At 44.4% G+C, this 65,859-nt stretch overlaps 1 protein-coding gene across 1 annotated transcript; it reads right to left on the reverse strand.

The window, feature by feature from the left end:
- Positions 1-3,203: 3,203 nt before the first annotated feature.
- On the reverse strand, positions 3,204-16,657 carry LOC122554697 (di-N-acetylchitobiase-like). Its single transcript, XM_043700075.2, has 6 exons — positions 16,519-16,657; positions 12,732-12,940; positions 9,859-10,030; positions 9,675-9,772; positions 5,162-5,323; positions 3,204-3,389 (listed from the first exon to the last, which is right to left on the reverse strand). Exons 1-6 carry the CDS (start codon positions 16,631-16,633, stop codon positions 3,204-3,206), a joined length of 942 nt encoding a protein of 313 aa, XP_043556010.2. The 5' UTR covers positions 16,634-16,657.
- Positions 16,658-65,859: the final 49,202 nt, after the last annotated feature.

Genomic DNA, 65,859 nt, shown 5'->3' on the forward strand with positions numbered 1-65,859 from the left:
GCTGTATTGTTCTATGTTCTATGTTGTTCTATGTAGATAGTGGAGGTATAAGAGGTGACCATTCAGGAATCACTGGAGTCAGGAAGGGTCCCAGAGAACTCGAAAATCACTAATGTTACATCCTTGTTTATGAAGGGAGTAAGGCAAAAGACAGGAAGTTACAGAACGATTAGCTTCACCTTGGTCATTGGTAAGATTTTGGAATCCATTGTGAAGGATGAGATTTCTGAATAGTTGGAAGTGTATGGTAAAATAGGGGAAAGTCAGGATGGTTTCATCAAGGGAAGGACATGCCTGACAGATCTGTTAGAATTATTTGAGGAGATAATGAGCAGGTTAGACCAAGGAGAGCCAATGGATGTTATCTACTTGGACTTCTAGAAGCCTTTGACAGGGTGCCGCACAGGAGGCTACTGAGTAAGGGTCCATTGTTTACGAGGCAAGGTACGAGCATGGACAGAAGCTTGGCTGTCTGGCAGAGTGGGGCTAAAAGGGTCCTTCTCAGGGTGGCAGCTAGTGACTAGTAGTTTTCTGCAAATCTCAGTGTTGGGACCGCAACGTTTTGCTTTCGACATTAACGATCTGGATGAAGGAACTGAGTGCATTCTGGCTTAGTTTGCAGACGATACAAAGATTGGTGGAGGGACAGGTGGTATTGTTATAAAACCTTAAGTTATCTTGATGACGTGACTTAAAAGAAATTCTGGGATTTACATATTAATGAACCAAAACTTGCAACCCATTCTAAAAGATGAAAGACTTAACAAACCAGGTATGTTCAATATATCTCTATATGACATTGTAATCTTCTGCTATAAATTCTGTGTCTCACAATCTTACACTTCATAATCACCTGAGGAAGGAGTGTCGCTCTGAAAGCTAGAGCTTCCAAATAAACCTGTTGGGCTATAACCGGGTGTTGTGTGATTTTTAACTTTGTCCATTCCAGTCCAACACTGGCTTCCCAACGTCATGATCACCATTACAACAGACACACATGTGACCAAGACAAACTGTGAATTTTTCATGTTGGCAATGACGTGTGGGTAAGTGATTGACTAAGGACCATTACACGGATGAGCTAACATCAGCTGAATTTAACTGGCTGGTTGGTTTGCAACATGGAGTAATGGCAACAGTATAGATTCAACTCCTGAGGTTACCAACAAAGGACTCTCCTTCTCAACCTCTCCCTCACCTGAGGTGCGGGTGACCCTCAGCTTATACCATAATCAGTTCTCTTCCTCTACTGAGAAAGTAGCCCAATGAGCTTGGAGGACAATGGTAACTTTAATAGTGCAAAGATTAATTCAATGAGAAATCTTAAGATCAGAATATTTTACATTTACACAATTCCCTCTGAGAAACACAATTAAACTCTTACTTCGGAAATAGCATTTTATTTGTGAGACATGTTTATGTAATTTAAAAAATATAAATATATTTACTCACAAGGTGGTGACATCACTCATGAGGCCAGCATTTATTGCCTACCCCTAATTGCCCAGAGGGTAGTTAAGAACTTGCTTTGAGCCTGCAGTCACATTGAAGTCAGACCAAGGGTAATATTTGACATTCTCCGAGATAAATTAGTGTTTTTCTTTTAATAACAATAGTTATACAGAATCCTTCCATGCAGAAACATGCCATTCAACCCATTGGGTCTGCACTGACGTTCCAAACAGAATCACACTCAGATCTCCAGCTTATCCCCATAACTCTGCATTTCCTTTGGCTGACCTACCTAACCTACACATCCCTGCACACTATAGGCAATTGAACATGGCCAATCGACCTAACCTGCACAGCTTTGTACTGTGGGACGAAACTGGAGCACCTGGAGAAAACCCACACAGAATGTGCAAACTCCACACAGAGGCCCAAGGCTGGAACTGAACTAGGTCCCTGGCGCTGTGAGGTAGCAGTGCTAACCACTGAGCTGCACGGTTACATAGATACTATTAGATTAGCATTTTATTGAATTCCAATTTCACCACCTGCCACGGTGGGTTTGAAACCTCCCGATTGTAGGTTTGCTAGCGCAGTGACAATACCACTACACCACCACCTCCCCAAGTTGACTTTTAGGAATAGACAACTGTATGGCACACAAGAGATTTAAAATTCAAATAATTACAGCATTTGGGGTTTGATAATTAAGAAAGAAGGTTATTTACATTGCTTGGTGAAGAAACTAAAAGTTCAATGTTGTCAATGTTCAAAATGATGACCGTCCGCAAAGTAAAATCATAAAATGGAAAAGTCAAAATTTAAGTTGTGAATAAAGTAGGCCGCACTGGAATAGAACACCAATGAAAAGGGTGAATTGTTTACTGAGTTTGAAGTAGCTCATGACTTCAAGTTTTAACCTACACTGTTAGTAATTACAATAAAAAGGTGTTTTTCCTCCATTCATAGATGAGGGCATCACTGCCCAGGCAGCATTTATTACCCATTCCTAATAGCCCAGAGGGCAGTTAAGAGTCAACCACATTGCTGTGGGTCTGGAACCATGTGTAGGCCAGACCAGGTAAGGACAGCAGTTTTCCTCCCTAAAGGACATTAGTGAACCAGGTGGGTTTTTTCTCCCAATGGATTCACGGTCATCATTAGAGTCATAGTGCCAGATTTCTTTTTAAATTGAATTCAAATTCCACCATCTGCCGTGGTAGGATTTGAACCTAGCTCCCTTGGATCATTAGCCTGGGTCTCTGGTCCAGCAGTAATACTGCCAGGCCATCACCTGCTCCAATAAAAATTTCTACAGATCTTGACTGAAGTGATTTAATCTTGCAACCAAAGCTGCAGTCCTAAATTTGCTTCCACTGGCTAACAATACCATTGATAAATGGAAATGTTAATGCTTATCCCTGGATCATCCTCCAGGTGCTCTGGTTTCCACTCATAATTCAAAGATGTGCAGATTAAGTGCATAGGCCATGCTAAATATCCCATAGTGTCCAGGAATGTGTAGGCTAAATGGATTAGCTACGGGAAATGCAGGGTTACAGGGATAGTGTATGTGGGTAGGTTTGGGTGGGATGCTGTTCAGAGGGTTGGTGTGACTCAATGTGCTGAATTACCTGCTTCCACACTGTCGGCATTCTATGACTATTTTGCCTTTTTTTAAAAAGCTGTGTTCACTTGTAAAATAAAAGATTTATTTTATGTGGATTGTAGATGATTTCAGTTTGACACTTCACTCATTCGGAAATTAGGGCATCCCACATCTCTTTTGTCTGTGCTGCTGTTGTGGGGTTTGCACCGTAGTTTAGGAAATTTCCAATCCATACACCAATGCCACGAAGTTTTAATTTCTTCACGATAGATGATTTCAATGAAATGCTATCTGGATCGTCATACCAAACCTCGTGGTGTGTATTATTAACCTGCAAAAAACAAAGCCAACGAGAGTTACACAGGGGAGGTTTCGGCAACAAATACTGGCCTAGCCAGTGACACTCACATCCCATGAGTGCATAAAACACCCTCCTTTGTAACAGCTTATGAAAACCACTGCAGTCTTACTTATACTGTGGTGAAGCACAGTCCAACAGTAGTGTCCCTGCCTCTAAGCCAGAAGACAAGGTTTGCTACTGAGGTGTGTCATAACATTTCTGAACCGCTTAATTAAAAATACCTAAAAATACTGTATAATCTGCAATGTGTTTTTTGCACACTTACATTTTTAGAAATAAAATCAGAAAGTAATACTAAAAAATGATAGTCACTAATTCTTCATTGAGATCACAGGATTTTGAATGAGAATAAATGTCAACTCCTTTAATTCTTCAAATTACTAAAATTGGCAAAAGTAATGAAAGTATTTGGCTGAAGATTGGGGTAGAGTACAAATAACTGAATAAGTGGCTAATGCTGGTAAAATAATTTTCATCTAACTGAATTAGCTACAAGTTTGACAAATTTCAACTAATTAGATAACAATGATGGTTACTGAGCGACACATTTTCAATTGTCTTAAACAGATGTGTCCAACAGAGTTAGGCCCACATGATTCAAGATTCCTGGCACTGGGATAAGGGGTGAATGTCAATGCGGATCATAAGCCTATAGCGTGCCATCCTGGTCCCCCAGTGCTCTCCTCTCCCCGCTGTGCCAACCCCTCACTCTCAGGTATACTCTTGTGTCCCCCTCACCCCTAGGTTTTTGAGGAGAGAGTCTGATCACCTTTTCAAGGATTCATGGTGCCCAGAATTCTTAGCTCAAGTATGAAAATCCAGCTCAATACAACGACATTCTTTGGTCTTGATTTAAGAACAAAACAATCTGCATTCATATAGTGCCTTTATTTAGTAATATAGTGTAGTATTTCTTAGCTGAAAATGTGTTGCTGGTAAAGCACAGCAGGTCAGGCAGCATCCAAGGAACAGGAGAATCGACTTTCGGGCATAAGCCCTTCATCAGGAATGCCCGAAACGTCGATTCTCTTATGCCCGAAACGTCGATTCTCCTGTTCCTTGGATGCTGCCTGACCTGCTGTGCTTTACCAGCAACACATTTTCAGCTCTGATCTCCAGCATCTGCAGACCTCACTTTCTCCTGTAGTATTTCTTAGAACACTATCCATAAAAACCTGACATCGAGACACCTTAAGGAAATGTTAGGATAATGACTAACTGCTTGATCAAAGACTGATGTATGAAATAATGCATTGAAGATGGAAAGGAAAATAGGATTAAAAAAGGGATTTCTAGACCCTAAAGTCTAGGAAGCCAAGCTATGCAAGGCTATAGGCCAAGTGATGTAAAAGGGATTAGAATAGTCAGGTGGTTGTTTTGACAGGCACAGATATGATGGGCTGAAGGGCTTTTTTCTGTGCTGTCGACCTCTATGACTATATGTTACCAATAACAACAATCTTTCCTCAGCCACTCAATATCTCTGTTACTTCGCTGTGCCTGGCTCAATATTTTGGAACTCTGTCACTAACAGCTCTCTAGGTCTCCTTCCATTCCCTGGATTGCAGCAATTCAGAAAGACACCACCTTCTTCGGGGACAATTAGGGACAATAAATATTGTTCCAGCCAGCCATTGTCCACGTACATGAGTATATAAAGGAAATGAAACACTGCAATGTTCACATTCTACAAGTCAAATTGAAATACACAGCCTCCACATCGCTTTGATGGATAGTCTTACCATGTAGATATAGTAGGGGGCTTTATGGTCATCATCCCAGTATCTGCCACTAAGTGATTTCGGCAGGTGTCTCATGATCTCCTTGTACGGTATCCAACGGCTGGCTCGAAAGCTGCAACTGGATTTACTGAAATGGAACACTGTCAAATCACATCTACCAGCCTGAAAAGTACAAAAAGAGCAACAACACTTGTGAATAGAGTTCCTGTGGTTCCTTCAAAAATGCAGAAACAGTGAGATTATTTTTAAAAATGCCAGACAATTTAAGATATTAAAAGGCATATAATTTCTAATGAAGAACTCAATTAGGCCAGGAGAATGGACAAAGAAGTAGCAGATGAAATGCAAGTGAAGAAGAGAGGCAAAAACTATTTTCTAAATGGGGAAAGGCCTCAGAAATCTGAAGCACAAAGGGACTTCGGAGTACTAGTTCAGGATTCTCTTAAGGTTACCCTGCAGATTCAGTTGGCAGTTCGGAAGGCAATTGCAATGTTAGCATTAATCTCGAGAGGGTTAGAATACAAAAGCGGAGGTGTACTGCTGAGGCTATCTCAGACTCTGGTTACATTGCATTTGGAATATTGTGGTTTGGAATATTTGTGCATGCTGTATGCCAGGAAGGATGTTCTGGCTATGCAGGGGATCCAGAGGAGGTTTACAAGAATAATCTGGGGAAGAAGGGCTTGTCATAGGAGGAACGGTTGAGAAGTCTGTACTTGATAGAGTTCAGAAGGATGAGAGGGGATCTGACTGAAACTTACAGAATACTGAGAGGCCTGGATAGAGTGGACATCAAGAAGGTGTTTCCACTCAAAGGGGAGATGAGGACCCAAGATTACAGCCTCAAAGTAAAGGGATAACCCGTTAGCATTGAGATGAGGAGGAGGAATTTCTTCAGCCAGAGGGTAGTGAACCTGTGGAACTCATTGCCGCAGAGGGCTGTGGGGGCCAAATCATTGAGAGTATTTAAGACAGTGATCGATAGGTTTTTGATGAGTAAGGGGATCAAGGCTTACAGGGAGAAGGCAGGAGGATGGGATTGAGAAACACATCAGCCAGGTCCCCTGGAGTTTCTGATTGATAGTCTAGTGATAACACCACTCGGCCATTGCCTCCCCTTCATCCAAAGTTGACTACTGCTGTGGTTCTGTGTGCTAGCTGTCTCTCTAAACTCCCTGGATTGCAAAACCATGTGCTTCTTTCCATGAAGGCAACTTGTCATTGGCCTTAACCGTTAGCTGCCATCCTCTCCCCTCAGGCAGCCACTGCGTGACCTCCTTTACCCAGGAGGCAGGGAGGCAACACATCATTGGATTCTTACCTGTACATGCAGAAATGCTTTTTTCTTCTTTATTTGTTCACAGGATTTGTTCATGGCATGGTAACTCAGTGGTTAGCACTGCTGCCTCACAGTGCCAGGGATCCGGGTTTGGAGTTTGCACATTCTCCCCATGTCTGTGTGGGTTTCCTCTGGGTGCTCTGTTTCTTCCCACAGTCCAAAGATGTGCAGGTTAGGTGGAATGGCCATGCTAAATTGTCTGTAGTGTCCAAGGATGTACAGACTAAGTGGGTTAGTCGTGGCAAATGTGGGGTTACATGATGGGGGTGGGTCTGGATGGGATGCTCTTCAGAGAGTCAGTGTGGCCTTCTTCTACACTGTCGGGATTCTGTGAATCTGTGGTTCGATTTGGGCATCACCAGCAAGGTCAGCGTTTGTTGGCCATTCCTCATTGCCTTTGAACCCAACTGGCTCGTAGGGGTCATTTTGGGGGCCTGGAGCACATATAGGACATTGTAGGTGAGGATGGCAGAATTAAAACCATAAATCTGAAGAAACAGGAACAGGAGTAGGTCATTCAGCAACTCAAACCTACCCCACCATATGATAAGATCATGGCTCGCATCCAATTTCTTTCCCTTTCCTTTCATAAAGCACATTAGTGAACCAGTGAACAATATCTGTTCCCCTCTCAAATTTCTTATCACTCTACATCTTCCAAATCTTCCCTGACCTCCCTATGAAACCTCTATTGTACTCCCATGAGCAGCCCATATTTTCATAATCAAAGGTCTCTTCTGTACTACTTGCTTAGTTCTTCTAGACTCTTTGGTGGTCACCAACTCCCTCAAAATAAACAGAACAACATTACTGAAGTAGATTAGGTTATCTACAGTGTGGAAACAGGCCATTCAGCCCAACAAGTCCCCACCAATCCTCCGGAGAGTAACCCACCCTGACCAATTTCCCTCTGACTAATGCACCTGACACTATGGGCAATTTAGCATGGCCAATTCACCTAACCTGCACATCTTTGGACTGTGGGAGGAAACCGGAGCACCCAGAGGAAACCTATGCAGACACAGGGAGAATGTGCAAACTCCACTCAGTCACCCAAGGCAGGAATCAAACCTGGGTCCCTGGCACTGTGAGGTTGCAGTGCTAACTACTGAGCCACCATGCCGCCCTCAAGTCGTCCCCAGACAAGCTTACAAATGAAAACTATTGGGTTGTTTTAACATATAAATGTCCTGGCTGAACAGTTACAGATAAATTAGCTTCACTGTTTTATTTGCCTCAAGGAAGCACTGACAAGGCTGGACATAACCATAACATGGAACTCCTATTCTGAGTTTTCTGGAGTCAATAATCAATTTTTAAGTTACATCTTTTTTTTCTTATTCTTAAAAAATATTCAAAATGGTGCCAGATCATGGCAACAGTGGAAAAGCTTTTCACTACTGTTTTTCTCACTGGAAAATACACATGACAACAAAATCATTCATTCATTCAATATCTAAGTCAAATGGATACAACTGAAAAATGAGTGTAAATATCAAAGAAATTAATGGAGAAGGAAGCAAAATTTTGAAAACATTAAAAGATTTTCAAGAAGAAGTCACAGTTCTTAGGATTAGAGGGATCAAAGGATATGGGGAGAAACCTGGAACAGGGTATTGAATTGAAATATCAGCCAAGATTTTATGAATAACAGAGAAGGCTCGAGGGGCCAATGGCCTACACTTCCTTTTTTCTATGTTTTCATGAAAGCAAGTTAGCCAACGTAAAATCTGTATTTGCAGCATTATATTTTATGTTGCTCAAAAAATGCATAACCTACAGTCAATCCATGTAAGATTCTGTAAATCCCACTTTCGAAATAGAACCAGTTTGACTCAAAATTGGGACAGAGATAGACTTTAACCTCACACCTTTAATGCATTATCTGAACCGAGGTGACACATTTTGTTAGAAAATCTGAAGTTATCTTGAAAATGTGACTTAAAAGGAGTTCTGGAATTTACATACTAATGAACCGAAACTGGCAAAATTATTCTAAAAGATGAAATAGTTAATCTAAGTTTGTTTACTATATTGCAATTGCATGATACTGTAACATTTTGCTATGAACTCTGTGTCTTCCAGTCCTGCTTCACAACCACCCGATGAAGAAGCAGCGCTTCGAATGCTAATGTTTCCAAATAAACCTGTTGGACTCAGCTAACAATGGGATCTTGACCAGATGGGCCATTGGGCTGAGAAGTGGCAGATGGAGTTTAATTCAGATAAATGCGAGGTACTGCATTTTGGGAAAGCAAATCTTAGCAGGACTTATACACTTAATGGTAAGGTCCTAGGCAGTGTTGCTGAACAAAGAGACCTTGGAGTGCAGGTTCATAGCTCCTTGAAAGTGAAGTCACAGGTAGATAGGTTAGTGAAGAAGGCATTTGGTATGCTTTCCTTTATTGGTCAAGGTATTGAGTACAGGAGTTGGGAGGTCATGTTGCAGCTATTCAGGACATTGGTTAGGCCACTGTTGGAGTATTTCGTGCAATTCTGGTCTCCTTCCTATCGGAAAGATATTGTGAAACTTGAAAGGATTCAGAAAAGATTTACAAGGATGTTCCCAGGGTTAGAGGATTTGAGCTATTGGGAAAGGCTGAATAGGCTGGGGGTGTTTTCCCTGGAGTGTCGGAGGCTGAGGGTGACCTTGTAGAGGTTTATAAAATCATGAGGAGCATGGATAGGATAAATAGACAAAGTCTTTTCCCTGGGGTGGGGGAGTCCAGAACTAGAGGGCATAGGTTTAGGCTGAGAGGGGGAAGATATAAAAGAGACGTAAGGGGCAACTTTTTCACGCAGAGGGTGGTACGTGTATGGAATGAGCTACCACTGGAAGTGGTGGAGGCTGGTACAATTGCAACAGTTAAAAGGCATCTGAATGGGTATATGAATAGGAAGGGTTTGGAGTGATATGGGCCAGGTGCTGGCAGGTGGGACTAGATTGGGTTGGTATATCTGGTCAGCATGGATGAGTTGGACTGAAGGGTCTGTTTCTGTGCTGTACATCTCTATGACTCTAAAACCTGGTGTTGTATGATTTTTAACGTAAAAAAAATAGACTATTCCAAAATACAAGTAGACACCCTGAATGAACATCAGAGGGATATATTAGACATAATCAAATTTCAAACTGATTTCTTGTGCAAGGTAAACTAATCATTTTAGCCTTACCTCAAGGAAGCGCTGGCAAGTATAGTCATAACCATACCAGGGAACTCCCATTAGGAGTTTCTTGGAATCAATACCTAGATTGATATAAGCTGAGAGACCTAAAGGGGAAAAATTAATGACAGTTTTAGATCAACATTGATGCAGGATGGGTAAACCCTGAACCAGAAAGTGATTTAGTACATACCTGCTAATGTCTTGTTATAGGGCGCATTTGGCTTTGCAAGACAATCACCTAGCGTTCTACGTTCTATGTCAAATGACATCACAAATAAGAAGTCACAGGCATTTGCAATTGCTGTGTAATCAAAACATCGACCAATTTTACAATGCGGAGACCAAGGTACGTTAAATGTGACCTAAAGTAGAAAAATAACAAGAAATTAATTTCTTCTAAGGGAATGAGATGAAATCAAGCATATACATCTGAGTTACTCACTGCAGGACTCCAACAGCAGGTCAGAGGCTAGGAATATCTATGGCAGAGCCTGCCCACCATCTACCAGGCACAAGTCAGGAGTGTGTTGGAATGCTCCCCACTTGCCTGGATGGGTGCAGCTCCAACAACACTCAAGAAGCTCAACACCATCCAGGACAAAGCAACCCGCTTGATTGGCACCACATCCACAAAATTCCACTCCCTTCACCACCAACACTCAGTAACAGCACAGTATACTATCCACAAGATGCACTGCAAAAATTCAGCAAAGATCTTTACATAACACTTTCCAAGCCATGATCACTTCCATTGAGGGGGACAAGGGCAGCAAGAACACCACTCTCTGCAAATTCCCCTCCAAGCTACTCACCATCCTGACTTGGAAATATATCGCTGTTCCTTCACTGTCACTGGGTCAAAACCCTGGAATTCCCTCCCTAATGCCACTGTGGGTATTCCTACATCACATGAACTGCAGCAGTTCAGAAAGCACCACTTTCTGAAGGAGAATTAGGGATGGACATTAAATTCTGGCCCAGCCAGCGACACCCATATCCTATGAATGAATAATAAAAAATATAGTGGCTACAAAAGCATGTCAGAGGCTGTGAAATCTGTGGCATTTATCTCCTGGCTCTATAAAGTCTGTCCCACCACCTATGAGGCACAGATCAGGGGTGTGATGGATAATTTCTTCATGCCTGATTGAGTTCAGTTCCTCAAAACTACTCAGTATAAAGCAGCGAAATTGGCTGCTACTCTACCAGTCGTAACTATTAGGTAAAAACAAGGACTGCAGTTGCTGGTAACCAGTAAGGCAACTAAGGTTATGGTGAAAAGGCAGGAAAGTTGAGGATTATAAGATCAGCCATGAGCTCACTGAGTGGCAGAGCACACTTGATGGGCTGAATGGCTTGATTGTGCTCCTATGTTTTATGGCAACATCCTTTCAGGCTGAACATTCCTGATCATCATAATTCACTATATTCTAAACAAATCTCCTCTTCTAATCTCTAGCACATTTGGCAATTACCTAAGGGCTGTTTTCACTGGTTACTAGCCCACATACTACTGGTTACACTTTCTACTCATTGATGTTATCAAAACATTTTGCATATTGAACATTTTTTGGCATCTCCACTTTCCTCACAACTCTTAATTCCCTTACTAATTAAAACTCTGTCCATCTCAGCCGTGAATATATATATAATGATCCAGCTTCAACAGCCCTCTGCAGCAAAGATTCACTCTGAGAGGAAAAAAAAATTCCTCCTCATCTCGGTCTAAAATAAACAACAACTTATTCTGAGATGATGCTCCCTGGTCCTAGAATCTCTCACAAGCAGAAATACCCAGTCGAGTCCCCTAAGAATCTTGTATGTTTTAATAAAGTCACTTCTTATTCTTCTAAACTCCAATCAGTACATGCCAACTTATTCAAACTCTCTTCTTAAGACTGTCCCTCCATACCTGACATCAGCCTTGTGAACCGTCTCTAGACTGCTTCCAGTGTCAGTACATTTTTCGTTACTTATGGGAACCAAAATTGTCCACAATATTCCTGTAATCTAACTAACGACAGAGATACAAGTAGAAATTGCTGGAAAAACTCAGAGGTCTGGCAGCATCAGTGGAGAGAATCTGAGTTAACATTTCAGATTGAGTGACCCTTCCTCAGAACAGATGGTCTAACTACTGCTTTGTATAATTTTAGCAAAGATTACCTACTTGAAGTGCTCCAGCCTGAAATGTTGATTTTCCTGCTCCTTCAGATGCTGTCTGACCTGCTGTGCTTTTCCAACAGCACACTCTCAACTCTGATCTCCAGCATTGGCAGACCTCACTGTCTACTACCTACTTTTATACTCAATAACCTTTTAAATAAAGATCAGCATTCCAGTTCCTTCTCTAATAACTGCTGAATTTGGATGCTAACCTCTTGTGATTTATGCACAGGACTTCTCAAATCTCTCTGTTCTGTTGGTGGTAGCTCTAATTGTAACTGTGAATACAGAATAAATAACTCTCAAAGAACAGTCACAAGCACAGTGGGCCAAATGGGCTCCTCCTGTGTTGTATAATTCTTGTGTAAAAGTTATGGTTTCACGCATTCCGTCCCAGGAAGCTGAGCTGAAATTTATTTATATAATTCTGAACTGTAAGGGCTAATCTGCTGAAAATTCAGTTTAAGATTAGATTCCCTACAGTGTGGAAACAGGCGCTTTGGCCCAACAAGTCCACACTGACCCTCTGAAGAGCAACCCATCTGGTCCTACTTCCCTCTGACTAATGCACCTAACACTACAGGCAATTTTAGCACAGCCAATTCACCTGATCAGCACATCTTTGGACTGTAGGAGGATACCCACATAGAGAGAAGGTGCAAACCCCACACAGTCGCCCGAGGCTAGAGTTGAACCTGGGACCTTGGTGCTGTGAGGCAGCAATGCTAACCACTGAGCCACCATATTAAGCTATTTCAAACTGAACTATCTAAGCAGCCTTGTACTGTGACAATGCATTAATAAACAGCAGCCAGATATAATCTTACTTATCCAGAAAAAAGTGTCACGGTTCATGCTAATTAAATAGAAACCATGTCAAAGTAATGGCTCTTTTACCTGAGATCCTGGTATTTCCCGATGGAAGATGTGTGCAGTTTCCTGAACCAAGTGGGGCAATGCGTGATAATTTTCAGATCCAGGTTTAAGGACATCCCACATTTCCAAATTGATGCCATCCATAAAATGCTTTCTTGCAAGCAGCACTTTTTTTTTGATCCACTTTGCTCGCTTCCTTCGATTTAGCAGGTTCTGCTGCGATATAGTTGCTGGTGAAGCATTAAGAAAGAGCAACAGGTATTTATAAGATAAAGTCAATGTACTGTAACCAGACCATAGGGCTTCTCATGAATTAGAGAAAGACAATGGGTGTTGGTTTAATCTGAGGGTCACCACGCCTCAGGCAAGGGGAGAGATTGAGAAGGAGAGTCCTTCATGGTAACCTCAGCCAAAGTGGGAATTAAACCCATGCTGCTGGCATCACCAACCAGCTATCTAAACCCATGCTGCTGGCATCACCAACCAGCTATCTAAACCCATGCTGCTGGCATCATTTGCACAACAGACAGCCCCAAACTCTGAAAGAATTGCAAATATGAAGTCGATAGAAGTTTACAAATTTATGAAAGGCTTGAATAGAATGGATAATCAGTGTCTTTTTTTCAAGGTTGGAAATGTCACTTGTTAGGGCACATAGTTTAATGTAAAGGGGGGATTCTTTAAAGGAGATGTGAGAGGCATTTTTTTTCACACAGAGTGTGGTAAGTGCCTGAAATGCACTGAGAGGAAGTGGTAAAGCATGTAGAATAATAACGTTTAAGAGGCATCATGACAGGTACATGAATAGGCAGGGAATAGAGGGACTCAGATCGCATAGAGGCAGAAGGTTTTTAGTTTAGAAAGATATCATGTATCAGCACAATCTTGGTGGGCCGAATGGCCTATTCCTGTGCTGTACTGTCCTATGTTGTTCTTAGATAGTAGTCAAGGAAGATCTCCCTGGTAGCTGAATTTACATTGTGCCTTCCACAGTCTAAGAATCTCCTTCAAAACAAGACAATTATTTCTAAAGTATAATGACTGATATCTTGTTCGCAGATATTGTATCTATTTATCCCCAGCAAGGGGCCATGAATAGGAAGTTAGGTAATCAAGAGGGATCAGTTTATTGTTTTATTGGTGTTAGATGAGGAAAAAATGTTGCCTAGGGCACCCCAAGAACTTCCCGTTCTTCGTAAAATTGTGCCATTGGGGCCTTCTATGTGCACCTCAGCAGAGGGTGTTCAGTATTTCATCAGAAATGCAGCACTCCCTCAGTGCTGCACTAAATGTAAAGTCCCAGGGTAAACCCAACCTTCTGACCTAGAAGAGATATTTAAACAGTAAAGTGATCTTGATTTCTAATGGGAGTTTGCATATCATGTGACCTGTGTCTACGTATTCCACACTACAAGGTCACCAAGACTTCCAATAGTCTCCTTTAAAAAATGGCTCAACCTATCTGACTCTATACTTTGGACAGCAACTGATTTCTTTATAACTTCATAACAGTTAAGAGGAAGCTTTATCATAACAGTTCATAAGACATTACCTTTTAATATTTCTGCATTTTTAATTGTAGCCTGAAATGTGTAAAGAGAAAACAGATTTTTTTTTAATTCATGGGATGAGGGCTTTGCTGGCTTGGACAGCATTCATTGCCCAACCCTAATTGCCCAGAGGGCAGTTAACAGTCAACCACATTGCTGTGGGTTTTGGAGTCACATGTAGATCAGACCAGGTAAGGATAGCACTTTCCTTCCCTAAAGGACATTAGTGAATCAGATTTTATTTCCCCAACAATTGATAATGGATTCATGGTCATCATTGGACTTTTAACTCCAGGTGTTTATTGAATTCTGATTCCACCATTTGCCACGGCAAAATTTGAACTCTGATCCCTAGGATATTGCCTGGGTCTCTGGATTAACAGTCCAGCAACAATATCACTAAGCCATTGCTTCCCCAATAGAAGGAAGGGATTGCTGCATTTTTAAAAAAGCAAATAGTCTGACACTCATTGTAAGTGTTGTTTACACAACTGCTTGTTCAAGCACTGGGCAAGTCTAGTTGTAGATGAGCTCGAGCCAAGGGGTATATACAACAGAGTTTTGGCTGGCAATGAGCTGCTGACTGGTCTAGCACTGCTGACCCATTTTTGATAACAAGGACCTTTTGCCTGCTAACAACTATGTTAGTGATTCCCAGATAGTTGTGTGTGAGAATACTTGGGCAGACATCATTGGACCTCTAGAAAAGAATGAGCAGTAAAAACTCCTCAAGTCTGATAAAAGCTATTTTACTTCCTCCTATCCAGTCACCCTATGCCTCTTGCAAACAAGTGAAAGCACCTGGAGAAAGGAGGTTGAGGAGTAGCAAGTCCTGACAAGCCAGAAGGTGCATCTCAGCAAACCCTGGAATAGGAACCATATTAACTGCCTTCCTAATACTTCCCTCTGCCCATGCCACCCAGATATGTTTCTCTGTCTGTATCTGACTGTATTGGTATATAGAGGCAATTTTACAAGGGGGGTTAGAGTTTTAACCTTTAGAGTTAAATGCCAATAGTTCATAATTGTTTACCTGTAGCTGAAATCTATTTGTTTGCAATAAATGTCAACTTGTGTTCAGTACAGAAAGCAGACCCTTGCTTTATGTCAATATGGGTCTAAAATGCAAATAATTTGGGGAACTTTGCATCGTTTTATGAAATGTATGACAATTAGTGTGACTCTGAGAGTAGCAGGACTTGGATATCCAGGGTACAATCCCAATGAGGCGTGACAATTTTGTAACATTTCTCACTTCTCAACATTGAGAAATTACACAAACCACAGACCATGATTATTCATCTATTATTTTTGGTAGGTAGAATATTTGCTCAGAATTAATGAGCATTGACTGAGTATTCAACCCTCTTCCAGTGTCTCAATTTATCCAATTATATTTCTATTCTAATCTAATCTAATCTAATCTAAATCTAATCTAATCTAATCTAATCTATTCCTTTTGGTGCCATCCAACTTTCATGTTAATGCATCTCTGGTGTTCTCATTAACCACAGCAATGGGGTTGATTCGAAATGACTGCCTGGCCAATTCAATAAGGACAATAAATGCTGGCCTAGCCAGCAATGCTCACATTCCATAATTGAATTTAAAAGCAATTATTAACTTCCAGCCACTCCTGCCTCAGTGCTCACACACCCAGCAAAGACCTCAAACTTGACAGGAAAGGTGCAAAACAAAACATACAGGAGTGGCCAATCCCCAGCAATAATGGAGAAAAGCCACTCTGGAGTTCACTGTAAGTGTAAAAGCAAAATTAAACATGAAGGATATTTCAACTAGAGCATTCACACCGAATTAATCCCCACTGTGAAATTTCTTGTCTTTTTTTATATAAGATTTTGATCTCATATTACTTCATGGCAATCTAAACTGGAAGAGACAAAACAGGGAGGTTGCAATATTGTTGAACAAGTTTGCAGAGATATTTTCCATTATAAACATGTACAGAGGAATTGGTAAGTAGAAACATGAAGTGCAAATGTGTGGAAAAATTAGACAATGGGAAGTAATGCTTTGCAGACAGAAAAGATGCGTCATTGTGAAATTTTTAATACATTGCACAGAATAATTTGCAACTGTTGTATCAAAACTGGGGAGGAATGTATGGAATGTTAAGGGAAGACAAATTAGAATTGCTAAGAAAACTCTGCACACTGTGTTCCTTTATAAGACTGTTGTAATGAGGCTGGCATTTTGTGAGGATTTGATTTTTTCTTTTTTGTGATAAAATTAGTTACCTTTCAGGACAACTCGAACATGATTTGCATGAGCATGACACAATAGCTCACGGTCATACTTTCCAAAGGCAACAATTGTCGTGACCTTTGACCAGTCGTAATGTTTCCAATCCATTCCTCCACTATCAAAGACAACGACCTGTTACAAAAATAAGGCAGTCAGTCGAAGAAATGACATGAAACAACATCAATCTTTCTTCAAAATAAATAACATTATCCACGCTCCGGTAACAGACCAGGAAAGGGATTGAGTCTGCAGGTTATTTGCTGAATCCCTTGTGACCACACTGTCCACTGAGCAACATTACCCTGAACCTCAGCAACTACTGAACAGTTACATTGTCATTTTACACTAAGGTTTGTCCTAAGATCTATTAAATTGTATGCACTTTAATCCAAACCAGAATCTCAGGTTGACAAAAGCTGAGGTGAAGTCACAATTTTATTACGTGACCCCCAAGATTCTTAACTGGTGCTTCAGGGTCAATATTCTGTGAAAACAGCAAGCCTCAACTATGGTATTAAGCTGTCATTGTAAGATCACACATCATTTACGAGTTTACATCTCAGAATATTTTTTTAAAGAAAGGATTTAATTGGTGCTGCATTTATAATCATAGCACAGACAATGACTGTCTCCAAGCAGAAAGAATCTAACCATCACACCTTATCATTCAATGGCATTGCCACTGCTGAATCCCACATTATCACCATTCTGGGAGATACCTTTGACCTAAAACTGGACATGCCAGTTTGTCCAGCATCGGCAGTCCTCACTTTCTCCATGCCATACAAAAGCGGGTTAAAGCTATGAATTCTGTGGTTAGGAATTCAACAAAAGTGTCCATTATCCAGAAGGCAGAAGTCAGGAGTGTGCTGGAATACTCCCTACTTGTTTTGGTAGGTGCAGCTCCAACAACACTCAAGAAGCTGGACACCATCCAAGACAAAGCAGCCCCCACTTGAGTGGTACCTATCACATTCAGCATCCCATCACTGGACACTCAGTAGCAACAATGTGTACTATCTACAAGACACACAGCACAAATTCACCAAGGCTCCTCCAATAGCACCTTTCAAACCCTTGACCACTTACATCTAGAATGACAAGGGCAGAAGATATAGGGGAACACCACCACCTGCAAATTCCCCTCCAAGCCACTCACCATCCTGACTTAGAAGTATATCACTGCTGCTTCAGTGTCACGGGGTAACAATCCTGGAACTCCCTCCCTCAGGGCATTGTGGGTCAACCTACAGCAGCAGTTCAAGAAGGCAGCTCATCCCCCAGCTTCTCAAGGCCAGCTAGGGACAGGCAAGAAATGCCCAGGTAGAGATGTCCACACCCCATGAACTTTGAAAAGTATTATTTAAAATATCTTGGGTAAATATTCTGTGCAAACAGCAATCCTGATCCATGGGATTAAACTGCCAGAATGGATCACACTTCATTCCAGAGGCTGTACATCAGGGACACCGTTTAACAGAAATCTTTTCCTGCTGCTGCTGCCCTTGTTAAAATATCTTTGCACTGCTCAGTTTTCCCGAGGCTCCTGTTTCACACAGGCTGGAACTAGAGCAAGTTGCACACTTTCCCATCTGGATTGGAGAGAATTTGATCCTCTCTGCATCCCAACAAGGATCTGAGCTAGTCCAGCTCCCCCTGTCCCTGAGCAGGACTCAGCCCCTCAGCCTGGACCTGACCCTTGGTTTGTTTCAAGGAGCCTTCTCCAGTCTGGATCCCCCAGGGCCCGGAGTGGAGCTGGAGCCTGACTGGGAGGGACACTGTTCCCCAGCCGAAGCCAGGCCAGCCCCGGGGAGGGAAAGAACATCCTCCAGAGGAGAATCTCTCCCAACTCACACAACAGAGCGGGGGCTGGGGAGAGGAGCAGCAGCACACGGGGAGAGACAGGAGCTCCCATCCCAATACTCCATTCCAAGTGTTGCTGCTCAATGGCCTTCAAAAGACAACTTCCAGGCAACCAGAGAATTGAATGGTTTGCAAATACCTACCTCGACTTGGTACTGATGGTCGGCGGGCAGAGGCTGGCACAGATTCAGGGATGGACACGGACACCTGGTCAAGGAACCAGCCCCGGAGCTTGGGCGGATCCCCAGCGCCAGCACCGCCAGAAACTGCACCAAAACCAAACTCCAGCGCATCCTCTCGGCCGGAGATGAAGATCCATCAGACACAGTGAGCTGCTTCATTTATACCGAGTGTCATGTGAGTGATGATGCCGCCTCCTGGCTCTCTCTATCTCTATCTCGGTTTGTGTGATAACAGGAAAATGTTGACGCATCCTGGCAAATGTAACTTTGTAGAGAAGTTCTCCCCCGTATTCCATGTCCTGAACAACATTCAATCATTTATGAAGCTTTGACCATCTTTTAGGCAACATTGCTCCTGGGAAAAGGAAAATCGCTTTATATCTGCCTGCTGTTTAAGAGTCACTTCTTAACATTGGCTTCTTATCCCTCAGCCTCTATTCAATACTTCCTTTTTCCAAAATACAGCGCTATATTAACCAGCTCAAACCCTGTCCGTCATCTACAGCTCACACTGAAAACAACAAATGCTGGAGATCACAGCGGGTAAGGCAGCATCCATGGAGAGAGGGCAAGCTAACATTTCGATTCTGGCAATTCTTCATCAGAGCTGAAGTGAAATTGTGTTATCGAGCTGTACAGCACGGAGACAGACCCTTCGGTCCAACTCGTCCAAGCCAACCAGATATTCCAACCCAATCTAGTCTCATTTGCCAGCATTTAGCCTCTATCCATCCAAACCCTTCCTATGCATATACCCATCCAGATGCCTTTTAAATGTTGCAATTGTACCAGCCTCTACCACATCCTCTGGCAGCTCATTCCATACACGTACCACTGTGTGAAAACATTGCCTCTTCGGTCTCTTTTATATCTTTCCCCTCGCACCCTAAATCTATGCCCTCTAGTTCTGGACTCCCTGACCCCAGGGAAAAGACTTTGTCTATTTATCCTATCCATGCCCCTTATGACTTTACTTAGTCACTGGTCAGCTCTCCGATGCTCCAAGGAAAACATATCCAGTCTATTCAGCCTCTCCCTATAGCTCAAATCCTCCAACCTTGGTAACGTCTTTGTAAATCTTTTCTGAACCCTTTCAAATTTCTCCACATCCTTCCGATAGGAAGGAGACCAGAATTGCACACAACATTCCTAACCAATGTCCTGTACAGCCACAACATGACCTCCCAACTCTTATACTCAATGCTGCGTTCAATAAAGGAAAGCATACCAAATGCCTTATTCATTATTCTACCTACCTGCAACTCCACATTCAAGACGTTTTGAACCTGCACTCCACGGTCTCTTTGTTCAGCAACATTCCCTAGGACCTTACATTAAATGTATAAGTCCTGCTCTGATTTGCTTTCCCAAAATGCAGCACGTCACATTTATCTAAATTAAACCCCATCTGCCACTTCTCAGCCCATTGGCCCATCTGAACAAGATCCTGTTGTAATCTGAGGTAACTTTCTTCAATATCCACTACACCTCCAATTTTGATGTCATCTGCAAACTTACTAACTATACTTCCTATGTTCATATCCAAATCTTTTATATAAATGACAAAAAGTACTGGACCAAGCACTGATCCTTGTGGCACTCCACTGGTCACAAGCCTCCAGTCTGAAAAACAACCCTCCATTACCATTCTCTGTCTTCTACTTTTGAGCCAGTTCTATATCCAAATGGCTAGTTGTCCCTTTATTCCATGAGCTCTAATCTTGCTAACCACTGTTGACGGAGATGGAGAGGTCCAGGAAGGAGAGAGAGGTGCCAGAGATGGTCCAGGTGAATTTAAGGTCGGGGTGGAATGTGTTGGTGAAGTTGATGAACTGTTCAACCTGATGTAGGTGTATCGGGACTTGATGTCCATGGTGAAGATGAGGTGTTCGGGGCCAGGGAAACAGAAATATTGGAGGAGGTGGAGGGTGTGGGTGGATGAGATAGCGCCGATGCAGTCATCAATGTAGTGGAGGAAAAGGTGGTGCCGGTGTAACTGCAGAAGATAGACTGTTCCACGTAGCCGACAAAGAGACAGGCATAGCTGGGGCCCATGAGGGTGCCCATGGCTACCCCTTTCATCTGGAGGAAGTGGGAGGATTGGAAGGAGAAATTGTTGAGGTGAAGACCAGTTCACCCAAACAAATGAGAGTGTCAGTGGACGGGTACTAGTGGGGAGGTCGGGAGAGGAAGAGATGGAGGGCTTGGATGCCCAGGTTATGGCAGATGGAGGTGTATATGTCCATGGTGAAGATGAGGTGTTGGGGGCCGGGGAAACAGAAGTATTGGAGAAGGTAGAGGTCGTGGGTGGTGTCGCGAACCTAAGTGGAGAGTTCTTGGACCAGGGCAACAGGATAGTATCGAGGTAAATGGAGTTGAATTCGGTGGGGCTGGAGCAGGCTCAGACAATGGGTCAGACAGGGTGGTCAGGCTTGTGGATCTTGGGTAGGAGGTAGAATCAGGCAGTGCGGGGTTCCTGAACTATGAGGTTGGAGGCAGTGGGAGGGAGATCCCTTGAGGTGATGAGGTTGTGTACAGTCTGGGAGATGTTGGTTTCGTGATGGGAGGTGAGGTCATTGTTGAGGGGTCAGTAGGAGGAGGTGTCTTCAAGTTGGCGTCTGGCTTCAGCAGTGTAGAGGTCAGTGCGCCAAACTACCACTGCACTCCCTTTATCCGCTGGTTTGATGGTGAGGTTAGGGTTGGAGCAGAGGGAGTGGAGGGCTGCGCATTGTGAAGGTGAGAGGTTGGAGTGGGGGAGGGGGGTAGACAGATTGAGGCGGTTAATGTCTCGGCGGCAGTTGGAAATATAGAGGTTGAGGCCGAGTAATAGACCAGCACGGGGTGTCTAGGTGGATGGGGTGCATTGGAGGCAGGCGAAGGGGCCCTCGGATGTTGAGCGGTAGTCCTGATTGATAAAGTATGCTTGGAGGCGAACGCGGTGGAACACGTGTTCATAGTCACAATGCGTATTGAATTCGTACACAACCTCATCACCTCGGGGATCTCCAATCCACAACTTCCAACCTCATGGTTTGGGAAGCCTGCACCACCTAATTCTACCTCCTACCCAAGATTCACAAGCCTAACTACCCTGGTCGACCCACTGTTTCAGCCTGCTCCTACCCACCGAATTCATCTCCACATACCCCAATAATGTCCTACCTCCCCCCTCCCCGGTCCAGGAACTCCCCACATAGGTTCAAGATACCACCCATGCCCTCCACCTCGTACAGTCATACAGTCATGGAGATGTACAGCACGGAAACAGACCCTTCGGTCCAACTCGTCCATGCTGACCAGATATCCCAAACCAATCTAGTCCCACCTGCCAGCACCAACCCTTCCTCTTCATATACCCATCCTGATGCCTTTTAAATGTTGCAATTGTACCAGCCTCCACCACTTCCTCTGGCAGCTCATTCCATACACGTACCACCCTCTGAGTGAAAAAGTTGCCTGTTAGGTCTATTTTATATCTTTCCCCTCTCACCCTAAACCTATGCCCTCTAGCTCTGGACTCAACCACCCCGGGGAAAAAACTTTGTCTATTTATCCTGTCCATGCCCCTCATGATTTTATAAATCTCTATAAGGTCACCCATCAGCCTCCAACACTCCAGGGAAAACAGCCCCAGCCTGTCAGCCTCTCCCTATAGCTCAAATCCTCCAAACCCTGGCAACATCCTTGCAAATCTTTTCTAAACCCTTTCAAGTTTCACAACATCTTTCTGATAGGAAGGAGACCAGAATTGCGCGCAATATTCCAACAGTGGTCTAACCAATGTCCTGTACAGCCGCAACATGACCTCCTAACTCCTGTACTCAATACTCTGACCAATAAACGAAAGCATACCAAACACCTTCTTCACTATCCTATCTACCTATGACTCCACTTTCAAGGAGCTATGAACCTGCACTCCAAGGTCTCTTTGTTCAGCAACACTCCCTAGGACCTTACCATTAAGCATATAAGTCCTGCTAAGATTTGCTTTCCCAAAATGCAGCACCTCGCATTTATCTGAATTAAACTCTATCTGCCACTCCTCAGCCCATTGGCCCATCTGATCAAGATCCCATTGTAAACTGAGGTAACCTTCTTCGCTGTCCACTACACCTCCAATTTTGGTGTCATCTGCAAACTTACTAATTATACTTCTTATGCTCGCATCCAAATCATTTGTATAAATGACAAAAAGAAGTGGACCCAGCACCGATCCTTGTGGCACTCCACTGGTCACAGGCCTTCAGTCTGAAAAACAACCCTCCACCACCACCCTCTGTCTTCTACCTTTGAGCCAGTTCTGTATCAAAGTTGTGAGTTCTCCCTGTATTCCATGAGATCTAACCTTGCTCACCAGTCTCCCATGGGAAACCTTGTCAAATGCCTTACTGAAGTCCATATAGATCACATCTACCATTCTGCCCTCATCAATCCTCTTTGTTACTTCTTCAAAAAATTCAATTAAGTTTGTGTGACATGATTTCCCACACATGAAACCATGTTGACTATTCATAATCAGGCCTTGCCTTTCCAAATACATGTACATCCTGTCCCTCAGGATTCCCTCCAACAACTTGCCCACCACCGACGTCAGGCTCACTGGTCTATAGTTCCCTGGCTTGTCCTTACCACCTTTCTTAAACAGTGGCACCATGTTAGCCAACCTCCAGTCTTCTGGCATCTCACCTGTGACTATCAATGATACAAATATCTCAGTAAGAAACCCAGCAATCACTTCCTTACCTTCCCACAGAGTTCTAGGGTACACCTGATCAGATCCTGGGGATTTGTCCACTTTTATGCATTTCAAGACATCCAGCAGTTCCTCCTCTGTAATATCGACATTTTTCAAGATGTCATCATCTATTTCCCTACATTCTATATCTTCCATATCCTTTTTCACAGTAAGTACTGTTGCGAAATACTCATTTAGTATCTCCCCCATCTTCTGAGTATCCACACAAAAGTTGCCTTACTGATCTTTGATGGGGGCTATTCTCTCCATAGTTACCCTTTTATCCTTAATGTATTTTTAAAAATCTTTTGGATTCTCCTTAACTCTATTTGCCAAAGCTATTTCATGTCCTCTTTTTGCCCTCCTGATTTCTCTCTTAAGTATACTCCTACTGCCGTTATACTCTTCTAAGGACTAACTCAATCTATCCTATCTATACCTGACATATGCTTCCTTCTTTTTCTTAACCAAACCCTCAAATTCTTTAATCATCCAACATTCCCTATACCTACCAGCCTTTCCTTTCACCATAACATGAATATACTTTCTCTGGACTCTCGTTATCTCATTTCTGAAGGCTTCCCATTTTCCAGCCGTCCATTTACCTGTGAACATGTGTGCCCAATCAGCTTTTGTAAATTCTTACCTAATGCCGTCAAAATTGGCTTTTCTCCAATATAGAACTTCAACTTTTAGATCTGGTCTATCCTTTTTAAAACTAATAGAATTATGGTCGCTGGTCCCAAAGTGCTCCCCCACTGATACCTCAGTCATCTGTCCTGCCTTATTTCCCAAGAGTAGGTCAAGTTTTGCACCTTCTCTAATAGGTACATTTGCATACCTCCTCGAAGACTTCCACTTCCTTGGCCCCAGCGTGTCATTTTCACTATGGACATCTAGTCCCTCAGCACCTCCATCAGCCATGACCAGGGACCCAAGCCCTCCGTTCCTTCCTCTCCCTACATATCCACCAGTACCCTTCCACTGACACTCTTATTCATTTGGCTGAACTGGTCCTCACCCTCAACAATTTCTCCTTCGAGATTTGAGAAGATTTCTAGCCCAGGTTGAGGTTCTGGATGTAGGTTTGCTCGCTGAGCTGGAAGGTTCATTTTTAGACGTTTCGTCACCATATTAGGTAACATATTCAGTGAGTCTCCGGAAGAAGCACTGCTGGTGTTTCCTGCTTTCTATTACACACTAAAACAGCAGCTAATGAACTTGAAAGACCCAATTCAGACAACAAGCAAAACTAATGTCATTTACAAAATACCATGCAAGAACTGTAGCAAACACTACATTGGACAAACAGGCAGAAAACTAGCCACCAGGATACATGAACATCAACTAGCCACAAACCGACATGACCCTCTCTTACTGGTATCCTTACAGATAAGGAAGGACACCACTTCGACTAGGACAACACATCCATCCTAGGACAAGCCAAACAGAGACACACATGAGAATTTCTGGAAGCATGGCATTCCAACCAGAACTCCATCAACAAATACATTGACTTGGATCCCATTTACCACCCCCTGGGAAAAAGAACAGGAAGTTACATCACCATAGGAAATGATATCACCACAGGAAATGACATCACCAACCCAAGGAAATCCAAACATAGAAATAGAAAGCAGGAAACACACCAGTGCTTCGTCTGGAGGCTCACTAAAGATGTTACATAGTATGGTGACGAAACGTCTAAAAACTAACTTTCCAGCTCAGCGAGCTAAGCTACTTCTGGAATTTCTCCTTGGAATCCCCCCACTTCCTCCAGATGAGAGGGGTAGCTATGGGCACCTGCATGGCCCCAGCTATACCTGTCTCTTTGTTAGCTATGTGGAACAGTCTATCTTCCACAATTACACCGGCACCATGCCCAACCAGTCAGTTTAAATTATGCCCAAGGCTACTAAAGCCCAATCAATCTTGAATCTATTGTTTTGCCAACATCGAATCAATAAGATGATGCAATGTTGGGGGTATTAAAAAAGCAGGCATTTTGAAAATCAGACAGAGAATAACTGCCATTGACAGAGTAACTGCCATCGAGAGAGAGAGAGAGAGAGAGAAAGAATTAAAAGTTTGAAAAACTCTATCAAAGGTACCTTTTCATATGAAACATCTTCACAGTATAAAGAAAGACGACGGCCCAGGGAGATCTTCATCCGAAAGAGGACAGACTCCAAAGGCGACAGCTGCTGTATTAAGTTAATGTAAGTTTAGTAAGAGTTTTATTGGAATGGTATATTGTTATAGAGTTGGAGGCAGGTAATGAACATTTAAGAGAAAGGGGGCTTAGAGTTGTGAATAGTTGTTGTTTAATGTTCACTTTTAGAGTTAAGGAATAAATTGATATTGATTTTTTTAAGTAGTAGAATTTGGGAGTTCTTTGTCACTCATACTTTAACAAGTTACGAGGCGAGGTGAGCTCTTCTGGGTGTTTGGATTAATTAACAGAAGGGTTCACCGCTATTTCATAACATTTATAAAATCCAAAGTTTGTGCGAAGGTTTGTAGCTCGGGTGCTCGTTGTTGTGGTTCTGTTCGCCGAGCTGGGAATTTGTGTTGCAGACGTTTCGTCCCCTGTCTGGGTGACATCCTCAGTGCTTGGGAAACTCCTGTGAAGCGCTTCTGTGATCTTTCCTCCGGCATTTGTAGTGGTTTGAATCTGCCGCTTCCGGTTGTCAGTTCCAGCTGTCAGTTGCAGTGGTCGGCAGACAAAGGCAGAATGACGGTCATCCTGGACAAAGCAGAGTACATCCAAAAAGTGCAACAACTACTTGCAGATACCAACACCTTCCAAAAGAGGGAGTTTGACCCCACCCCACAGCTCACCAATAGGATAAACAACACACTGAGGAACCTACAAAAAAACGGACAGATAACCAGGTTTGACCTACAGAGAATGAAACCTGAAAGCAACAACACTCCCAGATTCTATGGACTACCTAAAGTGCACAAACCAGACATCCCACTCAGACCCAGAGTATCACTCCCAGGGACACCATCACACAAACTGGCTAAAGAACTACAGCAGAAACTGAAACACCTGATCAGCGGATCCAGACACTCTATACAGTCAACACATGAATTCTTGGACATCATCAGAAATATACACATAGACAAGGAAGAAACCATGGTCTCATTCGATGTAACGGCTCTGTTCACCTCTATCGACAAAGCCCTAGCCAGAGAAACAATAGCCAACCTGCTGGACATACAGAACAGACAACAGGACGGTGAACCTATCAACAAAGACGGCATACTCAAACTACTGGACCTGTGCCTCACAACACACTTCACATTCAACAACCAAATAAATGAACAAATCAACGGCACACCCATGGGCTCACCCATCTCTGGACTCATAGCAGAAACAGTAATGCAAAGATTAGAACAAACAGTCTTACCGCAAATTCAACCCAAACTCTGGGTCAGATATGTGGATGACACCTTTGTAATCATTAAAAACGCAGAAATAGAGAACACACACTGGATCATCAACACCACACTCACAGGAATCCGAATCACTGGAGAGGAAGAAAAGGACAACCAACTCCCATTCCTAGACGTGATGGTACAGAGAACACCGAACAGAGAATTCACCACAAAGGTATACAGGAAAGCCACACACACAGACCAAGTCCTGAACTACGAAAGTAACTACCCCAACACACACAAAAGAAGTTGCATCAAGACACTGTTCAAAAGGGCCACAACACACTACAGTACACCAGAACTGCAAAAAGAGGAAGAAGAACACCTCTACAATGTATTCGCCAAAAATGGATACCCGTGCAATTTCATCAACAGATGCCTAAGGGAAAGACAACGGAACGAGGACATGCCACAAACCAAAGGACTAGCCACACTACCATACATCAAGAGCATTTCCGAACTGACAGCCAGACTACTGCGACCACTAGGACTCATAACAGCACACAAACCAACAGCCACTCTCAGACAACAACTCACCAGAACGAAGGACCCAATACCCAGCATGAGCAAAACCAATGTAGTGTACAAAATCCCATGCAAGGACTGCACAAAACACTACATAGGACAAACAGGAAGACAGCTAACGATCTGCATCCATGAACACCAACTAGCCACGAAACGACACGACCAGCTATCCTTAGTAGCCACACACGCAGATGACAAGCAACATGAGTTCGACTGGGACAACACTATTATTATAGGACAAGCCAAACAGAGAACAGCCAGGGAATTCCTAGAGGCATGGCACTCATCCACAGATGCAATCAATAAGCACATCGACCTGGACCCAATATACCGACCACTGCAACAGACAGCTGGAACTGACAACCGGAAGCGACAGATTCAAACCACTACAAATGCCGGAGGAAAGATCACAGAAGCGCTTCACAGGAGGCTCCCAAGCACTGAGGATGTCACCTAGACAGGGGACGAAATGTCTGCAACACAAATTCCCAGCTCGGCGAACAGAACCACAACATTTATAAAATCCATTTGGATTCTCCTTAACCCTATTTGCCAAGGCTATCTCATGTCCCTTTTTGCTGTCTTGATTTTCTTCATAAGTATACTCCTACTGCCTTTATACTCTTTTAAGGATTCACTCGATCTCTGCTGACTGTAACTGACATGTGCTTCCTTTTTTATAACCAAAACCTCAATTTCTCTAGCCATCCAGCAATCCCTACACCTACCAGTCTTGCATTTCACCCTAACAGGAATATACTGTCTCTGGACTCTTGATATCCTATTTTTGAAGGCTTCCCATTTTCAAGCTGTCCCTTTACCTGTGAATATCTGCCCCCAGTCAACTTCTGAAAGTTCTTGCCGAATGCCATCAAAATTGGCCTTCCTTCAATTTAGAACTTCTTTTTAGATCTGGTCTAACCTTTTCCATCACTATTTTAAAACTAATAGAATTGTGGTCGCTGGCCCCAAAGTGCTCCCCACTGACACCTTAGTCACCTGCCCTGCCTTATTTCCCAAGAATAGGTCAAGTTTTGCACCTTCTCTAGTAGGCACATCCACATACTGAATCAGAAAATTGTCTTATACACACTTGACATATTCCAAGGTGCTATGAGTTAGTGAGGGTAGGAATATGAGGATAGAGCAGATGAATGTATGGCTGAGGAGCTGGTGCAGGGGAGAATGGTTCACATGTTTGGATCATTGGAATCTCTTCTGGAGTAGAAGTAACCTGTACAAGAAGGACAGATTGCACCTGAATTGGAAGGGGACTAGTATACTAGCGGGCAGATTTGCTAGAGCTGCTCGGGATGATTTAAACTAGTATGGTGGGGGTTGGGACACAGGGAAATAGTGAGGAAAGAGATCAATCTGAGACTGGTACAGTTGGGAAAAGGACTGAGTCAAACAGTCAGGGGAGGCAGGAACAAAGCAGAGATCAAGGTAGGACTGATAAATCAAACTGCATTCACTTCAATGCAAGAGGCCTAACAGGGAAGGCAGATGAGTGCAGGGCATGTTTAGGAACATGGGACTGGGATATCATAGCAATTACACAGACTGGCAGCTTAATGTCCCAGGATACAAATGCTACAGAAAAGATAGAAAGGGGGGCAAGAGGGGGAGTAGCACTATCTGCCTACCCCCCCCCCCCCAACTTTTCCTGGAGTTAACCCATTTACCTGACTGTATCTCCAGCTTTTCTCCCCTTCCTATAACTGCCATCCATCACACCCCTAGCTCTTGTAAATTCTTTGTTGCCTCTAACTGCCGCTCCAACCAATCCATGCAATATGATATGATTCGCAAACAAAGACACTTCCTGCAGACATAATCATCAGTAACATGGAAACTCTCCCTAAACTCCCACATCCGACAGGAAGAACACATCACTCTACTAAAGGCCATCTTTGCTCCTTCACAATCTACAGATCCAGAAAACAGCACTGTGTTACTGCTCTAAAAAAACACTGCTCCAGGCTAACTTAATACTTATGGCTTATGTTTTTAAAATTTAATCAAGAGACAGATCTCCATAAAATATATAATCAAGAAAAAACCCCACTCTACTCACTATTGTAGATTTGCAGCAAGGCAACATTTACAAACCATGCACTAATGTGTTCCTGTGCTGTGAGCTCTCCCACACAGGCTGCTCCGAGTTCAGCTGTGAATTTCACTGTTATTTTTTCCTAAACAGCTCTTATGTCTGGAGATACTTGAACTCAAATGGTAAAGGCAGCAACTGTGCAGGTTCACTGCTGTGTCAGACAGCAGCAGAGGTTTCTTTCTCTGACCATGTGGTCATTGCCTCATCAGTCTTCCTCCTTGTTTTGATGTTTTTGCTCCCAAAGTTCCAAAACAGCATATAAAACATGATTTGCAGACGCAGGTCTTGAACTGGGGTGTCCAAAGTTAAAAATCACACAACTCCAGGTTATAGTCCAACACGTTTAATTGGAAGCGCTAGCTTTCGGAGCACTGCTCCTTCATCAGGTGTCGTATGATTTTTAACTTTGCATATAAAAGAGTAATTGCTGCTCCTGGAATTTAAGCAACTCACCTCAAACACCTAAAATACCTCAGACAAGGAGCAGCTCTTAGACGATTTATTCCCGTCCTATGCAATCATATTGTGAATAAGACAACAGAGAAAACAATTTATTGGTTTGGTACAAGGTCTGAGTAATTGTTACCGAAGGTTCTCACATTTATTTATTCAGTTTGCTTGAGACAAAAATCTGTCAGGAAACTTGATTTAATGTATGTTGCCGTTTTACATCCACATGAAACACCTGAAGTTGCATTTCGACAAGGCACTGCAGAGATTTCCATGCATGGTGGGTAGTGCATGGAACCAGGCCATTCAGCCCATCTGGTCAGTGCCATTGTCAAAAGTTCAAAGGAATATCCTCTCATCTTGTTTCTCATTCATCCTCTTCATCTGCCATAAAATCTTTCTATTCTCTTAACCCTGCCCACACTTCTGGGCTTCCCCTTCAATACGTTTATGTCACTTATTTGCAACATGAACCCCTCCCACATCTGCTAGCCTCTCCTAGCTGGACAATCTCCATCTGATTCTTTTCAAACTCTTGAGAACCTTTCTGTGAGAGGTAATTTCGGTTTAAACTTTAAGATGTGCCTGGACCACAGACTGATCTATAATAAAAGACAAAACTTTTGTTTCTTTTCTAACAACCATTTTATATACTCAAAAGTAGAATAGTTTAAATTGTGCAGAATGCTGACAATTTGTGAGCGATAGTAAAAACAAGCAGGCTCTTGATTGATGAAGCCATTCACACAGCAGGGAAGGATAAGTCCTTGACTGATAAGACTGCTAGGACAGACAGAGAAGAATAAGTCTTTGACTGATAAGACTACAGGGTGAGAAAAACAACAACTTTAGAGACTCTGAAGACATTTGTTGCAGACTTTGTGATAAAAATAATGATGTTTTTAAGAATGTGAACCTCATGGCTTGTTGGAGCCAAGGAGAGGAGGGACTTGTGCTGTATATAATGGGAGACTTTGTAAGCCTCAGCGCGCCTTTTCTTTAAGGGTGCCCGACTCTGCAGACTTGACTTGTTAATAAAACTTTGTTTTCCTGAATTTGTCTAGAGCGATTATTGAGAAGCGATTTTCGTTTCTAACACTTTCCAATTTGATGCCTAATATTTTTAATGTTAGAGAAAGTCAGTCTGCCCCATTCACTCGTTCCTTGTCCTTCATCATTAACCAGCACAGATTGAAGGTCCATCCACCATCCAGCCCTGACACTGTATCTCACTGCTTGGACTGCAATAGCTAACCTTAGCATTAGTAATGGTGTAGGGCTCAGTTGGCTGGATAGTTGGTCTGCAATACAGAGTGATGCCACAATGTGGGTTCAATTTGCACACCAGCTGAGGTCACCAGGAAGGATCCGCCATCTCAACCTCTCCCCTCGCCTGAGGCACGATGACCTTCAGGTTAAACTCATTAACAGCTATCTTGGGTCAATAGTGACCAGACCGGCAACCCCAGTGAAACAGAAGCAGTGTGAGTATATGAGAGGCAAGATGGATCACCTGAATGGGGAGGAAGAGAGAGAGCCAAGAGGGATCAACTGGCCTGAGATCGACAGGATGGGCAGGGGAGTGATACAAAAGGGATCAACTGGCCCAGGGTCAACAGGATTGGGGAGGGGAGAGAGACAAGAACGATCAACAAAATGGGTGAAGGGAGCAATACATGAGGGATCAACAGGATGGCAGAAGGAAAAAGACAGAGACAAAAGAGATCAACAGGACTGGGGAGAGAGAGAGAGAGAGCCAAGAGGGTTTGACCAGCCCAGGGTCAATGGGATGATGTGGAGAAGAGAGACAAGCGAGACAGAGGGAGGAAGGAAAAGGGAAGGGGAATTGACAGGCCCTGGGTGGGCAGGATTGGGGCAGCGGAGGTGACAAGTGGGATGGATGAGATCGGGGTTGAGAGAGAGGAGCAGGATCAATAGGATCGACAAGAGTGGGCTGGAAGAGAATGAAAAAAATGAGATCGAGATGATCGGGCATGTGGAACCAGGGGAGGGGAAGTTGGAGAGATAGACAGGTGAAATTGACAGTCCCATAGAGGCTTAGGCTGTGGGGATCCACTCAGTCTAATCTCTATGCCTCAACCGTTACGTCAACATCAAAGCCCCCTTTCCCACCACTCTCCTTGAATCATGGAGCAGCAGCAGCTGGCAATTCAGCCCATCAAGTCTATTCCTCTATTCATTTGGATCATGAATGGTGTAATTTTCTCAATGCCCATTTCCTGTCCTATCTTCAAATCCTTTTATGCAATTAGCTTGCTTAAATCCATCAATCTCCATCTTGAATATACTGGATGTTTGTGCTTCCATGGTCAGCTGGTGTAGACAATGACAAACAGTCCCCACCCTGTCAAGAAATTCCTTCTCCATCTGTCCTCAGGCTGGTCCACTATTCAAGAAGATCACGGAGACTCTGATACTGACTTGATTTCTACTCACCTGCCCAGCTTCAGTAATCTTTGACTTAAGACTCGATCCATCTGAACGTTAAACATAGTTAATGACTCACCTCTGCTGCTCTGCTGCGTAAAAGAATTTGAAACACTAATCAATTTCTGAAAGGAAAAAAAAACTCCCATTCACCATCTTAAATTATAGAATCCCTACTGAGCGGAAGCAGGCCATTCGGCCCATCAAGGCCATACCAACCCCCTGAAAAGTAACTCCCCTAGACCCACCTCCCCACCTGCCCTATCTGCATTTCCATGGCTAATCCATCTAACCTATATATACCTGGATCCCATGGGAAATTTAGCATGGCCAATCCACCTAACCTGCACATCTTTGGACTGTGGGAGGAGACACACGCAGACTTAAGGAGAAACTCCACAAAGTTGCCTCGGGTAGGATCAACCCCAGGTCCATGTTGCTGTGAGGCAGCAATGCTAACCACGGAGCCATCATGCTGCCCTAATCATCCAACTCAGTCTCTTGTTCCTACTTTCTCCCTATACCTTTTGATCCCTTTAGCTCTAAGAATTTTATCTCATTCTTGTTGGTTCGTCTGGTAGGATAAAGAAATTTACCATGAGGGAGCAAATTACTGCAAATGCTGGAATCTGAACTGAATACAATAAATGCTGGAGGTCACAGCAGGTCAGGCAGCATCCATGGAGCGAGAGCAAGCTACCGTTTCAGGTCTAGATGACTCTTCATCAGAGCTGAAGTGAAATGTAGAGGGGACAGCATTTATACTGTACTTGGGGATGTGTGTGACAGTGGTGAGGTGTGGAGTGCTGGTGGAGAAAAAATGTTGATTGTTTAGATTAAGTGATCAAAATGGGAGAATGGCAGAACAAAGATGTGTTGACCTGCCAGACTGCAAAAAGATGTCCCACTGCAGTGAGTTTAGTGATCAGCCATTGGGGTGAGTTTAGTGATCAGCCATTGGGGTGAGTTTAATGATCAGCTATTGGGTGAGTTTAATGATCAGCCCTGATCAATTGAATAGTGGAACAGGCTTGGGTTGAATGCTCCTATCTTCTCCATTTACTTTGGCTTGAGGTACTGTGGGGGCATGATTATTGGTGCCCATGTTCTAGTTACGTTGTGACACTCCACCGCCAGGCAAAATATCCTTTCTGTGTTTACTCTGACTATCCCTCTCTGAATTTAGATCTCTTCTCATTCTCCCAGACATCAGAGAATACAAGCCACGTCTCCACCATATCTCCTGATGGGTCAGTCCCCCATCTCAGCTATCAGTCTGGTGACTTGTGCTGCAATACCTCTATGGCCAGAATATCCTCTCTGAGGCAACGGGACCAGAAATGTCCCTTCTACCACCACCATCCACCCTGCCCCAGTACTCCTGATACGGTCTCACCAGTGTTCTGTAGAATTGAATAAAAATGTCATGCATTTGTACTCAAGTCCTCAAGTGGTAAAGGTTATTAATTCACTTCCCTTCTGATGTGCGTGGTGCACCTATGTGTCGGCATCCAGTACAAAGACACCTTCACCCTGTGGTTACCAATACCATTCAATATTTCACTATTTCAGAAGTACTCCAGACCTTTATCCCTCCTACTGAAGTGGTTAACCTCACATTTACTGACATTCCATTCAATCTGCCACATCTTTGCCCACGCATGTCACATCTCACTGGGCTATCGTCCTTCACTATCCCTAGAGTCATCACAAAAGTTAAAGATTTTAACAGAGTATGTAAAGTCCCCAATGTACTTGTGGTTTTAGGCACACGTTGACAGAGAGCTCAGACCAAGTTTTCTGAACTTCAGAAAAGTTATGACAAATAAGTAGAGTCTAACCACAGGCAAACTATTGTGAATTGTCGATACATAACTTGACTAATTGGAACTCTAACTCCTTTATAAACTCCCTGACACATATACTGATGACACAGGCAATGAAAAATTGATGATCTGAATAGAGGGAAAGGCAATTTAATGTTCACTGACCCCAGGGTTCGGGTTTCTTGCTGTTCGTCAATATCTCATCTTGCGATACTTTCATTTTCTTAGAGGAGGCACAGAGTGACTAGTTCACAACTCATAAAGTCTCTGACCTACTATTTAAATGCAACAGGTTACAACAACCGCTGAGGGAAATTAAAGAGGCTCCTTGCAGTCCTTTGAGCATTTCTAACTGCAGAAAGATAGATACCACTTTCCTGCCAGAGATCTCAAGTCTTCTGGGCCTACCATTTGACATGGGAGTCAATCACCTATTTGTTGGCAGATAGTATATCTTCATCATTGACAATTAATCACCTCTCCATAGATCAATTCACTATTGATTGCTGACCATATATCCCTTTGTTCATACTTCCTGGCTCCAGTTATTCTGCAGTAACCCCACCCCATCACTCAAACAAAAACAGTGGCAATAGCACTGACAATAATTGTTGATAAGGTCTTCATGCTCAACCTGTTGAAATGCCTTTGAAGCCTTGTTGCATTATCTTGAAAACCACTGGGTTTTGTATCTTCTCTCAGGCTTGGAAGTATTAAATTAGCCCCAAATCCAGATATTTTCTAATCAGCCTGTTCTACAATGTTATGACACAGCTCTGGAACAGACAGGACTATGAACCTAAGCCTCTTGGCTCAAAGGTAGGAACATTACCACTGTACCACCAGCAGAGCCCATTTTTAATCAAACTGCTCAGATATATTATGACATATCTCAAGAGCAGGTGGGACTTGAACCCAGGCCTTCTGACCCAAAGGTATGGACATTACCACTGTGCCACAGGAGTTCTGACTCCACATCCAAATGTTGATATAGATTGTGAACAGTTGGACCCTAAGCACTGGTACTTCAAGACTCACAGTCTGCCAGGTGAGAAATTTCCCTTGATTCATGCTCTTTGTTTTCTGCCTGTTAACCAATCCTCAGTCTAATATATTAATCCTGATCCCATGTGCTTTAATTTTGTTTACTACACTCAAATTAGAAGGGTGGTGTCTGCTCCCTCTTCTCTGACATCTCCCGTGACTCCTTCCAGATGCTAGCTGTCCTCCTGAAGCGCATCCACTGGGAATGCTGATGTTAGGGAGAATATCTGCTGAGTGGCGAGTTGCTCTGGGGACAGAATGTGATAGGTTGCGGTGGAAATAGTGCATGATTCTTGCTGCAACAGGTGAACCGCCAATTAATCTGGTGAGTTTGATAAGATATAGCATTTGGCCTCATCATACAAATCACTCCACCAAATCCAACACAACTCACATTTTGGCAAAAAACAGTAGGATTCAGCCTGCAGTCTTCAGAACATTGAGAGTCTGATTTTTCTGAGTTCTTGTATTTTACTAGCTGACTTGTCATTGGCCATGTTCAGTTGAGAAAATTCCACTTCAGACGGGGAATCAATACTATTTAACAATCTTTTAACAATGAACGTGTCCAACAAGCTTTGAGCCAAATTATAGCAAAACTGAATTGAATTGAATTGAATTTATCGTCATGTGTACCGAGGCACAGTGAAAAGCACCATTTTTCAGGGTCTTCCACCTCCCATCTGTTTCATTGCCATCTGAGAGTCGACTGACTATGGTGGTGTCATCAGTGAACTTGTAAATGGCATTAGTCTGGTATTTGGCGACACAGTCAGGGGTATGCAGTGAGTACAGTAGGGGGCTGAGTACACACCCCTGGGGGGGGCTCCAGTGTTGAGTGTTAGTGAGGATGAAATATTGTCCCCAATCTTCACTGATTGTGGCCTGTGGGTCAGGAAACTGAGGATCGAGTTGCATAGAATGGGGCTTAGTCTGAGATCACTAAGTTTAGTAATCAGTCTCGAGGGGAGAATAGTGTTGAAGGCTAAATTGTAGTCAATGAGTAGGATTCTTACGTAGCTGTTCTTGGTGTCAAGATGTTCTAGGGAGGAATGAAGGGCAAGTGGCATCTAACGTGGATCTGTTGGTCCGATAGGCAAATTGGAGTGGGTCAAGAGAAGTGGGGAGGCTGGAGTTGATTAATGCCATGACCAACCTTTCAAAGCACTTCATGACCACTGAAGTTAGGGCCACTGGGTGATAGTCATTGAGACATGCTGCATGAGCCTTCTTAGGCACAGGGATGATGTTGGCCTCTTGAAACAGGCAGGGACAGGGGCCTGCTGCAGGGAGAGATTGGAGATGTCTGAGAAGACCTCTGCCAGTTGATCTGAGTGAAAACTGATACTGATAAGGATTATCAAAAGAAATATAACCAGATCAAGTCTCAAATCTTATATCCAAAATAGTCAGAGATTGTATTCATCCTATCATTCCATGGTCTCAAGAATACTCTGATTGAAGTTTATTGATTAGGATGAAGAATTTACTGTGTAACTGTTTGCCAAGAGGGATGCCCCGATGACACCAAAGGATTGAGTCATTTTGAACAGATGTATGATTTACTTTCTTTCTTTTTTAAACTGAGGAGATTCTAAATCCCCTGTTTATAGTGTTTTTTTCATTTTCTTTCTCACCCCGACACTGCCACCTAACGGCGGTAGTGCTTATACTTTCCCCAGCACCCATGTTGTGTGTGTGTAGGTGTCAGACACAGTGAAGGACAACAGGTGTACAAATCTTTATTCAGATTCCACCACCAGGAAGAAAGGAAACACCGAGGTGGCCAGTGACAAGCACTGCCCTTTGAACAGATGTATGAAAACAGGGTGACGGAGCCCCTACATTTCATTAAAAGGAAATTTACAAGCTGAAGCTTCAAAACCAGCCTTTTGGCCTCTTTCCACGTTTCAGAAAATAATGAGTTGGCTGAAGAGCATTTCAGAAGTTTCTGGCTGAAAGTAAATTTGTCAAACTGGAAGCGACTGACACTACGGGATAAGGCCACGTAGCCTCTAAAGAAGTAAAAAATAAATTTGAATGGACAAAATTATGCCAAAGCACCTTTGATAAATTTAAAGTCAAACTAATTACAGTATTGCCCCCATACCCATGGGGGAGTACATTACAAGACCTACTGCGGAAGCCCTAAACCACAGACAGTCGCGAATTCATTAATTTAAATGGGAAATTTACCTTCCCGGCGACTCCCTGGTTCTGGAATGCTCCCTGTAATGGGCAGCACGGTGGCACAGTGGTTAGCACTGCTGCCTCACAGCGCCAGAGACTCGGGTGCAATTCCCGCCTCAGGCAACTGTCTGTGTGGAGTTTGCACATTCTCCCCGTGTCTGCGTGGCTTTCCTCCAGGTGCTCCGGTTTCGTCCCATACTCCAAAGATCTGTAGGTTAGGTGAATTAGCCGTGCTAAATTGCCTGTAGTGTTAAGTGAAGGGGTAAATGTAGGGGAATGGGTCTGGGTGAGTTGCTCTTCGGAGGGTCGGTGTGGACTTATTGGACCAAAGGGGCTGTTTCCACACTGTGAGTAATCTAAATCTAATATGTTTGGGCTGCGGTAAATCACAGGTAACTGAAACCGCTGAAACCGAACCCACGGCCTGTACCACAATATTTGTAGCAACAGTGAAGACATTCTCCAGGAAAGCAATACTGAACAAACTTGGAGCTATGATGTTGTGGCCATTACAGAGACTTGGATATCACAGGTCATTGGATGTCCCGGGGTTTAGGTGGTTCAAAAGGAATAGGGAGGGAGGTAAAAGAGGTGGCGGAGGGGCATTGCTAATCAGGGACAGTATCACAGCTGCAGAAAGGGAGGTCGTTGAGGAGGGTTTGTCAACTGAGTCATTGTGGGTGGAAGTCAGAAACAGGAAAAGAGCAGTCACTTTATTAGGAGTTTTCTACATAACCCCGCCCCCGCCCCCCCCCCCACCCCCAACAGCAACAAAGACACAGAGGAGCAGATTGGGAGGCAGATTTTGGAGAGGTGCAGAAGTAACAGGATTGTTGTTGTGGATGACTTCAACTTTCCTAATATTGACTTGAACCTCCTTAGTGCAAATCGTTTGAACATAGATCATTACAGCACAGTACATGCCCTTCGGCCCTCAATGTTGTGTCGACCTGTGAAACCAATCTAAAGCCAATCTAACGTACATTGTTCCATTATCATTCATATGTTTATCCAATGACCATTTAAATGCCTTTAATGTTGGCGAGTCTACTACTGTTGCAGGTAGGGCATTCCATGCCCTTACTACTCTCTGAGTAAAGAATCTGCCTCTGACATCTGTCCTATGTTGATCACCCCTCAATTTAAAGCTATGTCCCCTCATGCTAGCCATCACCAACTGAGGAAAAAGGCTCTCACTGTCCACCATATCTAATCTTCCGATCATCTTATATGCCTTTATTAAGTCATCTCTCAACCTTCTTCTCTCTAATGAAAACAACCTCAAATCCCTCAGCCTTTCATCATAAGACCATCTCACCACACCAGGAAACATTCTGGTAAATCTCCTTTGAACCCTTTCCAAAGCTTCCACATCCTTCCTATAATGTGGTGACCAGAACTGTATGCAATACTCCAAGTGCGTCTGCACCAGAGGTTTGTACAGCTGCAACATGACCTCATAGCTCCAAACCTCAATCCCTCTACCAATAAAAGCTAACACACCGTATGCCTTCTTAACAACCCTATCAACCTGGGTGGCAACTTTCAGGGATATGTGCACATGGACACCGAGATCTCTCTGCTCATCTACACTACAAAGAATCTTACCATTAGCCCAGTACTCTGTATTCCTGTTACTCCTTCCAAAGTGAATCACCTCACACTTTTCTGCATTATACTCCATTTGCCACCTCTCAAGCTTATGTATGTCCCTCTGTAACCTACAACATCCTTCTGCATTGTTCACAACTTCACTGACCTTTGTGTCATCTGCAAACTTACTAACCCATCCTTCTACACCTTCATCCAGGTCATTTATAAAAATGACAAACAGAAGTGACCCCAAAACAGATCCTTGTGGTACATCACTAGTAAGTAAACTCCAGGATGAACATTTCCCATCAACCACCACCCTCTGTCTTCTTTCAGGTAGACAATTTCTGATCCAAACTGCCAAATCACCCTCAATCCCATGCCTCCATATTATCTGCAATAGCCTACTGTGGGGAACCTTATCAAACGCTTTACTGAAGTTCATACACACCACATCAACCACTTTACCCTCATCACCCTGTTTGGTCACCATCACAAAGAACTCAGAAAGGTTTGTGAAGCATGACCTACCCTTCACAAAACTATGTTGACTATCCGTAATCAATTTATTCCTTTCTAGATGATTACAAATCCTATCTTTTATAATCTTTTCCAACACTTTACCCACAACTAAAGTAAGGCTCACTGGTCTATAATTACCAGGGTTGTCTCTACTCCCCTTCTTGAACAAGGGTACATTTGCTATCCTCCAGCTTTCTGGCACTATTCTTGTAGACAATGATGATGTAAAGATCAAAGTTAAAGGCTCTGCAATCTCCTCTCTAGCTTCCCATCTGGCCCTGGGGATTTATTTATTTTCACACTTTCCAGAATTGCTAACACCTCTTCCTTGTGAACCTCAATACTGTAGAGTCTAGTAGCCTGTTTTCAGTATTCTCCTCAACAACATTGTCTTTTTCCTGTGTAAATACTGGCAACAAATGTCCATTTACTGCCTCTCCTATCTCCTTGGACACCACGCACAACTACTCACTCCTCTCCTTGACTGGCCCTAATCTTACTCGAGTCATTCTTTTATTCCTGACATACCTATAGAAAGCTTTAGGGTTTGCTTGATCCTTTGTGCCAAAGACTTCCATGTCCCCTCCTGGCTCTTCTTAGCTCTCTCTTCAGGTTTTTCCTGGCTAACTTGTAACTGCCAAGTTCCCTAACTGAGCCTTCACATCTCATCTTTACATAAGTTCCTTCTTCCTCATAACAAGAGACTCAACTTCTTTAGTAAACCATGGCTCCCTCGCTTGACCACTTCCTCCATGCCTGACAGATACATACTTATCAAGGACAATGCTGTAGCTGTTCCTAAAACAAGCTCCACATTTCAATTATGCCCATCCCCTGCAGTTTCCTTCCCCATCCTATGTTTCCTAAATCTTGCCTAATTGTATCATAATTGCCTTTCCCCCAGCTATAACTCTTGTCCTTTGGTATATACCTATCCCTAAAGTAAACAAAACTGAATTATGGTCACTATCACCAAAGTGCTCCCCTACCTCCAAATCTAACACATGACCTCGTTCATTACCCAGTACTAAATCCAATGTGGCCTTGCCTCTTGTTGGCCTGTCTACATACTGTGTCAGGAAACCCTCCTGCACACGTTGGACATAAACTCCCCCATCTAAAGTACTCAACTATAGCGTTTCCAGTCAATATTTGGAATATTAAAGTCCCCCATAACAACTACCCTATTACTTTTGCTCCTACCCAGAATCATCTTTGCAATCATTTCCTCTACATCTCTGGAACCATTCAGAGGCCTACAAAAAAACCTCCCAACAGGGTGGCCTCTCCTGTTTCTAACCTCAGCCCACACTACCTCTGTCGACAAGTCCTCATTAAATGTCCATTCTGCCACCGTAATACTGTCCTTGACTAACAATGCCACACCTCCCCCCCTTAACCATCTTCCCTGATCTTACTGAAACATGGAGTAGATTTTGACAGGTGTGTCCATGAAGGTTTCCTGACTCAATATGTAGCTAGGCTGACTAGAAGGGAGGACAAATTGGATTTGGTGCTTGGCAATGAACCAAGTCAGGTGTCAGATCTCTCGGTGGGAGAGCATTTCGGTGATAGTGATCACAACTCCCTGACCTTCAGTCATGGAGAAGGGTAGAAGCAGATGGTATGAGAAAGTATTTAATGGGGGGGAGGGGGAATTACAACACTATTAGGTAGGAAGTGTGGAGCATAAATTCAGAACAGGTATTCTCAGGAAAATGCACAACAGAAATGTGGAGTTTATTCAGGGAGCATTTGCTACGAATGCTGGATAGGTTTGTCCCACTGAGGCAAGGAAGGCATAGTCGTCTGAAGGAACGTTGGATGACAAGAGATGTGGAGCATCTAATCAAGAAGAAGAAGGAAGCTTACTTAAGGTTGAGGAGGCAAAGATAAGACAAGGCTCTTGAGGGTTACAAGGTAGCTAGGAAGGACTGAAGAATGGACTTAGAAGAGCTAAAAGGAGGCATGAAAAAGCCTTGGCCACTAGGATTAAGGAAGACCCCAAGCTGTTCTACACTTATGTGAAGAACAAGAGGATGGCCAGAGTGAGATTAGGGCCAATCAGGGACAGTGGAGGGAACTTGTGACTGGAGTCAGAGGAGGTAGGGGAGGTCCTTAACGAATACTTTGCTTCAGTGTTCACTACTGAGAGGGACCTTGTTGCTTGTGAGAACAGCATATTACAGGCTGATACACTCAAACAGGGTTGACATTAAGAAGGTGTATGTGCTGGAAATTTTGAAAACATGAGGATAGATAAGTCCCCAGGGCTGGACGGAATATCCCTAAGGTTACTACAAGAAGTGAGGGAAGAAATTACTACGCCTTTAACAAGTGGGCTTTTTTTTTTACAAATTTTAGAATTCTTCAGCCCATCAGAATTCTAAAGAATCTTAAGCAGTTTTTGCAGCCTCTAAATAGTCAGAGAAATAATGGTGTGCTAGCTTAACTGATGCTGTTCCACATTAGGGGAGGGGTGTGATAACACTGGGGCAGAGGAGATTTACCAGGATGCTGCCTGGCTGGAGGGTTTCTGTTATGAAAAGAGATCGGACAAACTGGGGCTGTTTTCCTTTGAGCAGGGGAGATTGATAGGGGACATGATGGAGATGTATGAAAGTAAATGGGGATATAGTTAGGGTAGATAGGAAGAAGCTTTTCCATGTGATAGAACATAGAACAGTACAGCGCAGAACAGGCCCTCGATGTTGCGCCGACCAGTGAACTATTCTCAGCTCGTCCCCCTACACTATCCCAAAATCATCCTTGTGTTTATCCAAGGATTGTTTAAATCTCCCTAATGTGGCTGAGTCGACTACATTATCAGACAAGGCATCCCACGCCCTTACCAGTAACTGAGTAAAGAACCTGCCTCTGACATCTGTCTTAAATCTATCACCCCTCAATTTGTAGTTATGCCCCCTCGTAGACACTGACATCATCATCCTAGGAAAAAGACTTCCACTGTCTACCCTATCTAATCCTCTAATCATCTTGTATGTCTCTTTCAAATCCCCTCTTAGCCTTCTTCTTGCCAATGAGAACAGGTTCAAGTCCCTCAGCCTTTCCTCATAAGACCTTCCCTCCAGACCTGGCAACATCCTGATAAATCTCCTCTGCACCTTTTCCAATGCTTCCACATCCTTCCCGAAATATGGCGACCGGAACTGTACACAATATTCCAAGTGTGGCCGCACCAGTGTTTTGTATAGTTGCAGCATGATATTGTGGCTCCGGAACTCAATCCCTCTATGAATGAAACCTAACACACTGTATGCCTTCTTAACAGCACTATCCACCTGGGTGGCAACTTTCAGTGATCTATTGTACATGGACTTGAAGATCCCTCTGCACATCCACACTACCAAGAATCTTTCCATTGACCAAGTACTCTGCCTTCCTGTTATTCTTCCCAAAGTGCATCACCTCACATTTAGCTGCATTGAACTCCATTTGCCACCTCTCAGCCCAATTCTGCGGTTTATCCAAGTCCCCTGCAACTTGTAACATTCTTCCACAATGTCCACTACTCCACCAACTTTAGATTAGATTAGATTAGATTAGATTCCCTGCAGTGTGGAAACAGGCCTTTCAGGCCAACAAGTCTACACTGAACCTCCAAAGGTTAACCCACCCAGACCCATTTCCCGCTGACTAATGTACCTAACACTGGGTAATGTAGCATGGCCAATTCACCTAACCTGCACATCTTTGGACTGTGGAAGGAAATCGGAGCACCCAGAGGAAACCCACACAGACATGGGGAGAATGTGCAAGCTCCACACAGACTGTTGCCCGAGGCTGGAATTGAACCTGGGACTCTGGTGCTGTGAGGCAGCAGTGCTAACCACTGAGCCATCATGCCGCCCATGGTGTCATCTGCAAATTTACTAATCCATCCACCTATGCCTGCGTCTAAGTCATTTATAAAAATGACAAACAGCGATGGTCCCAAAACAGATCCTTGTGACACACCACTAGTAACCAGACTCCAGGCTGAATATTTTCAGAAAGCCAGTTTCTAATCTAAACTGCTAACTCACCCTCAATCTCATGCCTCTGCATTTTCTTCAACAGCCTACCATGTGGAACCTTATCAAAGGTTTTACTGAAGTCCATGTGTACCACGTCAACTGCCCTACCTTCATCTACATGCTTGGTCACCTTCTCATAAAACTCAATGAGATTTGTGAGACACGATCTGCCCTTGACCAAACCATGTGACTATCTGAAATCAAATTGTTGCTTGCTCGATGATTATAAATCTTATCTCTTATAATCCTTTCCAAAACCTTTCCTATAACAGAAGTAAGGCTCACTGGTCTATAATGGAGGGATGAGTGACCAGGAAGCATGTTATGAGCCATGGGATAGAACTGAAGAGCAGAGGAGTTAAGACCATAGACCATAAGACATAGGAGCGGTAGTAAGGCCATTCGGCCCATCGAGTCCACTCCGCCATTCAATCGTGGCTGATGGGCATTTCAACTCCACTGACCCGCATTCTCCCCGTAGCCCTTAAATTCTTGATGTCACAAGGAATTATTCATTTCTGCCTTGAAGACATTTAGCGTCCCAGCCTCCACTGCACTCTGTGGCAATGAATTCCACAGGTCCACCATTCTCTGGCTGAAGAAATGTCTCCGCATCTCTGTTCTGAATTTACCCCCTCTAATTCTAAGGCTGTGTCCACGAGTCCTAGTCTCCTCGCCTAACGGAAACAATTTCCTAGCGTCCACCCTCTCCAAGCCATGTATTATTTTGTAAGTTTCTATTAGATCTCCCCTTAATCTTCTAAACTCCAATGAATACAATCCCAGGATCCTCAGCCGTTCCTCATATGTTAGACCTACCATTCCAGGGATCATCTGTGTAAATCTCCGCTGGACACGCTCCAGTTCCAGTATGTCCTTCCTGAGGTGTGGGGACCAAAACTGGACACAGTACTCCAAATGGGGCCTAACCAGAGCTTTATAAAGTCTCAGTAGCACAACGGTGCTTTTATATTCCAACCCTCTTGAGATAATTGACAACATTGCATTCGCTTTCTTAATCACGGACTCAACCTGCATGTTTACCTTTAGAGAATCCTTAACCAGCACTCCCAGATCCCTCTGTACTTTTGCTTTACGAATTTTCTCACCATTTAGAAAGTAGTCCATGCTTCTATTCTTTTTTCCCAAGACCTCGCATTTGCTCACATTGAATTCCATCAGCCATTTCCTGGACCACTCTTCCAAACTATCTAGACCCTTCTGCAGCCTCCCCACTTCCTCAGTACTACCTGCCTGTCCACCTAACTTTGTATCATCTGCAAAGTTATGCTGGAACTGTATAGAAAGTTGGTTAGGCCACAGCTGGAGTATAGTGTGCAGTTCTGGAAAGCACATCAGAGGAGGGATATGATTCCACTGGAGAGGGTGCAGAGGAGCTTCACCAGGATGTTACCTCAGCTGTAGAGTTTCAGTTGTGAAGAGAAATTGGACAGATTGGGGTTGTTCTTCTGACAGAAGGAGAGATTGCAAGGGGACATGATTGAGATGATAGGGGGAAACATGTCGATGCACTCCATTTGGATTTCCAAAAAGGCATTTAACAAGATTCCACATCCAATCTGATTGTGCAAAGTAAGAACTCTAATTAGTGTAGGGATAAACATGTTAACATGGATAATAAATTGGCTGGCTGGCAGAAAACAGGAGAGTGTGCACAAATAGATCTTTGTCTAATATGACAAATAGGGATCAGGTGCTGGGGCCTTTACTTTCTACAATTTACATCAACGACAATGATGAAGGGAGTACAAGCCTGGGAGCTAAATTTGCTGATGACATAAAGACTGCTCAGAAATTATGTTACAAAGTGGACACAAGGGGATTAAAGATGAGAATCGATGGGAAAGTGTGTGAGCAAAAAAATCTAGCAGATGGATTGCAATGTGAAAAAGGTAAAATTGTTCATTTTGGCCGGAAGACAAAACAAACAGTATTAGTTACGTGGATAATGACTGCAAAATTCTACAGAACATAGGAATCTTGTACATGACTCTCAAAAAGGTAGTATGTAGGAATAGCAAGGAATTAAGAAGGCTCATAAAATGGTGTCCTTTAGTACAAGAACAATTGAATATAAAAAGCAAGGTGTTATGCCTCAATTGGATAGAATATTGGAAAGATCATATGTTAAATAGTGAGAGTGGTTTTGGTCCCTGTGATGATACTATAGCTTTAAGGATTGCATTTTGTCCTTTTTTCTTGAAGACAGTTTTTGAGCCATAAGTATCAAGCTCTTTATTCGAAGCCAATAAACAGCTTGCGAAGGCTTGTTTTTTTTTAAAGTTGGAACAGTAACAGCATGAATGGGTGAAGTCAGACTCCCACAAAACCAGGGCTTCCATTTAGTTTTCAGTAGTTGTTGGGGTTTTGAAGTTGGTTACGGAAACAGCTACATCTCTCTCTCTGCTTCAGCTAAAAGGTTGGGTTTTCTCTCTCTGCCAGAATTGTATGTGACACAATCTGTATTACTGATGTTGCTTTCACCAAACGCTGTTTACGGAATGTTACTATAATGGAACAGTTGCTGTTTTGCAGTTAAATAATCTATTATTCTGTTAAGTTTTCTAATAAAGTTAACATTATACGAATTCTTCTTCCTTTTGTTTGTATTTTAATTGTAGAGTAAGAATAAAGTGTGTTTTAGCAAGTTTTGAGAAGATGTGGAGCTCAGATTGAGGTTCTGGATGTAGGTTTGCTCGCTGGCCTGGGAGGTTCATTTCCAGATGTTTTGTTACCCTACAAGGTAATATCTTCAGTGGGCCTCAGGCGAAGCAATGCTGAAAATTCCTGCTTTCTATTTATATGTTTGGGTTTATTTGGGTTGGTTATGTCATTTCCTGTGGTGATGCTATTTCCTGTGGTGAAGTCACTTCCTGTTCCTTTTCTCAGGGGTGGTAGATGGGGTCTAACTCAATGTGTTTGTTGATAGACAACCCAAAGAAACCTAAACATATAAATAGAAAACAGGAATTGTCAGCATTGCTTCGCCTGAGGCCCACTGAAGATGTTACCTAGTAAGGTAATGAAACATCTGGAAATGAACCTTCAAGCTCAGTGAGCAAACCTACATCCAAAAGTTTAGTTTAAAGCCAAGTAGTGTAACCAATCAAATTACATCTAGAGCACAGCACCTTACACTTGCCTGTCAACAAGATAAAATTTAGGGTCTAGGTTATTAGATTAGATTAGATTACTTACAGTGTGGAAACAGGCCCTTTAGCCCAACAAGTCCACACTGACCCGCCGAAGCGCAACCCACCCATACCCCTACATTTACCCCTTACCTAACACTACGGGCAATTTAGCATGGCCAACTCACCTAACCTGCACATCTTTGGACTGTGGGAGGAAACCGGAGCACCTGGAGGAAACCCACACAGATACGGGGAGAATGTACTAACTCCACACAGTCAGTCGCCTGAGGCGGGAATTGAAACCAGGTCTCTGGCGCTGTGAGGCAGCAATGCTAACCACTGTGCCACCGTGCTGTCCATCTCCTTGATATATTTGAAGGGGGTTAAGTCTGACACATAGCAGTCCCTATATTTAAGGAAGAATTGGAAAGTATTAGAACAGTTTCAGTGGTGATTTGTTACCCTTAAATGAGCAAGTTGTTTTCTAAGGAAAGGATGGACAGGCGAGGCTAATTTCCACTGGAGATTAGAAGAGTGATGAAGAGTAATTGAATTGTACATTTCATTGATATTTCTGACAAGTCAGCTCACTATCGCCATCTCAAGAGATGAGCAGTATATGCTGGTCCAGCCAGTGACGCCCACACCCTATGAATGAATTCTAAAAGAAAAGTTTCATCTGGATTTGATTTTGTTGCAGTTTCCATGCCAGAGTTGTAATCTCATCAAGAAATTGGTTGCAACATAACCATACATACAATGTAACTGAAAGCATATTGTCAGGAAAAACTGTATCAGATTAAAAGCTGTTACTATCATGTTGGATAGAATTACAAACATGGAGACACACCTCACCCTGCCTTCAAGCCCATGGTGAGTTTTGCACATTGGCAATGGGATGGGAAGCTGATTAACAAAGGACCATTCTGTGCCATGAATAGATGTAAAACGAATCAATTGTTTTACATTTACACTACTCCTATTTTTCTTGAACAGCAGAACTAAAATACTTACTTTGGAAGCAGCATTTGATTTTGTAAATTGCATGTTCATGGAAACAGTACAATTGCATTTCAAAATACATAATTGGAAAACTTTCACAATGATTAAAATATCAACTCTCCTCTGAACTGGATGGGCAAAATACTCCATTCAGGGTATTTAGGAATGGGCAACAAATGCTGGCTTTGCCAGCATCAAGCTAAATCCCTGGCAAAATATAGAAAGCAAGCAATTACTCATTAGAAAACTGCCTTCTTAATCTGCTTTGAAACTTTGAACTGAGTGTTTTGCTTCATCATTTCATAGGTCAATTCAAAATCAACCAGATTGCTGTGGGTCTGAAGTCATGAGTAGGCCAGACTGGGTAAGAACAGCCAATATCCAATGATAGCTGTCATGGTCATCAGGACCAAGACCTGTCTTGAAATCACTTGTTGGATGTGGGCATCGCTGGCTGGCCAGCATTAATTGCCCGTCCTTAGTTGACCTAGAGATCTGCAGGTTGACCTGCAATACTATACTTAGCACCTATAGTATCCTAAGTGCTATAGATAGACTGGCATTCCATTCCAGACTTTATGAAAGAAACATTACTTTAGCACTTAGAGTTAGAAATATGATCTTTGACTGAGATCTGTATTGAAGCAAATTATCAAGATGTTCAGATGCGGGAGGGAAAGTGATGAATTATTTTAAATAAATTAGTGCATAATTCTGTCTTTTTCTGTTGCCAAACTTTGCTGGGAATGATGCAACTACCATGAATAATGAGTTTTGGACATCACTTGCTCAAAACAGTCTTGCAGTGATTGATTGTGAGAGTGAATTATGCATTAGGACATATGCTTGTTTAACCTCCAGGGATAATTCAGAGTATGTACATGATTCGAATGTGTACATGATTCAAAATGTATAAATGATTCAGGGTGTGTGCATAATTCAGCGTATGTACATGATTCAGGGTGTGTACATGATTCAGAGTGTGTACATTATTCAGTGTATGTACATGATTCAGGGTGTGTACATGATTCAGCGTATGTACATGATTCAGAGTGTACATGATTCAGGGTGTGTACATGATTCAGCGTATGTACATGATTCAGGGTGTATACATGATTCAAATTGTGACCGAGATTCAGAGTGTGTACATGATTCAAAATATGTGTATGATTGACTGTGTGTACATGATTCTGGGTGTGTACATGAACACTACATAAATCTATGGATTTGGATGAAAATTCTGAACTACAGTGTTTGCAGCAAATCATGGACTAAAAGTGCAGCAAATTAAAAATAGTGAAATATTCTTCCAAATTCACCAGTAAAGTTTGTTGTGGTTCTGTTCGCCGAGCTGGAAATTTTTGTTGCAAACGTTTCGTCCCCTGTCTAGGTGACATCCTCAGTGCTTGGGAGCCTCCTGTGAAGCGCTTCTGTGGTGTTTCCTCCGGCATTTATAGTGGCCTGTCCCTGCCGCTTCCGGATGTCAGTTTCAGCTGTCCGCTGTAGTGGCCGGTATATTGGATCCAGGTCGATGTGTTTGTTGATAGAGTTTGTGGATGATTGCTATGCTTCTAGGAATTCCCTGGCTGTTCTTTGTTTGGCTTGCCCTATAATGGTAGTGTTGTCCCAGTCGAATACATGTTGCTTGTCGTCTGCGTGTGTGGCTACTAAGGATAGCTGGATGTGGCGTTTCGTGGCTAGTTGGTGTTCATGGACCAGTAAAGTTTCTTTTCGTGAGCTAGTGCTTTGTGGATTAAACAGGTACAGAAAGCATCATGTAAGTCACTGACGATGATCTGGGATAATTTTCTAGTTTCTCCCTTTAACCTGAGCCATTGGTTTCAACAGCCATTACCTCCAGGATGGGATTGTTATCAATATCTAGCCCCTTCCCCGGTCACACTCCATCCTGACATGATAATATGGCTCTGTGTCACAATCTCCAACCTCTACCATAGCAGCATTGTGTGGGGTTACCTTCACCACAGAAACCAGATGTTCTCCTTTGGGTTATAGATTAGATTAGATTAGATTACAGTGTGGAAACAGGCCCTTCAGCCCAACAAGTCCACACCGCCCCGCCGAAGCGCAACCCACCCATACCCCTACATTTACCCATTACCTAACACTACGGGCAATTTAGCATGGCCAATTCACCTGACCTGCACATCTTTGGATTGTGGGAGGAAACCGGAGCACCCGGAGGAAACCCACGCAGGCACGGGGAGAATGTGCAAACTCCACACAGTCAGTCACCTGAGGCGGGAATTGAACCCGGGTCTCAGGCGCTGTGAGGCAGCAGTGCTAACTGCTGTGCCACTGTGCCGCCCATTTCATTACTTCTCTTTTGTCAGTGCCAGTAGAGTTTTGTTCTTTATTGGTCTTTTCGTTGGTAATGTCATAAAGCGAAGGAGACAATAGAGACAAGAATTTATCTGTGTGGTTCAAGGTCTAATTTAATCCACCTCTAATCTGCTGCCATCACTAAGCTTCACACAAACTTGTCATTCGTTTTACTAGTTGCAAAAAAAACTTCTTCAACATTTGGTTCAGTATCCAAAACCATATTTTAATAAGACTCAAACATTTTCAGGTGCTAATTGATAAAAGCTGGAAATGTGTTGCTGGAAATGTGCACCGACCCGCCGAAGCGAAACCCACCCATACCCCTACATTTACCCCTTACCTAACACTACAGGCAATTTAGTATGGCCAATTCACCTGACCCTGCACATCTTTGGATGGTGGGAGGAAACCGGAGCACCCGGAGGAAACCCACGCAGACACAGGGAGAATGTGCAAACTCCACACAGTCAGTCGCCTGAGGCAGGAATTGAACCCGGGTCTCTGGCGCTGAGGCAGCAGTGCTAACCACTGTGCCACCGTGCCGCCCACCATTTAAAAGGCATTTGGATGGATATATGAATAGGAAGGGTTTAGAGGGGTATGGGCCAAATGCTGGCAAATTGGACCAGGTCAGTTTGGGGTGTCTGGTTGGTGCAGATGGATTGGAATGAAGGGTCTGTTTCTGTGCTAAGAGACTCTATGACTCTAGGCCCTTGAGTGTAAATATACATAATTTTTAGCACACGTAAATGAATCACTTTGCAAGACCTACTTTGTTGATGAGTATAAATTGTTCCTATTTCAATTCTTAGCATTCTTGGAACTGTTCAGAAAATGGTGTCCAAACACGGAATCTCATGTAAGACAGTAAGCTATAGGAGCAGAATTAGGCTATTCAGTCTATTGAGTCTGCTCCACCATTCGATCATGGCTGATATGTTTCTCAGTCCCGTTTTCCTGCCTTCTCCATGTAATCCTTCATCGCCTTATTAACCAATAACTTATCTACCGCTGTCTTAAAAGCACTCAATGACTTAACCACCACCATCTTCTGTGGCAACGTATTCCATGCATTCACCACCCTCTAGCTGAAGAAATTCATCCTGATCTCAGTTCCAAAGGCGTATCCTTTCATTCTGAGGCAGTGCCCTTGGATTCATAGTCTCTCTTACTAGGCCCACGTGCCTGCATTGGTGGCTGAGCATTCCAAATACCTTTATGGAGATAAGCCTTTAGACTTTAAGATCTGGATATTTCCTTATCTTTTACCTCTTGTTTTTTTTTCTGATGCTGTTTTTAAAATTCTGATTTTGTAACCAAGATAGCACCACAGTATGGCGACTGGTTACACTTATCACTTTACTCTGGTATTCCTATATTTGAGTACACATGACAATAAAATTTAATTCTAATTCTAATGGAAATATCCTCTCCATGTCCATTGTATCCAGGCCTCTCATAATTCTGTAAGTTTCAGTCAGATCCCCATCATCCTTCTAAACTCCATTGAGTACAGACCCAGAGTCCTCAACTGCTCCTTGTATGACAATGTTAGTCATTATGTTCTGAGCTTTGCAAGTACTGGCTGGCAAAGGATGTTAAATACCCCACCTGATGCAAATAGCCAAAGGGTGTTGAGTTCATTGCTGCGGAGCACAGTGGAGGCAGGGATGTTGGATGTCTTCAAGGCAGAGATTGATAAATTCTTGATCTCTCAAGGAATTAAAGGCTATGGGAAGAGTGTGGGTAAGTGGAATTGAAACGCCCATCAGCCATGATTAAATGGCAGAGTTGACTTGATGGGCCGAATGGCCTTGCTTCCACTCCTATGTCTCATGGTCTTGTGGGATGGGTTCTTTGATACAGATCATTGAGGTGCACAGCCTGCGTACCAGGCATCAAATGGGACTGAAATTTATATTTGTTCAGTTGGCTTGACAGCAGCATTCTGCTACTGAATACGTTTGTGTTGCTACATCACAACGACTGCGTGAGATTGTACCTTCACCTGCTGCCCAGATGTATAATACAGTAGATTCCCCCCATACCCACAGAGGATACGTTCCAGGGCCTACCGTGGAAGCTCAAAACTACAGGTCAGCGCAAACCCATTCATTTAAATGGGAAACGAACCCTCCCGGCAGCCTCCTGGTCCCTGGTTCCAGAACATTCCCTATAATATGTTCCGGCCGCGGTGAACCGCAGGTAACTGAAACCAAGGAAAACGATTCCTCGGATACGGTTGTCGCCCTGAATATCTTACTCTTCCAAGGTAACATGACCGTGCTGTCACCAGGTCTGAACATAGCTCACTGTGTATTCCCATATAAATTTCTACTAAATCCAAAGGATTTCAATTATGACTACCTTTAGCAGGCAAAGTCAGCCCCATAAACTTGTCAGCTTGCCTAACACTGTCAGGGACAACTCTGCCACCTGCAGCAAGCTGCAACTTCCAGTGCCATTTCTTACTTGCAGGACAGAACCTGGTAAACATGCAGGGTTTGTGGGAGACTTGACAGGGCAGTTAGTATCAAAAGCCCATGCTTGAATGGAAGTTTTTCCTGTATTCTGGGCATAAAGTCCAGAACGTTTAATGTTGGATCACCACACTATCCCCTTCCAATAAACAGCTGTACGCCAAGTGTAAATTACCAGACTTTTACGTTGCTCCCGATGCGGTCTCCTCTACATTGGGGAGACTGGGCGCCTCCTAGCAGAGCGCTTTAGGGAACATCTCTGGGACACCCACACCAATCAACCACACCGCCCCGTGGCCCAACATTTCAACTCCCTCAGCAAAGGACTCACCTTCATCCCCCTCCGTCCACGCATCAATGAATTTAATACACGCCGTGACGTCAAACAATTCTTCCGTCGCCTCCACCTCCGAGCTAACTTTCACAATCAGGACCCCCGCCCACCTTCCGAGGATCCCTTCGCCCACCTCCAACACACTGCATCCACCTGGACACCCCGCGCTGGCCTATTACCTGCCCTTGACCTCTTCATTTCCAACTGCCACCGGGACATTAACCGCCTCAACCTGTCTACCTCGCTCCCCCACTCCAACCTCTCACCCTCACAACGCGCAGCCCTCCAATCCCTCTGCTCCAATCCCAACCTCACCATCAAGCCAGCGGATAAAGAGGGCGCAGTGGTAGTCTGGTGCACTGACCTCTACACCGCTGAAGCCAAACATCAACTCGAGGACACCTCTTCCTACTGCCCCCTCGACCATGAGCCCACCCCCCATCAACAAACCATCATCTCCCAGACCATACAGAACCTCATCACCTCAGGAGATCTCCCACCCACAGCTTCCAACCTCATAGTCCGGGAACCCCGCAGTGCCCGGTTCTACCTCCTTCCCAAGATCCACAGGCCTGACCACCCTGGCCGACCCATTGTCTCAGCATGCTCCTGCCCCACTGAACTCATCTCTACCTACCTCGACACTGTCCTATCCCCCCTAGTCGAGGAACTCCCCACATATGTTCGTGACACTACCCACGCCCTCCACGTCCTCCAAGACTTCCGTTTCCCCGGCCCCCAACGCCTCATCTTCACCATGGATATCCAATCCCTCTACACCTCCATCCGCCATGACCAGGGCCTCCAAGACCTCCGTTTTTTTCCTCTCCAGACGTCCCCAACAGTACCCTTCCACCAACACTCTCATTCGTTTGGCCGAACTGGTCCTCACCCTTAACAATTTCTCCTTTGAATCCTCCCACTTCCTCCAGACCAAAGAGGTAGTCATGGGCACACGTATGGGCCCCAGCTATGCCTGTCTTTTTGTTGGCTACGTAGAGCAGTTGATCTTCCATAATTACACCGGCACCACTCCCCACTTCTTCCTCCGCTACATTGATGACTGCATTGGCGCCACCTCGTGCTCCCGCGAGGAAGTTGAGCAATTCATCAACTTCACCAACACATTCCACCCTGACCTTAAATTTACCTGGACCATCTCTGACACCTCCCTCCCCTTCCTGGACCTCTCCATCTCCATCAGTGACAACCGACTTGACGCTGATATTTTTTACAAACCCACCGACTCCCACAGCTACCTGGATTACACCTCTTCCCTCCCTACCTCTTGCAAAAATGCCATCCTGTATTCCCAATTCCTCCGCCTCCGCTGTATCTGCTCCCAGGAGGACCAGTTCCACCACAGAACACACCAGATGGCCTCCTTCTTTAGAGACCATAATTTCCCTTCCCACGTGGTTAAAGATGCCCTCCAACGCATCTCGTCCACATCCCGCACCTCCGCCCTCAGACCCCACCCCTCCAACCGTAACAAGGACAGAACGCCCCTGGTGCTCACCTTCCACCCTACCAACCTTCGCATAAACCAGATCATCTGCCGACATTTCCGCCACCTCCAAAAAGACCCCACCACCAGGGATATATTTCCCTCCCCAGGGATATACTTCCCTTCCCTTTTCGCCTTCCGCAAAGACTGTTCCCTCCGCGACTACCTGGTCAGGTCCACGCCCCCCTACAACCCACCCTCCCATCCTGGCACTTTCCCCTGCCACCGCAGGAACTGTAAAACCTGCGCCCACACCTCCTCCCTCACCTCTATCCAAGGCCCTAAAGGAGCCTTCCACATCCATCAAAGTTTTACTTGCACATCCACTAATATCATTTATTGTATACGTTGCTCCCAATGCGATCTCCTCTACATTGGGGAGACTGGGCGCCTCCTGCCCCACTGAACTCATCTCTACCTACCTCGACACTGTCCTATCCCCCCTAGTCGAGGAACTCCCCACATACGTTCGTGACACTACCCACGCCCTCCACGTCCTCCAAGACTTCCGTTTCCCCGGCCCCCAATGCCTCATCTTCACCATGGATATCCAATCCCTCTACACCTCCATCCGCCATGACCAGGGCCTCCAAGACCTCTGGGATACCCGCACCAATCAACCACAGCGCCCCGTGGCCCAACATTTCAACTCCCCCTCCCACTCTGCCGAGGACATGGAGGTCCTGGGCCTCCTCCACCGCCGCTTCCTCACCACCAGGCGCCTGGAGGAAGAACGCCTCATCTTCCACCTCGGAACACTTCAACCCCAGGGCATCAATGTGGACTTCAACAGCTTCCTCCTTTCCCCTTCACCCACCTCATCCTAGTTCCAAACTTCCAGCTCAGCACTGTCCCCATGACTTGTCTGAACTTGTCCTACCTGCCCAGCTCCTTTTCCACCTATCCACTCCACCCTCTCCTCCCTGACCTATCACCTTCATCTCCTCCCCCACTGACCTACTGTACTCTATGCTACTCTCTCCCCACCCCCACCCTCCTCTAGCTTATCTCTCCATGCATCAGGCTCTCTGCCTTTATTCTTGATTAAGGGCTTTTGCCCGAAACGTCGATTTCAAAGCTCCTCGGATCCTGCCTGAACTGCTGTGCTCTTCCAGCACCACTAATCCAGAATCTGGTTTCCAGCATCTGCAGTGATAGTTTTTACCTTTTTACTTCATAGGCATAAAGCCAGAAGTAACAGACAGGCCAGTGAAATGCATTTAAATGCTCAAATAACCTTGCAAGAACAAATTCTAACCCATCACCCCTTCCACAAAGCTAAAGTACATGGCAACTGAAGGCTCGTCACAATGACTGACGTCCAAACAGACACTTACCTGTTGTCAGGCGAACATTAATTGGAGACTTGTCAGTAATATTGAAGCTTGAATTTTCAGCAAGCTATAGAAAATACAGAGAGCAAAGTAACAACTTTCAGGTTTGGAAATGCATGTGGGCATTCACTAAAGTAAGGTCGCCATGTCATCTTGCTGCAGGATTTGTTTCTTTCAATCGGATGCCTGAAAAGGAAAACAGCCTCCTGCTTGTCCACCCTGAAAGGTAATGTCGCCCACCCAAGTAATCCTTTGCAAAAATAAATTACTAGAATTAGCTCAAAATGAACCAATATTTCAAACTCAATTTTAGCATCAAATTACTCGATTCTCAACATACAGACCAGGCCCAGGTCATCTTCCTTTGTTCTTGTTTGGCTTGTTCCAGAAGGCTTCAGTCCTGGTGAGCATTCTTTGATCACACCACGACTGCCTCATCAGCCTCCTCTGCTGTAAATATCTGCCAATGGGCACCTCCAAGAACTCTTCATCTGCACTAGCTATCTTGTTCTGCATTGCTTTATTCACTGTAATCCCTCTAATGCGGAAACAGGCTATTTGCCCCATCAGAGCTGAAAATGTGTTGCTGGAAAAGCACAGCAGGTCAGGCAGCATCCAAGGAGCAGGAGAACTGCCTGACCTGCTGCACTTTTCCAGCAACACATTTTCAGCTCTGATCTCCAGCATCTGCAGTCCTCACTTTCTCCTATTCACCCCATCAATCTCTCACTGAACCTCTGAAGAGCATCCCACCCATACCCACTTTTATACACTTGGCTATAGCTAATTCCATGGCTAATCCACCTAACCTGCACACTATTGGACTGTGGGAAGAAACTGGAGCACCTGGAGGAAACCCACGCAGTCACAGGGGGAATGTGCAAACTCCACACCTGAGCTGAACCCATTCAGGTCTGTCCCTCACAACTTCACATTCAACACTTTCTTTAAGTGGATACTGCACCTTTTGTGTAACCAGAGTTTGTCATCTAAAAAGTTATCCAATAGCAGACTTTTTTTTAACTCTGTATCTAATTATAACAGTTAGGTTGGCAGATATAAAATCAGAGCACTTTTTGCCTAAATCTAGAACCAACGCAGGAGGCTGAGGGAACATAGCAAGGCAGGCAGCATCAGGAGGGACAGGCAGGAGGCTGGGAGAACACAGCAAGGCAGGCAGCATCAGGAGGGACAGGCAGGAGGCTATGGGAACACAGCAAGGCAGGCAGCATCAGGAGGGACAGGCAGAAGGCTGGGGGAACACAGCAAGGCAGGCAGCATCAGGAGAGACAGGCAGGAGGCTATGGGAACACATCAAGCCAGGCAGTATCAGGAGGGACAGGCAGGAGGCTGGGGGAACACAGCAAGGCAGGCAGCATCAGGAGGGACAGGCAGGAGCTGGGAGAACACAGCAAGCCAGGCAGCATCAGGAGGGACAGGCAGGAGGCTGGGGGAACACAGCAAGCCAGGCAGCATCAGGCGGGACAGGCAGGAGGCTGGGGGAACACAGCAAGGCAGGCTGCATCAGGAGGGACAGGCAGGAGGCTGGGAGAACACAGCAAGGCAGGCAGCATCAGGAGGGACAGGCAGAAGGCTGAGGGAACACAGCAAGGCAGGCAGGAAGCTGAGGGAACACAGCAAGGCAGGCAGGAAGCTGAGGGAACACAGCAAGGCAGGCAGCATCAGGAGGTGGTGAAGTCAACGTTTCGGCAGTGTTGACTTCTCCACCTCCCGATGCTGCCTGCCTTGCTGTTCTCCCAGCCTCCTGCCTGTCTACCTTGGATCCCAGCATCTGCAGTTTTTTTTTGTCTCTAATCAAATCTAGAACCAATCATTCAGATAATATTTGCACTACACCTTCGGCCTTCTGTATAATCACAACACCTTAGCTCACTACAGCTCAGCGAGCAAACCTACACCCTAAACCTTACAACCTTCATATCTCCAGGTTTTAACAGGACAGGTTAAGCAAACTCTCAATGTTTTCTCTTCAGACATTCCTGAAATTTTCCTCTTCTTGACGCTTGGCAATGCACCAACTCCTGTGACTCAGATCAACATATGCAGGGGAACTTCATGGGTCATCATCACATCCTACTTACATCTGATCCATCCAGCCATGTTAACATTTTACACATTTCAAGCAAGTCCCATCTCGTTCTCCTAGACTAGAGTGAATACAGGTCAGGACGAACCAACCGTTCTTCAAAGGACAGTCCTGCCACCCCTGGAAACAGAGAAGTGAACCTCCTATTGTAAACACCCAAGCTATTCACCTGCACAAGTGTCAACCAGAGAGTTGTTGTCAGGCTGATAAATTCTGGCATCCACAACTAGTCACATTTGCACGAACCAGAGCTGTGGCTACAGCCTGACTCCCCAAACCCTGTCGACCATCTACAAGGCACAAGTCGGGAGTGTGATGGAATACTCCCCACTTGCCTGATGAGCACAGGCTGCAATAATACTCAAGAACCCTGACACCATTCAGGGCAAAGCAGCACACTTGATTGGCACTATATCCATGAGCACCCATTCCCTCTTCCATCGACGCTCAGTAACAGCAGTGTGTACTATCTACAAGATGCACTGCAGAAATTCATCAAAGATCCTCAGACAGCACCTTCCAAATCCACAACCACTTCCATCTTGAAGGACAAGGGCAGCACATAAATGGGAACACCACCATCTGCAAGTTTCCCTCCAAGCCACTCACCACTCTGACTTGGGAATATATCATCGTTCCTTCACTGTCACTGGGTCAAAATCCTGGAATTCTTCTCAGGACATTGTGGGTCAATCCCAGCAAACGGACTGCAGCAGTTCAAGAAGGCAGCTCACCCTCACCCTCTCAAGGGGCAACTAGGGACAGGCCCACCCAGTGACACTCACATCCCACAAATGAGTATATTAAAAGAAAAATTGTTGCTGGTCAAATTTCACTTTGCACACCCAGCCTCGTGCCATGCCTCTTATCTCATCTTATACAACTTACAACAAGTTGCAGTAACTTGTTATCAGAATTACAGCAATTCTTTCCACTGAATTAGTGGCAAATTTGACACAACTGAGTGGCTTCCTATGTAAAGATACGTTGTCATAAATAAATGTTTGATTGAGCTTTAAGCATAGCTGATTAAGTAGGGCATATGTAAATATTAAAAAAAAGACTGACATAGGAATTCACCATTAAAGACAACTTTGCAGCTATCTGCAAATACCAGAAAGTTCCACTTTGAAGTTAGGTGGGAGTGAGGACTGCAGATGCTGGAGAGTCAGAGACTATAACAACGTTGCTGGAAAAGCACAGCAGGTTAGGCAGCTTCCGGGGTGCAGTCCTGCCACATCTGGTCGTGAATGGTGGTGGTTTCACCATTCAACAGCTCACTGGAGGAGAAAGCTCCACAAATATCCCCATCCTCAACAATGGAAGAGCCCAGCACATCAGTGTAAAAGATAAGGCTGAAGCCTTCACAGCAATCTTGAGCCAAAGGTCCAAGCGGAAGACCCATGTCTGTCTCATCTTATGGTCCCCAGTATCGCAGGCACCAGCCTTCAGCCAATTCAATGCATTCCATGTGATAGCAAAAAACTTGGAGACACTCAATACTGCAAAGGCTATGGGCCCTGACAATAGCACTGAAGATATATCCTCCAGAACTTGCTGCTCTCCAAGCCAAGCTGTTCCAACAGTTACAACACTGGAGTCAACTGACAGTATGGAAAATTGCCCAGTAAATCCTGTACACAAAAAGCAAGAAAAATCCAACCCAGTCAATTATAGCCCCATCAGTTACTCTTGATCATACAACGTAGAACATTGCAATGCAGTACAGGCCCTTCAGCTCTCGATGTTGCGCCAACCTGTGGAACCAATCTGAAGCCCATCTAACCTACACTATTCCATTTTCATCCAGATGTTTATCCAATGATCACTTAAATGCCCTTAAAGTTGGCAAGTCTGCTAATGTTGCAGGTAGTACGTTCCACACCCCACTACACTCTGAGTAAAGAACCTACCTCTGACATCTGTCCTATATCTATCACCCCTCAATTTAAAGCTATGTCCCCACATGCTAGCCATCACCATCCAAGGAAAAGGTCTCTCCCTGTCCACCCTATTTAACCCTCTGATTACCCTGCCGCTTACTGGTCCAGATCCCAAAGGGGTCAAAACACAGACTGGGTGACTGTGAAGAAGATAGAGGATCATACACTGGTCGACCGCATCCTGTTTATTAAGAAGGTACTGCTGGGATGCTGTGGGTTCGCTGCAGCGGATGTGTACTGCCTGCAGGATTTCCCTGGGGCAGGCTACTTTGATGTGACCTTCAGGAGTGTGAAGCAGTGCGAACAGCTCCTGAAGGTCTTCAAGGAGAAGGAAGGGGAGCCGCTGTTTTCCATCTTGTCGGCAACCCCATTGTGTGTGCTTCCTGCACAGAGGAATCGGATTGTTACAATCCATATGTACAACCCCTATGTTCCAGCGGCTGATGTCCTGACCTTCCTGGGAAGGTACGTCCAAGTTGAGGGAGAAGCCACCGATGTGGTCGACCCCTTTGGGATCTGGACCAGTAAGCGGCAGGTCAGGGTGACTCTGAGGGTCGATGACAATGGGAACATTCTCCACCCACCCTCGAGCTTCGCAATTGGAGGGAGCCGAAAGTGTGCCAAACCTGCGGGAAGTCGGGACACGTGGCAGCGGATTGCAAGGGGACCATCTGCAGGAACTACAAACAGGAGGGTCACCTGACTAAGGACTGTCAGGAAGCAAAGAGCTGCAACCTGTGCGGAGAGGCGGGCCACACGTACAAGACCTGCCCAAGACGGCGGGGGGGGGGGCCCACTTACGCACAGATGGCTGGAGGTGGCAATGTGAGCCGTGGACCCCCAAAGAACAGCAAGGTGCACCCAGACAGCAGGGAAACAGAGTCTGGTGGCACCCAGAAAGAAGAACAGGCCGGAGTGGTGGAGATGGCAGACAGCGGAGAGACACAGCAGCTGATCCTAGCTCTCGCTGGGCAGATGGAAGCAATGGAGGAGGAGGTAATTGAGCAGACAGAGGAGTGGATACCTGTTAAAAACAGGAAGAGAAAATCCAACCAGGCCCCCAAAGCCTCCCAGCAAAGGGGGAAAAGACAGCTGCACGAGGGAGGGATGGGGAAGACAGGTGCAAAGAATGTCATCACCACCAAAAGAGATAGAGCGCCGTAGATAAAGAGGAGGGCATTTCCTCCCAACCAGGAAACAACGGACCCCCCGAAGTCCACCCTCCACCCAGTGAGAACCAGGGGGTACCCACTGTCCCACAACTACAGGTAACTGAGAGCTGCGATCCTCTGACAGTCCCATTGTCAGACACAGAACTGGACGGTGCGGACCCTTGCCTTGGCTCAATGACTCCAGAGCGGGTAAATGACCACAGTGAGAGCCTGGATAGCTACCTCAGCCCAGCGAGGGTCCAGCAGTTCGTGCTCACCATGGGGATGCAGACAGCTTCCCCAGAGACAGGACAGTCAAATGGACAACGGTAACCCCATACACTGGGATTAAAAAAGGTTCATTTGCTATAGTATAACAGGGCACCCACTCAGTAGGTGGGTTCTGCTGGAGCCACAGCTAAATAACAAGAGACTGGATGGTTAATAAAGGGAACTGTAAATAGGATAACTGTAAATTCAAGTAATTCAATCTGTTCTTTGTAATGTTAAGACATGCAATGTATATATCTATGAACGACATGACAAATTGTACAAGCACCAAAGATTTATTTCTATGAATAAAGTATATTTTGAAATAAAATAAAGTCTCGATTAAATCACCTAAATTGGGACAAAGATGTGCAGGTCGGGTGAATCGGCCATGCTAAATTGCCCATAGTGTTAGTCGCATTATTCAGTGGTAAATATAGGTTAGGGGAATGGGTTAGGGTGGGTTAGTCTTTAGAGGGCCGGTGCGAACTTGTTGGGCCGAAGGGCCTGTCTCCATACTGTAGGGAATCTAATCGAATCTAACCTAGTCACCTCTCAACCTTCTTCTCTCTCATGAAAACAGCCTCAAGTCATTCAGTCTTTCCTCATAAGACCTTCCCTCCATAGCAGGCAACATCCTGGTAAATCTCCCCTGAACTCTTTCCAAAGCTTTCACATCCTCCCTATAATGCAGTGACCAGAACTGTATGCAATACTCCAAATGTGGTCGCACCAGAGTTTTATATAGCCGTAGCATGACCTCATGGCTCCAAAACTCAATCCCTCTCTAGATCATAAGTAAAGTGATGGAAGGGGTCATTAACAGAGCTATCAATCAGCACCTGCTCAGCAATAACCTGCTCAGTGACATCCAGCCCAGGCCATCAACTCCTGATCTCATTACAGCCTTGGTTCAAACATGGACAAAAGAGCTGAATTCCAGAGGGAGGGGAGAGCGACAGCCCTTGACATCAAGGCTGAATTCGACTGAGTGTGGCAGCAGAGGAGCCCTAGCTAAACTGGAATCAATGGGAATCAGGGGGCAAACTGGTTGGAGTCATAGCTAGCACAAAGAAAGTTGATGGTGGTTGTTGGAGGTCGGTCATCTCAGATCCAGGACATCTCTGCAGGTGTTCCTCAGGTAGTGTCCTAGTCCCAACCATCTTCGGCTGCTTCATCAATGACCTTCCCTCCATCATAAGGGCAAAAGTGGGGATGTTCGCTGGATTGCACAATGTTCAGTACCATTCACAACTCTTCAGATACTGAAGCAGTCCATGTTCAAATACAACAAGTTCTGGACAATATCCAGGCTTAGACTGACAAGTAGCAAATAACATTTGTACCACACAAATGCCAGGCAATGACCACCTCCAATCAGAGGGGTTATCATTACTGAATCCCCCACTATTGACATTCTGGGAGTTATCAATGACCAATACTTCCATTGGTGTTGCCAAATAAAGACACTGGCTACACGAACAAGTCAGAAGCCAGATAACTCTAGTGAGTAACTCACCTCCTGACTCCCCAAAGCCTGTCCACCATGGGTTCAGCTTTTAAAAACACTCAAGAAGCTTGGCACCAGAAGACAAAGCAGTCCACTTGACTGTCGTAACATCCACTCCCTCCACCACCAATGCTCAGTAGCAGCTGAGTGTACTATTTTCAAAATGTGCTACAGAAATTCACCAAAGATCCTCAGATAGCACCTCTCAAATGCAGGATTACCTCCATCTAGAAGGGCAAGGGCAGAAGATACGTTATCTTCTTGAAAGTTTGGCCCCTTGAAAGTTATCTACCAAGCCACTCACCACCCTGATTTGGAAATATATCATTGTTCCCTCACTATCACTGGATCAAAATCCTGGAATTGCCCCCTAAGGGGATTTACATAAAATATATGGACCATTGCAGTCGATTAAAGAAGGCATCTTACCACCACCTTCTCAAAGCAACTAGAGACAGACAATAAATGCTTGGCCAGCCAGTGATATCCATGTCCCACGAGAGAATTAAAAAAAGTCAAGATGGTGTGTGGCTTGGAGATGAACTTGCAGGTGGTGGTGTTCCAATTGCTGCCCTCCTCCTTCTAGATGGAAGTGACTGTGGGTTTGGAAGGTGGTGTCTGAGGGTCTTTGGTGAATTTCTGCAATGTGTCTTGTCGATGGTACACACACTGCTGTTCCTATGAATCAGTGGTGGTGGGAATGGATGTGATGTCAATCATGTGGGCTGCTTTGTCCAGGATGATGGCAAATTTCTTGAGTGTTGATGGAACTGCATCCATCCAGACAAGTGGGGAGTATTCCATAACACTCCTAACTTGTACCTTGTTGGCGGTGGACAGGGTTTGGGGAGCCAGGAGGTGAGTTACTCACAGCAGCATTTCCAGCCTCTGACCTGCTCTTGTCTATCCAGGACATGCCTAACATTTGTCTGAGGCAGCAAAGGAAGAAATTGTTCAACCCGACAGTGGGATGACAGAGGCCCAGAGATGCTTAATGTATAAGAGTATATGGATGGAAGTGTAGCATTGGCCAATGTAAGGAGGAAGAAAGTGGATTGAGATTCAAACCTGAGTATTGTCCAAATTAGGAGGGAGCTGAATGCATTATCCTATGAATTTTGCATAAGGTATCGACTCAGGTTTATTAATTCACAGGGTGTGGGCATTGCTGGCTAGTGCTGTATTTACAATGCATCCCTAATTGCCCAGATGGCAATTGAGAGTCAACTCCATTGCCATAGGTCTGGAGTCACATGTAGGTGATGATGGCTGATTTCCCTCCCTTTAGGACATTGGTGAACCCTAATTAGTTTTCTCCGACAATCGACAATGGTTTCATGGTTATCATTAGACTCTTAATTCAAGATTTTCGTTGAATGCAAATTCCATTATCTGCCATGGTGGGATTTGAACCCAGGTCCTTAGAACATTACCTGGGTGTCATGGAGTCATTGTGGGCGGCACGGTGGCAGTTCACAGCACCAGAGACTGGGGTTCAATTCCTGTCTCAGGCAACTGTCTGTGTGGAGTTTGCACGTTCTCCCCGTGTCTGCGTGGGTTTCCTCCGGGTGCTCCGGTTTCCTCCCACAGTCTAAAAATGTGCAGGTCAGGTGGATTGGCCATGCTAAATTGCCCGTAGTGTTAGATGAAGGGGTAAATGTAGGGGAATAGGCCTGGGTGGGTTGCTCTTCGGAGGGTCGGTGTGGACTTGTTGGCCAGAAGGGCCTGTTTCCACACTGTTAGTAGTCTGTAAGTAAGTAATCTGTAATAGTTTAGTGATAATGCTACTAACCATCAAGATTACGGCTCATTGATGAATGAACATAGAACATAGAACATAGAACAATACAGCACAGAACAGGCCCTTCGGCCCACGATGTTGTGCCGAACTTCTAACCTAGATTAAGTACCCATCCATGTACCTATCCAAATGCCGCTTAAAGGTCGCCAATGATTCCGACTCTACCACTCCCACGGGCAGCGCATTCCATGCCCCCACCACTCTCTGGGTAAAGAACCCACCCCTGACATCTCCCCTATACCTTCCACCCTTCACCTTAAATTTATGTCCCCTTGTAACACTCTGTTGTACCCGGGGAAAAAGTTTCTGACTGTCTACTCTATCTATTCCTCTGATCATCTTATAAACCTCTATCAAGTCACCCCTCATCCTTCGCCGTTCCAACGAGAAAAGGCCGAGAACTCTCAACCTATCCTCGTACGACTTCCTCTCCATTCCAGGCAACATCCTGGTAAATCTTCTCTGCACCCTCTCCAAAGCTTCCACATCTTTCCTAAAGTGAGGCGACCAGAACTGCACACAGTACTCCAACTGTGGCCTAACCAAAGTCCTGTACAGCTGCAACATCACTTCACGACTCTTGAATTCAATCCCTCTGCTAATGAACGATAATACTCCATAGGCCTTCTTACAAACTCTATCCACCTGAGTGGCAACCTTCAAAGATCTATGTACATAGACCCCAAGATCCCTCTGTTCCTCCACCTGACTAAGAACCCTACCATTAACCCTGTATTCCGCATTCTTATTTGTTCTTCCAAAATGGACAACCTCACACTTGGCAGGGTTGAACTCCATCTGCCACTCCTCAGCCCAGCTCTGCATCATATCTAAGTCCCTTTGCAGCCGACAACAGCCCTCCTCACTGTCCACAACTCCACCAATCTTCGTATCATCTGCAAATTTACTGACCCACCCTTCGACTCCCTCATCTAAGTCATTAATAAAAATTACAAACAGCAGAGGACCCAGAACTGATCCCTGTGGAACTCCACTTGTAACTGGGCTCCAGGCTGAATATTTACCATCTACCACCACTCTCTGCCTTCGACCGGTTAGCCAGTTTTCTATCCAATTGGCCAAATTTCCCTCTATCCCATGCCTCCTGACTTTCCGCATAAGCCTACCATGGGGAACCTTATCAAATGCCTTACTAAAATCCATGTACACTACATCCACTGCTCTTCCCTCATCCACATGCTTGGTCACCTCCTCGAAGAATTCAATAAGACTTGGAAGGCAAGACCTACCCTTCACAAATCCGTGCTGGCTGTCCCTAATCAAGCAGTGTCTTTCCAGATACTCATAAATCCTATCCCTCAGTACCCTTTCCATTACTTTGCCTACCACAGAAGTAAGACTAACAGGCCTGTAATTCCCGGGGTTATCCCTATTCCCTTTTTTGAACAGGGGCACAACATT

Source organism: Chiloscyllium plagiosum, unplaced genomic scaffold (assembly GCF_037043375.1).
Source record: "Chiloscyllium plagiosum isolate Xiang-an unplaced genomic scaffold, Cpla_swu_hap1 HiC_scaffold_9, whole genome shotgun sequence".
NCBI lineage: Eukaryota > Metazoa > Chordata > Chondrichthyes > Orectolobiformes > Hemiscylliidae > Chiloscyllium > Chiloscyllium plagiosum.

Bases quoted from the DNA above. Each gene is read 5' to 3' on its own strand.
- LOC122554697 (XM_043700075.2), bottom strand. From the start codon at position 16,633: ATGGATTGGAAACATTACGACTGGTCAAAGGTCACGACAATTGTTGCC. The intron at 12,941-16,518 runs GTAACTAATTTT...ATGCTTCACCAG, and splicing joins TGTTCGAGTTGTCCTGAAAG to CAACTATATCGCAGCAGAAC. The intron at 3,390-5,161 runs GTAAGACTATCC...TGTTTTTTGCAG, and splicing joins CCCCCTACTATATCTACATG to GTTAATAATACACACCACGA.